This window comes from Poecile atricapillus, chromosome 1, assembly GCF_030490865.1.
Source record: "Poecile atricapillus isolate bPoeAtr1 chromosome 1, bPoeAtr1.hap1, whole genome shotgun sequence".
Taxonomy (NCBI): Eukaryota; Metazoa; Chordata; class Aves; order Passeriformes; family Paridae; genus Poecile; species Poecile atricapillus.
In genome coordinates, this window is record NC_081249.1 from 69,899,067 (window position 1) to 69,968,340 (window position 69,274).

Sequence of the window (69,274 nt, forward strand, 5' to 3'; positions counted from 1 at the left end):
TATACCACTGCAGGAGGTTTAGCCTTGGGGTCAAGCTGCAGCGCAGGAGCTCTTTGGACCTATGTTGAAGATGGCTAGAGCAAGTGGGCAAGATGGTATTATTTCAGTGTCTGTCCTGAGAGAAATGGACTTCTCATCATGTGGGGCAGGCAGTATTACTATGGCAATGGTCATCTTGGGAATTGCCCCTGAGGATGGCCAGCAGCAGCAGCAGCAGCAGCCCCGAGCATATCTGTGCATGGCAAAGTCTCACAGAAGGCTCATGCCAGTCTCTGAAGAGATGCAGAACAGGCTTTCACCTCAGCTCCAGCTGGAGCTGCACCATCTCAAAACCACATCAGCAGCATCTTTTGCTGAGATTTATTTCCTAAACTAGGGGGGAAAGTTCTGGGCATCACTGTGCTGTTTTTAAAATGGGAGATTAAAAATGTTTTCAGCCTGCCAGGTCTTAGCACACCGCTCATTATAATCTGGCCCCTACCTGATCCACCACTCCCACCATGGTTTCCAGGGAAAGGATGGGGGCACAGAGGCAGGCCAGAGCTGTGGAGCACTTTTTTACCCTAGAAACAGCCAGAGGATTTGAGGAGTAGGAGGGTATTCCCAGAACCGTGCAGAGCCAGGGACCTTTCAGGGCCATACCAGATGAAGAATCTTTGCCTCTTGCACTGCTAAAGCAATGTCAAAAACAATGTTCAGGAGGTGTGCCTTCTTCTGCAGCCAGGTGCATCTGCATCTCTGAAGGATGTGAAGAACGAACACAGAGACTGTGACTTCAAAGAGAAAAGCCCAGCAAACCTTTTCAGGCATACATCCCTCCTCAGCACACCAAAACATGACATTTTTCTTTGCTTGTCTGGTATTTTCCCCACCCTTTTTTCATTTAAATTGTTCTGCTTTGCAGGATACATGTCCTTGGTCAGTTATGCCACATGTCTGCTGCTAAATGCACTAGGAGGCTCACTGTGTTTGCTCATGCCTCCAGCAAGGATAAAGAGCTAAAAAAAAAAAAATATATTCCACTCAGCCTCTGACATGTGTGGACAGTAGATGTTCCACAGAAACAGCTATTTTCAGATTATAAATCAGATGTCCATAGCCTACTATTATAATCCCCTTGTTATTAATTTATTAGGTGCTATTAGTACACATTAATGACACATTTTCATTACCAAGTACTGCTTGTAGGTAAGGACTTGTACTAATTATCTGCATTATCATTGTAATCTGCGCAGGCTTTGCAGGTGTATTGGACATTTTCAGCTCTTCCCCACACAGCAGAATCCAAAGAGCCAGTTATCCCTTGGATATCTGTTCTGTCACCTACAGCTTTCCAGACTGATAAACCTGGCTCTATCCTCAGTGCACTCATTGGTATCACAACATCCTCAGTTCCACACAAGAGTTAACAACTCAAAGCACGTGCAGAAGGACTGAGAGGAGCAGAATATTCCTGACACATTCCTAGACCTGAAAGATATTCAGGGGAAGCTTAACATCACTTCACTGGTGATAGAACTCTCACACAAGAAACCAGAGACATCTGCTCTTCTGCAGACCAAGTCCACCACCCCTTTCACTGTCCAGGGCTCAGCAGAAGTAACAACATTGTGAATGGGCTCAAATTATATCAGCTCAGTCTTAGCTACAGATTTATTGCTTGCTTGTATGTCAAGTCTAAAGAGAAACAGCTGAAACGAGGCTTTGTGCAACTCAGTGCTACATCCTTATTTACATTAAGACATGCAAAAGGCTGTGGACATAGCACTGCAAAGGAAAGGAAGCACCACATCCAAACAGCGGTCCCGGGCACAAGGCAGTGCATAAACACTCTCAAAAGGTCAGGAGCCACTGGCAATATTTGCAGAGAGTCAGATGAAAAATCCAAATATTTCAGGAGCCATTGATTTTTTTTTTTTTTTTTTATATCAGTCAATTATTTAGAGATTTTCGGGAGAAGTCAGTAACCTGCCTTAGGCAGTGCACAGCATCTTGTGTTTTAGAAGCAGCCTGGGGCCAGCGCCCCATAGCTCTGCATTTCACAGTGCCAGTAGCCCTGGGGACACAGAATAGAGCTGGATGGGAGCTGCTTTCAACACCCCAGCAAGGGGGTCCAAAGTGTCTGAGCCACATCCCCCCTTTTCACAATCTCCTCCTCTGAAGAGCCACATCCAGCACAGCACCTGTTTTAGCCTCCTGTTTATTTTATAGATGCTCTTTCCTGGCAATTACTCCCCCTTCCCATGCATCTCTGGAGAAAACTTTCTGCTCCTGCTAGGGCACCTCCTGGGTGTCCTGGGGGAAAGCAGAATGCTTCTAATGAGCTTGATGCATAATTTCCTATCAGATTTATCCAGGAGTGGATCAGTCAGTGTTTTAAAATGAGAGAGGAAATGCAGACTCCAATCTGGAGGTAAGAGAGGCAACAAACCTGGAGCGCACACTTCAGCACCAAAGGTTGGAAGGTCTCAGTGGCATCTGGCTCCAGAGAGCAAACATTTTTGTCACTAAATTAGCTTGTTACCTTTTTTTTAATCCATCAATGCTCTGATTTCCCAGGTAGCCCTGGGGAAAGCAGTGCATTAGAATTACTGCTAGAATGGAAATTATATTGTTCCCCCTTTGCTGCCCCTTTTACACCATAAGCCCTGTGGGTATGGTGAGGTGCCACAGCAGCTGCCACAGGGACATTCCTAATCTCAAATTGCTCCTTTAAGCATTCATGTAGCACAGCTTTCACAGAATCAGTATTTACCAACTAGATGCACAAGCAGTTCATTTTCCATGCATTAGTGTCACTGCAAGACAGTGATTTACTACCTCAGCGAGGAGATGCTTTCTCTGGGGAAGAAGCTCATTTAACCCTCCCCCAAGCCCTGCCAGATGCCTCTAGTCAGCATGGAGAAGAGAGTGGTGGTCTGCCGCATCCTGACACCTGGGGGCTGTGCAGTGCCTGGCTGTGCTGTGCTGCAGCACAGGGAGTGCCAGCCCAGGGCACCCTGAGAGTTCAGCTTCCTGCACGTGAGCTGAATCTAAGCCAGATACAGAGAAGCTCTGAAACATTGCCTGCTTTTAAAAGGATCAGCTCAACAAAAGGGTCTCACCACTCTTGTGCACAGCGCAAGCTGGGTGACACTCCTCATACCATCAGCACATGGCATGCTGACCACTTGCTTGTGTCACAAAACTGATGGTACTTGATCTGAGGAATATTCAAATAATGTATCCTTCATCGTGCTTTCCTGGGTGAGTTCAGGTTTTTCAGAGTGCAGAGATCAGGGCAAGAGCTGGGACAGTGTCTTCACTCTCCCAGTAAATCCCTATGGTCTTGCTGATCAGGTAGCAGACATGCTTGACTTTATTTTTTTCCATACAGTTTCCATGCATAGTTTAGATTATTGGTATTTGGTTGCTTTTCCTTTCGAGGTGTGTTGGTCCTAGGCTGCAAGGTGCCTTCTCTTCTGAGAGGAATGAGAAGAGTAGGCTGGATTTGGATATGAGTGGAAGGCATGAACTGTGAAAGTCTCCCCAGGTGGCAGATTCCCCTGCCCTAACTTTCATTTTCCCTTTTTCTGCACATACAGAGGAAGAGCATTACTTTTGTGGGTGCAGGGTGAGGGATACATCAGCATCTCACTTCTTTTCCTGTCAAAAAGAGGAAAGAGCCACATTTTCTAAAGTGAAGAACATGGAAATATTCTTAGTCTTCCTCTGAAAGGATCTAGGACAAGACATGAATCTATCCTCTAGCCTACTGAGAAAAAATCTCCATCTGTTTTATCAAATTTAATGACTCATTCTTATAAGGCAATAGTGAAATAAAGCCTTTTCTTTTTCACAAGGCAGATTCTAAAGATATGCAATGCCAAACCTGAAAATATCAGCAACCTAGAATATGAAATGGAGACAATTGGCAGCCCTGCATATAGCTAGCTGGCAACACATCCAAGATGTTTGCCTTCTAATAATAGAAAGCTGTAAGAGACATATGGAGAAATTGAGCTCTAACATTTTATTTCCTATGTATAAATACACTGAAGTCACAGATGTCTCTGCAGTCTCAATCTGCCAAGACCAAATGCAAGGAACAGACCCCAAAGACACCGAGAAATGTGGAATAGCAAGCTCCCCAGTTTGCTCCGTTTCTGATAGCTAGGTATTTAAAAATCTCTACCAACCACTCTGAAACAACCTGACTGGTCTATTAAAAAGCCATATTTTCTTCACATTCTTCTTCTCCCATTAAGCCAGGGTGCTGGTGCCTGTAGTACTAAGGGAAGATATGTCTTGCCAGGAGCACATCTGGTCATCTCCCAGAGTCATGAGAACACTGTCAGCTCTACTAGAAGCCTCTAAAAAAGGTACAAAACTTCATGAAAACAGCTGTTGTGTAGGTAAAATCTGGTTTTTACGTGTGCCTGGTGACACTCAGATTAGATCTTTACCATGTTAACAGAAGCTTTGAGTTCTAAAGAATAAAAATGTAATTTTCTTGCATATCTTGTAAAAAGAAATTGTTAAAAATCATGGTGTTTACAGTCTCCAGCATTGTGAGCAACACTTTTACACACCAGACCAGCTGGTAACCTGTGAGTCTTATGAGATAATGCCTGTGATTGATACTCATAAAATCTGCAAGGGGAGTCTATAGGTCCCAGGAGAGCCATAGACTGTCGATAGCTTTTACAAGTTCTACTGTAGCAGGAGGCCAAATTTGCAATTGCCAGGAGAGAAATATTTATGGGTCATGAACCTTCAGGCTGAGCCAGGAGAGCCTTCAGCTATTGTCAAGAGCATATATAAACCCTGTTTTTATGTTACTCTGTTGTCCAGACATGGGGAAATTGGTTTCGTGCCAGTACTGCCAATATCTGCTGAACTGCTCGTAATTTTTTTTGTCATTTCTTTATGATGTATCAGGCAGAGTATGACAGATTTATTATTATAGTCATATGGGAGGCAAAATACTTTTGCCCACTTCTAGGGTCATCGAAGTCTTGTAAAATCTTGAAAGCTCCATGAACAAGTGAGAAAAAGAGGGGACAAGGAAAGTGAAAGGTGATCAGGCTAAGTGAAAAGGTATTTCTTACCAAACTAATTTATTTTTTAATTTCTTTGAAATTTGTACTTGTAGAATGAAGAGAGAAGGTGGGCTCTCTCTTTTCACCTAAATATTTGGTATTGCATCTTTCCCATTACTGGGAAGATAAGATGACACCCAATATTTATTAGTTCACTATTCATTAGTTCCTTGCAATAAGCAAAGAAACAAAAGCTTTGATACTCCCCATAATTTCAAGAACAGCAATTAAATAATTAAAAAGTGCTTTCTAAAATAAGACACAAAAACAGTCTTCCTACTCAAGATTTTTAAAACACCCTGTTCCTCCTGTAAATCTTTCAGTAATTTATGAAACCTTTTGAGATCATTTGTATTATATTGCAATAAAAATGGAAGCTATTATGACAGCAGGTGTCATTTGGTGCAAAGGAACATGTATAATCAGTCATGAAACACCTTCCTACTGGAAGAAGTCAGTCCACAATTAAAGAGCAGGGCTAATTTCATCCCTGATTGTATTTATAAGGCAGCAACCATCATGACAAGTAATGGCACAATTCAAGTAAATTTCCAGATGTACTTGAACAGATCTCCTTCAAATTGTAAGAATATATTTATTAATGACTGAATCGTACAGCAGCAAAGTAGCTGTCAGAAAAGCTTGGCTATTTTTTCTAGAGATATATGTTTCTCTAATGAAAGATGCTCCAAACTTCTTGCTCCAAACTTCTGCATTTTTTAAACCATTCCTAGAGCCCATACTATTTTTTTTTTGTAGGGAAAAGCAAACATAATGCAAACCTTCTTGCAGTTATTTACTGTGGGACTTTTTTGCTGTTTTTCTCAGGCACTGTAATTTGGCATTCAGCATCTGCTGTGTCTGATAAAATGCCAGGATAAAAATCAAGTCTGCCTAGTCCAGAGCCTCAGCCTGACATGTATAAAACATTATCTTCCCTCCAGCAGCAACCTCTGCAGATCATTCCTTACCCCAGTGTCTGGGTCTTCTGGAAAGCCATCTGTTAATCCTGCAAAAAATGAGGATCCTGGAACTGCTGCATGAGGGATTGGAGACTGAATGCAATTAAGTGTCAATGCCACAGTGTTCCTGTGCTTCAGCTGTTCCCACTGACAGAAAATACTAAAGAAAAAGCAGTGCAGCCTCATAAGGAAGGTGCTAACATCACACAAATACCAAGGAGACACAAGAGGAAGTTACTCCCTTCAATGTGCACAGGCAGGGGATCTCTGCTGCCTCTGGTCTGCAGGTAGTCTGTGGGTCATACAGCAACATCAGCACAGTGAGACAGAGAGGGGAGCAAGGGGCTCCCAGCACTTTTCTTTTCCTGGTCTTGCTGCTGATGAGGAACCCTCCTGTGTTCTCCATCACAGAATAAGCTGAGCTGAAAGGAGCCCATAAGGAAAGGAGGCAGGTCATGAGAGAGGTGATGGAGAGATGGCACTAACAGGAAATCTGTATCTCCTGAAGGAGTCAAATACACTTTTTTCTATGCCTTTGGTGATCCATGTATAGCACATTTTCAATTCTATCCAATCTGCCAACAAAATTAGCATGATGGAATGTGAAGCTCCCATTGTTGTTGTTGTTGTTATCATTATCATTTATTTTAAAGAGGGTTTATGCCAAATATCAGAACCCCCCCCCCCCCCCACCATCCTTGTCCTAGGAAGTGTTTTAAGAGCTATCTCCTGTTCCTGCCACCGTCTGCCTTATCCCTCAGTGATGGGGGTTTCCCATATGCTCCTTCTTGTCCTCAGCAGCTGAGGCAGGAGATGTTCTGGCTGCTTCCCTCCCTTTTCTGGAGCTGCTTTTCACAATGTCCATTGCAGCTCTCTCTGAGCAGACCTCTTGTGCAGGAAGAGAGGTTCCCTTGCAAGTGTCAGCACTGACTCTTATTTGCATTGAATCCACCTGAAAAACCCCTCACACTTCACCCAACAAGAACAAGGTTGTTTTGAGCATTCCAGAAAACCCTCTCTTTGTAGGCATAATGTTATAAGCAAGCCTGAGAGTGGCAACAGTTTCAATCCAGCTTGTTCAGCTGCTGCTGACTGGGCTGACTCCACACACATAAATCCTGGTTATGCCCCTCTATTGTGTGGGACACCACAGAGGGGGACAGCATGGCATGAACCATGGGAACATTATCCAGACAGCCTCAAATTACATTAAAAACTGGCAATCCTGAAAAGACACACATAAGCAACCCACCCCTCTCTCCTGCCATGGTCCTTTTAAATATATATGTATACTTGCATATGTGTGTAATTTTTTGTGGCAGGAAAATAAAGTGTTTTCAAATTCCACATCCTCTCCTGTGGAAATGATTCCTTTTGCCTTCTCTTTTTCAGTACTAGTAGCAAGAAAATACAGCCCACCTCATGAGCAACAGCTGAACAAGGCAGGTCTTCTTTGCTTCAGACCTGTCACTCACACACAATTCAAGCTGCAAGTTTCCAAACCAGGAATAAAAAAATGCTGTTTCCACCCACCATATCAACCTGCTGTGAAGAAAATCACATGGAAAAAAATCACTTTAGATCTCTTAAGTATGTGGCCAACACCCAAGCTGCAAAAATAATCTGATTTTCCCTTATTTCAGATGCCCCAACAGAAAAAAAAATGAATATGTGTCTGTATCAGTAATCATGAGTATTGGCAGACACAAAAGCCAAAGGTAGAGCAGAAGTGAGAAGTCTCTTGCCTGAAGCAGGGACAGGCAACACAGTGGGCAGGAGCCAAGGAAATCCCTGGCAGAGAGCTGGAAGATGTGATTCTATAGCAGAGCCAACTTGGCATTGAAAACTAATATGCACTGAGTGAGTGCATCAGAAACAACCAGGAAAGATGGAGAACGGCCCAGGACTGAGGATGTGCCAAAGAGTGCCACTAGTCTGGGACAGGGGTGTCAAGGAGCAGAGGAATGGAGATGGCAGAGGTCTCTGCAGCCCTGGGAGGAGGTGGCTGCAGTCGCATGCCCCACCAGAATATCATAAACCATTTATCACATGGAATTCTCTGTATAGTGACCCCTCAAGGCTTATTATTGAGGCAGATGCTAGACCAGTTCAGAAGGAGAAGCTGAGAACCTCAGCCTCTGCAGTATTTCCTGAGAAGATACAAATCCATAGTATATGTGAAACCATCATGACATTATAAAGAAATCCAAATGTTGTTAAAGAGAAATCCCTATATATAATCCCAAATTAGAACCTTGGTGTGAAGTTGAAGATCAGGTGCTTTTCATATAGAGCTGGTAAACACAGCTTAGATGACAGCAACTGTGCTGGAGGGGGTGCTGGGCTTCAGCTTGTTGCCAAATGTTGCAGGGTAGCTGCTGAGTGAACATGGTCACTGGCTTCTCCTGTGACTAATATAAGTAATGTGGCCAAAAAATGGCCTTTCTAGGGTCACCTAAATGACCTAGTCATCTCAAAACATGCCAAGAAAAACACATGAAGTTGAAAAGACGGTGCTAGAAACTTTCGTAATGGAAAATCCCCTATTTATCAGTGATGAAAACTAGATATCTGTGAAGGTACCTCTTGGTATTTACTGTAAAGTTGTTGGTTTTTTTTTCAGTAATGTGACAGATAAAATTGAAAAGCACAGGGACTGTTAATTCATTCCTTATTTTCCCCAGCTAGGCTTTTCTGGGCTATTGCTCAACAGCATAGTAATGAATGCAGTAAATGTGTCTAATTTGACAGGTAATGTATAAATGAAAAAGTGCTGCCCCCTCCACACATATGACAATTTCCTAAACTGTGGAATAATTTAGGTTGATGGGGCTTGTGGAGGTCATCTGACCCACCTCCTACTCAAGCATGGATGCAAATGCTTCATCAGTTTTCTGACTTTGCATTCTGAGAGGGGAGAGAACTCTGTCATAACCCAAACCCTAGAGGGGTGAGGTTTAAAAAGGGTCAGTTCTCAGCATTTCCCCTGTGGTCTTACTTAGGCAAAGTCAATGCTTCCCAGTGCTCAGGCATTCCCAGAAAGTTTACAGGGAGGATGTTTCCTAAACTATTCAGAAAAAGGACTGAAATTTCCCAGGGAACTTTGGTGCAGTAAATGGTGAAGGATAATAAAATGGAATAAGCAAATTGATGTAGATAAGCAGAAAGTAATGCACATGGGGAAAATTGCAGAGAGAGTGAAAACCTCTGAACTAGTTGTTCAGGAAAGGTCTTGGAGCAAGATAGTATTTGAAAATGACAGCTCAGTGCTCAGGAGAGGTCAAATGCAAGGTTAGAAATACAGCTGGGAAAGGCACAGAAAGGGACATTGTGCTGGCTGTCAGCATACCATGCATGGTACAGGTCTCTTCATTACTGAAATGAAGGGGAACTGAGAAAGAGACAAAAATAAGAGAGAAGGACGGCCAAAGGCTTCTGCGCAAAGAGAAACTGAGCAGACCGGGACCCTTCAGCTGGGAGAAGACATTGCTGAGAAAGCAGATGAGAGAGCTCCTCAAGATCATGAAAGTTGTAGAGTTCTGATATGAAATTATGTTCACTGCCTCACTGATACAGAAATTACAAAACACCTAGTAAGTTTACCGGGTGGTAGACTCAAAACAATGGGGAGAGGTTCCGTCATGCAATGCATGACAAGCTGTGGAGCTACTTGCTGTAGGATACTGCAGGCAGTGAGATTTTTCATAGCTCCAGGGAAGATCAAAGCCAAAGAGACATTTTTTCAAGGATTAGTAAATACAAAGGCATCACTCCTGGCTCAAGAAGTTAACACAGGTTTCCTTCCTGCTATCCACATCACCACACCTGTGGTTTGGCCTGTGAATACTCCAATTACATGGTCATGGCTGTGCCTCAGAGCTGTAGGTTCCAAAGGAGAGAAGAGATGCCAGAGAAGATGACTTTCTGAGCCCAGCATCTGGTTCCACACTATCAGCTCTCTGACAGATATGCAAAATTTCAGGCTGGCACAAAACTGGGTTGGTGCAAATTAACCCATTCGAGATTTCTGAAGAAGCAGAGTGCTTGGTGAGCACCTGACACCAAGATGACCTATTTTCAGCTTGAGCTAGGATCACTCATACAAGATTTACTGTATCCTTGAACCACAGATTCAGCTATGCTGGTCAAACCAGATCTGTGAAGTCACCTGGCTGAATAAGACATGTGTAAAGGCAAAATTTCTTTATATCAAAAGAAACAATTTTCTTAAAAATGCATCATTTTGTGGATCTTTCCAAGCCACAGAAGCAAAAAACAAAGCAACCAGCCCACCCTGGAGAGCTGAAATTTCTCCAGGTGCAGGAGGCCCCTTACTGCCCTGCTGCCAAGGGATGAGTGATGAGGAACAGCCTCCTCCTTGCATTACAACTCCTTACTCTTTTCTGGTCTGCACTGCTATATTTTCCACAGTTTTCCAGCTCTTTAATGCCCCAGAACACATCTGCCAGTTTTGTTACTCAAAAACAGCTAGAAAAAAAGCAAAAAACTCCTTATATTGAACTGCCTGCTATTTGATTGAGAAATATAACACCCCGAGATGAGTTAGTGGCTCAATTGTCACTCAGGAGATGTGTGCTCTTGGTGCCAGACTGAGTGTGCATTTGAGTGTGTGTAGCACACTTGCACAGCTCTCTCAAAACCTGGAGCCTGATTTTTTTGCAGGTCCTCCAGCTTGCCTTCTGCATGTGGAACGGATGCCCCCCAACTTCCTTCTCCCTACAGCCTGCAACACCAGAAAACCCAGCCTGAAACAGTTTAAATTCACATCTGTGTGGTTTGGTTGTCTTAATTATGTAATGGATGGGTTTGAGAGCACTGGTGCTGTGAATACGAAGCAAACCTTTGAGGCAGCCCCCACAGTTCGTGGCATAGCTGCTGTAACACCGTGTCAATCACTCCAGCTCTGAGCACAGAAGGCTGCAGTGGCACTGTTAGATTTCAAATAAAGATCATTCATGGGGGAACTGGGTAATTTCTCTGCATGGAGCTGTCTATTTCAGATGCCTGGAAGAGAAAATGGAACTAAATATCGTTCATTATGTTCAACTCATCTCATTTTTAAAAGAAGAAATTTGCTTTAAAATGGCTTTAAAGCTCACCCCTCTGGAGTTCTGAGTATTTCAGTTGCCCGAGGCTGGGAGGGAAGCGTGCACTATTTACTTTCCTGCCCTCATTTTCAATTCCATTGCTAGATGGTGAAATGCAATCTAAAATGTCTCAATGTGAAGACACTTCCATAGCTGTGAGCATCTCTGTGCCACACACAGGTACAGCACAGATGAGCACAGACCATCCTGCCTCACCCAGGCAAGGTCCATAAAAGTTCTCTGCTGAGCCAAGACGATGCCCTATCTGCAAAGGCTGGATTTTCCCCTAAGAATCTGGCTCCTGGCATAACATTAAGTGTTCAGGATTTTTCTGAAAGTTTACTATATATGCTGCATTTGTAATGACCTCCCCTGGGAATTGTGTCTGATATCAGATATATATCTCAAATACCTGGCTGTGCAATAATTTTGTGATAATGTAATTAATTACACCTTCCAAGGCAGGGAATGTAATCAGCTATTGAAAATTTTAATTTATATTAAATCAGTAAAGTTAATTGCCTGTCCATAACAAACGAAAAAGAGATACATACTTTGGAAGACGGCCACAGGTTTCCAGTCAATATAAATTGAATATGCTTCTACATATTTCAGAGTAAAATTTTATTTCAGTACTTCATTGAGTATTCTAGGAATTCCTTGACAACATACCACTAAGAAATCAGGTGGACCACATATTCCTACAGAAGGCATGAGAAGGCCAAGTTCAATAGAGTCAAAAGGGTGCACATCACCATCCCATGGCAAAGGCACTATTTGCTTCTTGGATGTATAAAAAATAATGCAATACGGAAAAATAAATGTTAAGTGTATTACATACTTCATTAGTAAGCAAGAATTACTATTATAATCTTTATAACCCAGCTATGTGCAGACAAAAATACATACTGGTTTATAATTCTCTACCGTTCCTCACAGTACTGAGAATTTTTGCAGAAATAAGAACAAAACCCTGCTCACCTGAGTATAAACTAGAAGGTCAGGCCAAATATATATGTTACAAGGTAGTGAATCTCCTGTCACTTTCACAAAAAGTGTTATCTCTTATTTTGGGTGGTTGCAGGAGAACAGCCTTACACTCAGGAAATGAACTTGTCAAAACCTTTTTTGGCTTGGAAATACCACAAGTCATGGCTTTTGACCAGATTTCTACTACCCCTTGGGTTTAGCTGAACTGAAAATATTCTTAGAAAAGGAGATCATCTGAATCTCTGCAATCACAGGCTCAAGCAAAGACAGAACATTCAGAGGGAGGCTGAACCAAGATGAGACAGCAGAGGACTTTGATTTGGGTAAAAATGCATTTAACTCAAATATTTGTCACCTTTGAGAAAAAATGTAATTTTATTAGAATAAAATTTCACTATTTGGGAAGGTGCAGACACTCAGTACAAAACTGCATCATAGAACTTTTGTGACAGTGGAACAGCACTCATGGAAGCCTTAAAAAAGGTGAGCTGGGATCGCACCAGTGTTTTCAGTGGAACTTGGCTTCTCTATGTCACTTGGATGCTCAAGTTGTGAAAGTCTGCTTGGTGCGACTTACTAAATTCTGTCCTTAAATGAGTACACACAAAATAGAGCAGCCAAAGACCAGGAAATATTCTGGGACTTGAAATCTGCTTTCCATCCCTGGCAAAGTGTTTTGTCTGCCCTTTGTTTCAGTGCTTCCTTTGTGGAACATAAATCTTGTTCCTTCAACCAGCTAGCGAGTAAGCCCCAGATATATGCATCTCATCCAACAGGACATGGCACATCTCTGCATGTGTCCACCTCCTCTCAGGATGAAGCACTGTAAGAATTAAGTCCACAGAAGATCATGTTAATATGTAATTGAGTCACGGAGACAGATGAATCACACAAGCTGCATGCACAAAATGATCACTTTCATCATGTGATTTTATAAAGGGGAGCTTGGTTGTAACAGAGTGAAAAAGTTATTCCTGATTCTGAATTGTTACCCCATTTCAGCCTATTGAAATTGCATGGGTGAAACCAGAAGGGGGAAAGATTATCCAGCTGAAACCAAGTGTCTCCGTTATGCAATGAACTATCTCTGTTTATAGCACTGGTGTCCATAACTAATTAGAATCCACCAAGATAGATCATTTCAGTATTTCTAATTTTATCATTTGGCACTTAATTTACTTCTGGTGATATAGTATTTATTATAAAAAGAAACTACTGCCTGGTCTCAAGCTTTGCTAGATGGAGAAAGACTTGAAATATAGATGAGAAAAGGTGAACTGTGTATGTATTTTTCAGCAGCTGAGAACACTGCAAGGAAGAGCAGGTGTGCAGCACAGGTAAATCTTCCCAGTCACCTGAAATCTCTGGTTATTCATTTAGAATAATGTCATTTATAATCAATGACACTCTTAATCTCAGGAAGGCTTCGCATGTCATAAATAGTTACTTGGGGTCTGTTTTGCACAGTACCTATCACATGGCTCCATTTATGGGTTTTTGAAGAAGAACTATTATGTCAATAGAAATAATAGTAATTATTATCAGTGGCAGAAGGATGACACTGAGAGACTGGATAGCAGTGAAGCAAAAATTAGTTCATCCACCACAACAATCTCTCAGACACAAGACTGTTCCTAGAAGATTGTTTCATCATCCCTTCAGAATGAGTGGCTATAAGTCCATTCACTATGACCACTGCAGCAGTTTCTCCTGAGATTGCCAAAGATCAAAGTGGTGGTTGCAGAGTGCACAGAAGGTGTTGGTACTTGACAAAGAGGGTTTGCTTATTGCCTATTCAACATTGTATGGAGAAGATGGGAAAGACACAATCTAGCTAAGACTGGGCAATACCCACTCCATCCCAGCTCACAATCCCTGCTCAGCCAAGCCTGACCCACACATCCCTGACAGACATGCAGAGCTCAGTCCCAGCACTGGGAATTGTACACAGGAAGAAAACCTCTCAGTGGCTGGCCTGTAACTGGAATTCAGGCACAGAAAGGTTTTCAGTCACCACTGTTCAACAATAATCTCAGGGACCTGACTCAGAGATCTAAATGGCAGGCTTTAAAGGACTAGTTTTCTTCATGCCAGAAGCAATCCCCCATCGACAGTTTTCATGTAACCATCCTGTTCTGGAGGCTGAAAGAATTTATCGGGATGATTTCCAAGCTGACCTAAGTTCCAGAGGACTATCTTCAACCTGTTTAATTTTGGAGCATAAAACCAAAATGCTCTACTGTATTCTCACTTCCAAGAACCATGGCCATGCAAAGGAAAAAAACAAGGCCTCTCTTTTTCAGTTCAACCGTTCTTTTATTACAATATATTTTAAATATACCTTTGAGCCAGCAGGTTTTCTAAGACTGTCACTTTTATTTTTTTTCTTCTGCTTTTAGGTCTCGGATTCCTTTTCTATAGAAGCTATTAGCTTTTCACTGAGAAATACAAGGGGGAATGTTTCAATGACAGCAAGATGCAGCACTAGGTGCAATGTTATATTCTGAGTAAATGATACCATTCAAAGGGCAAGCAGAGCATGAATAGCATTGATTTCCAGAAGAGCTATTTCAGTACTTAGCAAAGTTTGATAAGACTGCTCTCCTTCACTGCCTGAGTTGTTAAGAGGCTGTGTCCCACACCAGCAGGCAGCAATATGGTCTGAGCTAAATGTAACTCATCACCTCCTGTGGGGTTGTCAGCATTAAATTATGCCTGGGCTCACCATCCTTGTGGAAAATTCAACAGCATTCCACAGTACCACTGTGTGCTAAGGTAGGAGTGCCCAAACCACACTTTGCACTCTAGAAGAGCTCACAAAGCTGGTTTGTACCATCAAAGCACTCAGTGACCTACCCCAAGGGTATCTGAAATCACCTGGCATCCAAAGGTAAAGGCCTGACTGATGGCTGAGAGCCCCCGAGGGTGAAGCTGTGCAGGAGGAGACCTTTTGGAGCCAGTCCAAGCCAATGGGATGCTCTTTCAAAATTTCAAAACCAAAAGCAGCAGCATCACTTCAGAGAACCATTAGTTTACCTAATGGGTTTCATCTACCTCAAGACAAGGTGAACTACAACTTTAGAGTGCTGCCTTCTTTGCTTTAAGTGGGATCTGGAGAACCAGCTCAAGTGCAATAAAAGTACATCCACAGGTCTGAATATGCAAAGCCATCTCCAAGCAAGGAGTTGCACTTTGCCCACCCATACAAATAGGTCTCATAAAAACCAAAAGGTTTGCAGCCAAAATCCATAAATTTATATAACTTTTCAGAGCTAGTTATATGAAATTGAAATGAAAAAGTTTTGCAGGTTATTTGAAAAGAGAAAATAACCTATTTCAAATTACCTATTTTGTTGCTGGATAAGATCTATTTTTAACAAATTTTAAACAAATTTTAGAAGTACCAGATAATATCTTACTTTAGCTAAAATACCATGTTTTAAACTTACTTCTGGTTTTGAAAGTTTTTTGCAAATAACTTTCAGCTACTTTACAAGCATAAATGTGCTTGTAAAGCACATCAATACCATGTTGTCTTATTAGAATGCCCTTCAACCACCTGAATAACTCAATATTGGCAGCAGTTCAGACCACACATCTTGGCAGACAAACAACCTGGGTATATATCCAAAGCTGTCACTGAGCACACTTTCTGTGGCATGCCAACCTTGAGTAGTGTATGAGTATTTTAAGAAGGTTAAAATATTGTTGCCAGTTTGTCAATTATATAATTTCACCAATTACCGCATCTTCAACAAATCCTTAGATGTCACAGGTCTCCTGAAGCTGCTGCAAAATTAGAAAAGGGAGAGGGATGGATCAACAGAGCCATTGAGGGAGTGAGAGTCCCTGTGTCACCATGTCTGGAGCCTAGAGGCTTGTTTACTTCAGTTTTAGCCTGTTTACTGAACATTGAACTGGGAATCTTAATTGTTCCTGAGGAAATAAATAGAAATTGTTGTACTTTTGAAGCTCCAAATTCTTTATGCAGTGCTGTGGAAACTGGTATTGTGGGCAGGAGAGGACTGTGATAGGATTAATATTTTCAAAGATAAATTGGTTATAAAACCTTGTTGCTCCTCCATCTCTCCTTCTTCATGGCTCACCTTATCCCACCCACAGCCCAAACTGTGGGAGCTATCAGGCCCTGGGCAGGTGTTTACAATCACAGAGGTTACCAAAGCAGCTCTGCCAACAGGGTCTGGATCATGCCTCCCACCATTTCCAACCCATCACCCTTTCTTTCATGCTCTCTGACTGTTCCTCTCAGTTAACTCTCAGACATGCACAAGGTCATTGCTCCTTGCAACGCAGGACCCCCCCTAGAGAAAACCTTTCCCTTACACATTACTCCTTCTACTAGTGTTTCACCTGCATCTTTACTGTCCTGCTCGTTGCCCAGCATCACCCCTGGCTGTTCACCTCCTCCCTGCCTCTCTGAGAACTGGGCAGCCAGCAAAAGCAGCAGGAGGCCAGTAGAGTTAATGTTGTCCTGTCAAATCTCAAATCATCTACTTCCAATCCCAGCTGGTTCCTTCAAGGAGAAACAAAACAAAACAAAAAAATCCTAGAACACAGAAGCGTAAAAATGCCTTTGCAAAGTTTGAATGTTGATGTTTAGTTTCTTGACATGATGAATTGACCCAGAAAAGCTGTATCTCGAGCATAGAGGAATCTGTTAAGAAAAAGGCACTGCAAGCAGCTGGCAGGCAGCAAGACATTGTGTCAATGACCATTACCCTGCTCAGGTAATATCCTTGTCAAAGACAATAGGACTGTTCTGCACACATAGGATGCAGAAGCAGTTACTGAGCAGGCAAATTCCAACTCATTTCACCAGCCATAAAATAAATCCTGAGTCCATCAGTGCTTGTGTAGAAATGAAAGCTGTTTTATGACCAAAGCATAAGACGAAAGCCCTTCAAATGCCCACTTCAAAGTCTAAAGCTTTCTTAACACTTCTGACACTTTCAATCTCTTTAGCTTTTTGCTCTGAGTGCAGTTTTAGCAACAACAGGAACAAGGAAATAATATCACCAAATTGACTTAGCACCACGTGTGAATTCTTATTTACAAGCTACCGATAGCAGCATTTTTATCCCTGGCTCAGCTCTAGCAGCAGCAAATGAGTCTGAAAGCAGCTGCACAGCTCAGGGCTGACTGCAAGAAGGGCGCTGCCCCAGCCCAAGCCCTGCTCCTCTCTCACACCACTGAGGTGATCAGGTATTGCCATCAACTGTGTCAGTGGGGGATCAGGGACCCACTAGGCACCAGTATGACCTACTGCTGCCCAGGCCCTTTCTATTTCTGACCTTCTGATTTTCTCACCTCACACAAAAAGGGCTGCTCTTACTGACATTCCCACCGTTTTCCTTCTGCTGCACAGGATGACAAAACATTCGATGGTGCCTGAAAGGAGAGCAGCCACTAATAAAGACAGAGCATGAGCCTGTGCCCAGGAGTCAAGGGATGCACATAGGGAGGAGTCAGAGGTCCTGGTTCCCACTCCCCAGAGCATAGTGTTGTACCAAGAACAGGGGCAGGAGCTCTGGACTCATATCTCCAAGGCCTCTTTATCTATTGCATTCATACACAGCTGGTTATAAATATCATCACATGAAATAAAGTGGTTTGGGGCTTTTTATCTAGCTGATATTCCTCATGTTTTCCCATATTTCTTGCGGCATATGGTAGGGGAAGAGATCCCACAAAATTCATCATCCTTTTCATGGATTTTCAGCAAAATATGCAGTGAGGCAATAATTAAGACATTAAATCTACATTTTGGCAAGGTTTTCAGTGGATTAATTTGAAATACATAGCAAGATAATGATATCCTAATGATTTTTTCCAGGTTATTATATGAATTACACCACTCTCTCCAGAATGATGGAGGGTGCTATTTATTACTCCCTCTTCTGTTTCCATCACTTGCTGTTGCCCCAAAACATTTAGAGCTGTTGTAATATCTCTTCCCAATGTACTAAAATACAATTTGCCTGTTGCTATTCCAAGACACCAAAGACCAGACAAAGTGATTGGGTTTTTTGTTTGAATTTAGGAAGGAAAGTTCCAGGAACATAATAAGTTATAAATAACATCCACTCTGGTGCATCTGACAATTCTAAACCATAAAAACCAAAAAAGGGTTATAACAGATTCTGTCTAATTTAAGATCTTTCATCTAAAAAACTAAGGGCCTCAGATATGACAATATGCATGCACATAAAAAAAGTCAAACAAAAAAAACAAAAAACACCCCACTCAAAAACTCAGAAGAAATGAAAAGTATAATTTTCCTCATGTTTCTGTAGGAACAGAGAGTCTATTACATAACAGAGCTGAGATGACTCCAAAAAAGACTCTAAGGTGTAAAAAGAAAAATTGATAGTGCTTGCTAGTCTGACCTGAAGATACACTCCTTCCTGGTCTTACACCTCCTGACTGGACCAGGGGGCTGTGTCTATCTCCATTTCAGCCCTGCCACATGATAGGATTTTTTAGCATAAGTATTTTGTTCATAATGTAAATTGGGCATGTAGTTCCATCTTACCCTAGGAAAGCTGTTCTCTATTTGATTAGACTAAGGAAACTTGGCAGTGTGACTAAGCTGAGACTCCCAAATACATTTCATTTTACTGTGAGAGTCATGATTAGCATCCAGAAGTCCTGGACTAGCCTGTTAAAATTATTACAGCCCCTGCCCTGTGATGTGCACGTGAGACAAAAGAGGCAGGTATAGCTGGACAGAAGGAAAGGGCAGAGTGAAACAAGCCAGCACTAGGATTGTCCACAGGCCACTCTCTGTACAACCAGCACTGATTTATTTTAAATTTCCCAGCAGGGAAGATTTTACTCGGGAACCAGAATGCAAGCAGTGAGGGAACTTTGCCACTATTTATCTGGAGGTTCTCTACACACTTAGGGAGAAATTCAGCAAGTAAACTTCCATAGGTAAGTTCACAAGTTCTCTTACACCTTCTCTTAAGCCAGCAGAGAAAATGTAAAGTTATCTGCAGAAGTGATTTATCCAAGCTGTCAGACATTCATGGAACAAAATCAAACTCCAGTTTGGCAAGACCAAGGGATTTTTCAGAATTGTATTTTTTCCAAGAAACCTGGAAGAAGTCCAAGTAGGGTTGTTTTACTAAAAGAGAGAAAAAGACCTCATCTGACCTGCAAAATCTGAGTGCTGCTTGTGCATCATGAGTCCTAAAACTGAAATGGCCTGTAGATGCCATGCCAGAGAGAGCTCAGTTTTCAGCCCAGAATAGCCACAACCATTGTGGTTGATGCAAAGGCCGAGTTCCAGCCCTGCTTGCTGCTGAATCAGGGAAGCAGTGACACTTCTACTTACCACATCCCAACAGAGTACCCTTGTCTTTACACCTCTCATTATCCTTAGTGAATGTATTCTGAAAAGTTTACAGCTTCATTTTGACACAAAATGAAAATGGATTTTTGGAACTGCATCTCTTCATGGAATAGAGAGCTTGTTTTCCAGGCCAACTGAACTTCAAGCTTTAGTTTTCAGTGCCTAATGCAAATAATTTGAAACAGGAACACTGAAAGGTCTGGATGCATTCTAAGCACTAGTATTACAAATCAGTGAGCATAAAACTTATTTTAAACTCACTCCTGTTTCATGAATCCAAATTTCGTAGTAAGTAAAGTAGAACTCTTCCTACAAATTCAAAAGCAAACCACTTTCCAATCTCCCTTCATCTGTTTAAATTGATGCTGACTGCCATAGAAAGCATACCCTTTAGAAATAACAGATGATTAAACAGCCTGCCTCACCTGTAAATAAGCATGGAATTTGGTGTGTTAGACATGTTATTTGCTTTGCACCTACTAGTCTAGCTCAAGTCCTGTGACTATTTATCTACCAGAGAGCCTCCAGGTTCTTTTCATTTGAAATAAATGCCAAATGACAAATTGCTTTTGACTCCAGAGATTTGGAGACTGAACTGACACACATGTAAGCCTTTTGCTGGGGAGCCATCTGCAAGGCAAACACAAAACTCTAACATTATTATTCCAACCAACATGAAATACTGCAAAATACAAACTGAACCTCCAGTTTGACTCCTACTAATATGCACACAATGTAAGAATCAAACAAAAATGTTCAGCAGTGAATATTTATGTCTTATTCTTAGCTCTGTTGTGTTTAGAGGCTTAGTACACCTTTGGTTGCTTCTCATCCTCCAAACAGACAATGCAGAAAGACCTTTCTGTGCCAATCATGTACCAGCATCTGCAAGACAGAAAGAACATGGCAAAAGTACACAAAACATAGGAGGAGGTATGCTGTGATTGCTGCATTTCAAACAGATGTTTAAAAAAAGTGAGAAGTTTTACTTATTGCAGGATATGCTTTCTAGAACCATCAGATTTCTTATGTGTGGTAGTCTAACTTGCACTGTCATGTTTCCAGCCAAAACTGCAGCAAGGCACCAGTGGACTCCAGAAATCTCTCATGGTTCAGTTGTGTTTCTCCACCTATGGATATGGGGCAAATCATGCAGTTCTGTCACATTTAGTTCTGTCAGTTTTCTCTGAAGACATAGGAAAAATCTTACTGAATCTACTCATTAGAAAAAGGCACTACCTGGCAAGTCCAACATGCTTATGTTATTAATGGAAATTAAGGAGAAACTATGCCTGTCACTTGCCTTTCAGACACTAAAGTAAACATTCATTATTATATCTCTGAGCTTAACTTGGCAAATGGCATAAGCCCTGCTGGAAAAGGTGTACAGTAATGAAATAAACTAGTGCAAATGTGATCTGAGCAGTAAAAGTTAATTATAAAAGCAGTACATGATGGCCTTTAATAAACAATTACAATGCTGACAGAAATGGTGGTTGCAACGACTCTGCAGTCACTCACAACTATTTCTTAAGGGACCACCATAAAACATTATTTATTAAAGATGTTGTAAAACAACAACTTTGGAAAAACTAAATGTACACTAAAATACAGAATCTGAATACAGAGATGAATCGAGAGAGAAAAGTCTGTGTTTTAGCAGCTGTGTTCTTTTCCTCTGATTTGGATTTAAATACTGTCCTGGAGGACAAGTCTTGAGACACCACCAGTAAATGTGTGTCTGATACAATTCAAGGAAGAAGTAGTGACATACACAATTTCACAGTGATTCAGGTACATTAATTATGATTTCAGGGAGGAGCACCAGGACTATGCACGCCCTCCACCAGAAGTTTTACATCTAAGCTTTATTACTACCAAGCACTTCTATGAATCTTTTTGATTCTATTGGATTCAGGGCATCTCTTAGAAGATTTTCCAAAGAGAAATGCAAAACTGTCAATGTGATCCTAGTAGGATTTTTTCCACTGCCACTTGGTTGATCTCTCCAAATTGACTCACAGCTGAAGGCACCACACAAATATGAGGATTTGTTTGTCCAAAGCACTGGCAAGATTCCCATTACTAAATGGGATTATCCAAATGGCTCACAAATTAACATATTTTGACAATTTGAACAATTTTAACCTCATATTACCCCTACTGTTTCACAGATTATACATATGAGGAATTACAGCACAAAGGGGCTAATGCTTAGATCCTGGGAAAAGGACACTAACAATAATTTACCATTATGTGCCATTGCACTGGGGGGCACCCAAGGCAGCAGGGAACTACACAGAGCAAGGAATAGCAACCTAGTTCAAATCCTGCCCTGCTTCTGTGGCAGCAGAGACCTTCCATGGCAGCATCACCTTCAAGCTTTCCTGAAGGTGATGATGGATACACACTGAAGAGATATAGCAAGAGATCTCCGTAATAGTAAGCTGGATAGAAGAGTTCCCTTTCAGGGAGCTGTAGAGAGCCATGTTTTGCCAGATCCTGGTAACAAAGCAAGAATGGTGTAGGCAGGTCATCTTGTGTGTTATTTGGAGGTGGTATTGTCATATTTCAGGAAGAGAAGAGAGATTTAAGGAGTTAAAGTAAGCTGTCCCTTGACCATGCAGCTAGACTCCTGCCTTTAAACATGTACTTGGTATTGTCTTTAAAAATTTACCACAAGACTTTAACATTGCAAATGGGAACACATTTTAGGACAAAAGGAACTGTTAGATGCTCAGATGTCCGTTACCTTGTTCATCACAAGTTCTGGGGTTCTTTTCCATGATTACCCCTGTAACTAGCCCAACGTTTAATTTTGTTTTAAGGAAATATTAGGACCTGGACAAACTGTCAGGGACATAAGAACAGCCATGCATGGCAGAGCAATGGTCCATCCAGTCCTGTGCTCTTCCCCATTCTCTGTCTGGCCCAAACACAGGTGTCCAGGCCAGTGCATGACAACAGGGAAAGCTCCCATCAGCATCTGCTCTGGTTATGCTCCTGGCCCCCTTCAGGTTGTGGCTCTGGGACCTCCTGGACCAGGCTAAGCATAAACAAGCAAAATGATAAAGATCATCATCAAGTGAGCATCCAGGACTAAAAATGTCCTTTATATTTCTCATTGTAAATCATTAACTTCAGAAAAAGTCTGGACCTTTTTTGCAACCTCTGCAAATTTTTATCATTCTTTTTTTGATGTATAAACTGGGTGCAGCCTTTGAGTACCAATCCTACCAATGCTAAGTACAGGGTTTAGCTCCCTTTTGACTCAGCAGTCTTTTAGCTACGTATCTTATGAGCATTTTATGCTGTAGCAGCAAACTAGAATTTCATATTCAAGTACATGCTCACTGGGATCCTTAAGCTTTTATCAGCATCACTGTTTTCCTATGAAAAGCATCTGTTTGATTATACTTAAATACAACTTTGTGTAGCAAGGCCAACTTATCCAGCACTCCAGACTTCTCTGTAGATCTGCCCCCTTATCTCTACAGGTCTTTCTACAGTCTTTGTGTGAGTTGCAAGTTTTCTTCTGGCTTCAACTTCAGTACCAAAAATATTTAGTGCTCGTATTTGTATGGAGCCTTGAAGAGTCTCATGAGACACACTTTAATCTGGCAATGATTTCCTATGACAAGCTTCTAGACTTATGCAAATTCAAGACAATTTAAGGGTTTTTTAGGAATATTTCTCCAAAAATATATCTTATATGCTACTTATGTCTTGCTTCCTATGAACAATTCAGAGATGTGTGCTGGAGACTCTGGCTTTAAGTGTGGCTGTCACAAAACAAAAATGGACCTGTGTTTGATATGTATCAAAATAAAGTGAGCAGAAGTGTAAACAAGGTGGGAGTGAGAGCTTTTACACATGCAGTGAGTACCTATTAACAGACATGAGAAGTTTGTGCCAGTATGAGGCAGGCACTCCCAGCCCCCCCTCACCCACCACAGGCTCTGCTCTGCAGGGACTCATTACAAATGTGAGCCAGAAGCAGTCAGGGCTCTGGAGACAAAGGATTGCCAACCTGAGACTATCAGGAATAGGAAAAGAGGGAAATGAGGATGATGGGATTGATTTGGGGTTCTGCTCTGTGGGCATGGGGTCAGAGGATGGAGCTTCATATCCAAGCGTTTATACGATGAGTGATGTGGGAAGCACTGCTTTGAAGATGTGGCACAGCAGGGATGGGACTTCCTAGTATTCAAAGCTAAAATCTTTTTCTCATAAATAATTACAAGTCTTTCTCCTTTATTTTCTTTTTTTTCTATAAATATGATAATTTTTAGCTTCCACCAATTAGCTGGATACTAATCTATTATATGTGTGCATTCTTGTATAACCTTTGCAATCCAAATGTCAAGTGTCAGATACAAATGCCTCTCAAAATTTAAAGAAAATGCATGTGCTCTGTTTCTTTCATGTGCATCATTTATAATCTCAGCAAAAATGAAAGCAGATTTGCTTGACGAGATGTAGCATGAAACATTGAAATACCCCTTTACCCTGGCTTACCAGCCAAATAAATCACAGGCCACTTCATTGAGCCCCTGTTTGAATACATAAACATGACAGGACAGCTTTGGGAACATCTAGTAAATCTCATTAAACACTTCCACTGATAGCATAATAACATGCTAAGCATATTCTAGCTGCCACACTGCACTGAGAATCAGAGTGTCTCTCTCCTGCTTTTTGTAATTCTGAGCCTTGCTTCCATAAAAAGAAAGATACTATCATAGTTTTGTTTTAAAATACTGGCTCACCCTGCAGGTTGTATATTTTCAAAACTCAGCTTTCCTCACTCTCGTTTTTGGGACATATAATTTGTTAACCTTGGATTGCTCTCCTGACAAGGTGAAAACTCATTAACCACCTCTGTATAATTTAAACACACAGCTTTGTTACTATGCTGGCATCAGCCCACAGGGACGGCTGGGTTCCTGTACCAATAGCTTGTTCTCATGGCAGGTATGTCCTCAATAGCTTTCTCTAGGGCAGAAGATAATTACCTGCCCAGTAAAAGAATCACAGTACCAGAAAATCCACAAAAATGCTGTATGAGCTTGTATAAGGCAAGATCACCTCATCCAGAACTGTCACAGAGGAGAAAAAAATAGTGCTGCTCTTGAGGTTCCCTTTTCATGTTATATGAACTGTCCCCATGGGAACGATTCCTCTCCCTGTCTCTCCCAGTACCTAACAGTACAAGAGAGAGAGGCACACACAAAAACTTTCAGCTCTCACGTCAAATGCTTCTCTTTCCTCAGCAGCCATTTCAGTGGTAGACAGCTTTTCAAAAGTGATTGTTCTTAATAATAGCACAGGAGAACAATTTCGATTTTGGGTATCCCTAATACTTTATATCACTGTCCCCTGTAATAGGCAAAGAAACACTAACATTGCTGCAGGAACATCAGGGAAGCGGCAGATGGATCCAACTAGCTGGGGAATGCCCCCCCCCACTCCCCAGTTTGGAGCCACCTTCCTCAGCACCATGGCTACATCCAGCTGATCCCTAGTTACGTTTGCTTAATGAAGGCTCCTTGTGGTTACCTTTCACCCCTCTGCCAACCTCCCAAGTGTTGTTCAAAGCCTCATGACACCAGGGATAAAGGCTCCTTCAGCAAGGATCACTGATTTACATTCACTTTACAGAACAGGCTTTTATGCCCACTCATTGCTCCAGTGATTGGGTGCATCCAGCACCGGCAGACTTCCAAAGTCACCAGAGACCCACCAGGCTTCAAAAGCTCGTGGTAGCAATATCTGACAGCAAAATCAGGACTGCATCATTTAATTTACGATAGTGTGGGAGATGGAGGGGAAGCAGCTTTGCATGGTAGGCACTCGGTGAAGGCATTAGCAAATGAAAGCCACTGGAACCCTTATGTCAGATTTCCCCCCATGCATTTATATCTAGGCTGAATGCTAAGCAGGATCTGTCTACTTTCCAATTTCAGTTTGAATTATGCCAAAATCTTTTGAGCTCAACCCAAGGAAGTCAAAGTGGCAGATATTCATTTCACTAAAGAAAAATAGTCTAGGAAGCTCTCTAGAGTGGAATAAAGGCCCACACACAGAGAGCCCTGAGATGTGGTTTAGCATTCACATTGCAAAGGGCTTCTGGCCTTTGGCAAGTCCTCCACACTGCTGCTTCCCATGTCTCAGGTGCCACCTAGAGCTGCTTGCTATCTACTCTGATGAAGATACAGTGACAGTCCAGGGGCAACAGCAAGAAAGCAAGAAGAGAAAAGAAGATTTAGTCTAGCATTTGAAGAGCCAAATTCACCAAATTTCTTCCAACATAATTAAAATGGCATGAGACAATTTTGAATGGATCAAATGAATTTTTTCATACAGTTCACCTTACTCCTCATATCCTCCTTTATCCCATTCTCATAACTTTCCACCACGGGACAACTGAGGCCTTGCAAGTCCTTGCCATTGCACCAGAGCACTTCCTTATTTTTCTTTCCTGATCCTTCAGATCAGGACCTGACCACCTGCTTAAGGGCTATCTAGATATAGGCAAGGTCTGCAACACCTAGGAACCTCAATTCTCACCATGTTTGCCTGTGTGTGAGGCTCTGGGTGGGAATAAATCCATGGTTCTGGCCACATCTGGAGCACTGCAGCAGCCCCAAGGGCAGCACGGGAGCCAGCCAGCGGTCCATGCTGACAGGGAGATACCTGGGCCTGACACAAATCTCTACAAGTCAGTAGAGTTAGTTAGTGTCAACACTCCCATTGACCCAGATGGAGTCTGGATCAGTACTATGGTGGGACAATTACAGAGGTAATTGAAGTGGAAGACTCCAAGTGAATGATTGCCAATGAATGAGGAACTGATTAGCAGAGGGGAGAGATTATGGTAAGAGAGAAAAATTTTAGCAGAAGAAGCAACCAGTCAACAGTGGTAAAGCAGAATAAAAATTCCTGCAGGACAATACACAGATAACTTCTCATGGTTTCCTCTCTGTAACCCCTCCTTGCAAATCTCTTTTATTTACACAGAGTTTACACTGGCACCTATTTTTCCTCCCAGTCTGGACTAATACAGTTCAGATCCATGCAGCAAGCATGTTTCACGGCATAGATGATACAAAGAAAAGTCCCTTTCTCAGTTCCCTCCCAGCTCACATTTGTGTGAATCCTTCTCCCTCTTCAGGATAGCAAAGCTGTCTCTGTAGCCACGGCAGCAACTTTTACCATGAAAACTGATTTTTAAGCTGTTTATTTGGCGTTAATTTAGAAACTGCCCTTTTTTAGGAAGGTGACCAAATCTCTAGGCAGAAAGTACCAATGAGGCCTTTTACAGCAAATCAGTGCATGGAAACTGCTGGTGGAACTACATGAAGGCTAGAGCCAGAGATGTATTCACCAGATCCAGTTGTTGGCACTTAAAGGAGATGGCTGAAAACCTATAGTACAAGGAGAAGTAAAGAAAACTCCAAAGGCATCCTAGACTGGGTTAAGCCCTCTCACAAGGTACCTGCCTCCTTCCTCACTGTGGAGGCCAAATTTTGCCTAATACAGACCTGTGTTTAGAGGAGACCTGGAAATGGATCTTGTGAAATGGACTGGCTGCTCAAGTAACACAAGACTGAGCAGATGAAACCACTGGGATCATTTTTCCTTTTAATCATCTAGTTTTGTGGCATTGGAAATAGTTGATGTGGGCACTTGCTCATGCAGGCAAACAGGGAAAACTTTGGAGGGCAGCAGGGTCAACCACATACCAGGCTGGTGCATCATGCATGAATGTCATGATGGGGCAGGTCCCACAGGTCAGGACCACCCTCCACAGAGGCATCCAGGGTCAGAACTGCCCTGGGATGGCCAGGGCTGTGGGGAGCTGGAGACTCTCTGCTGTGGAGACCTGCACTGCTGCTGCATGGCCAGGGCAGGGGCTGGGATAGGGCCCTGGCCCATGGGCAGGATGGGGGAGGTCCTGGAGGAGGTCAAGCAAGGCCAACAGAGCCTATTAGTGCCCTAAGGACCCTGGCAGCAGCTTGGCTGGAAATGTACAAGGACTCCAGCTTTATCAGATTTCATTAAAACTAATGGGATGAAATCATACCTATTCATAATGTGTCTTGCCCTCCTTTTCTAAAAATTTAAAAGTCTCTCACTGTAAGCAGAGCCTTGAGAACAGCTGCAAGAATGGCTTGTTATGAAGAACCTAACCTGCAGTGCTGTAGGCTACTGCAATTACCTAAATTCTTCCTACTGCTGCAAATTACTCTCCTTTGTCAGTCCCCATCCTGTCCAACCCATGATATGTTGTTACCATTGCCTTTGGATTTGAATATTCCACAATGCCGTATTTGTTGCAGAAAGAATCTATTAAAAAACAGCATGAATTTAGAGAAGACTTTTGATTACAGATAGCCTATGTAATACTACATTAACTTCATCAGTCTTCACTAATTTATTCTTGCTCCCTTGTAATACGTGTGCAGACACTGTGTAAACAGGAGCTCTATCAGAACAAATGATGCAGTTTCATTCCTCAAGCACAGTAGACAGATTCTCACTCCATAAATTGTCCCATTAGTAAATTATCGTATAGGTTAATAGATTTTAGAGCCTGAAGGGACTTATGGCATAATCTAGCCTGTATTAACTCTTGTGTAACCACTGCATGTATTAGGTGTACAATTATATCCAGTAACTCCTAGCAAAAAAAAGAAATTATTCTTCAAACTTTGTGCAGTTGGGGATCTTTAAAGGGAAAACTATGAACGAGATAAATAATCTTTTGCCCTTAAAAATTACTTCTAAAAGGATATTTCCTCGGTGTATAAATCACCAGTAGTTAAAGGCAGATTACATGTATAATAAATGATAGATGTTAGATGTTATCAAAGTGATTTCAGGCTTCACTCCACAAAGGCACTTAAGAGTGAATAGCTTTAAACTTGTGAATTGCATTGTAGGTTTCCGTGGGATCACTTCTGGGCTTCCAACAGAGCCTGCATGTAAGAGCTTGCTAGAATAAGTCTTGCAGAAGCTGACTGAATACATCTATAAAACAGCACCAGATGAGCTTCAGTGTGAACTAAAACTCCAGACTAATAGCTGCACTGCAGCAAAATGCCTTCAAGGCAGGTCTGGAAATGTTATGGTGTCTATATATCACACCCAGCTGATTTCAGCTTGTCTGTGAACATGGTGATATCCCATTTAAAAAAATCAACCCTGGTACATGACACTCAGGCTTGAAAATCTTGGGTTTTGCTATCAGTAATCACAAAATTATGCGCATTTCTGCAGCGTATGACAAGAAATAGTTGGTGTCTGCGGTACATACTGAGCAAAGACTGGCTTTTAAATGGTGACTGCAGCAGCTGTGGATGTTTGTTTAGCTGAAGCCACCTTCATTTACCCACCCTTCGAGAAAACAGCATTGTCACAACAGCTGTGTCATGTCATAAACTCAACTTCAAAACAACAATAATTGGAATCCACAGGAAGCACCTGATTCTTTCAGGAAAACACAAAATTGTGTCAAAGCAAATCAAAGAAAAGTAAGTTGTGCAATAAGAAAGATGTCAAAGTAATATCAATATAGACAAATAAGAAGGTGAAATGCAACAAATATTATTGCCAGCTTTTGGAAATACCTGCAGAGTATCCAGGTGACTGGAAAAAAATAACTGGGACACTGGGAAAAGAACAAATTAGCTCACTAGCAAGATAGATATGAGCTAGGAACCTAACTAAAACTAACAAGACTGGAAAATATGGCACAAAGGTGAAACTGTGAATTCTGTAGAATCCATAAAACAGTGAGCTGATTTCAGGATATCTTCAGGTAGACCATTATCCAGTCTATATCTTAAAGAACATCCTTTATTTCCTTGATTTGTTCCACAGGTTTGTTCCCACCTCTGCTGCTAAAGATTCTTTTATTGTGAGGTCTGAATCAATTAATTAACCCTCTGAAGAGAACCAATAAGGTTCTGATTAATCTTCCCCTCAGAGCAGAGCCTGAAAAAAAACCAAAACTACAGTACCCTGGCAGTGCTAAGGATAAAGCTCCTCCAAAAACAGTAGAGTTATTTTGCTTTCCTCCTCTCCTAACGTGGCAGTGAATGGGATACCTGCACTAAAAATTATGAAACAGACTTCTCAGTTTAGACTTTGTCTGTTAAGGTACTTCCCTAAACCTTTGGTTTTGTGGTTGTAATGAAAAGAAATTATGTTCCAAAGCTCCAGAAAGGTTTGTTAGTGGCTACGAAGAAAATAAAGTGATACCTACATGTTGCATACTGAGGAGCAAAAGGAATGCCTTCATTCAGTGAAACAGCCCCATGCCACCTACACAAGTCACCTACACCCCACAAGCAGCAGCAGTGCACAGGGTGCTGCTGAAGGGTATCTTTGGTTTAGTGATATTTGAAGGGAATTCAATCTGTGTCCTCCAAGAGCAATTTTTGTTATGAACCAAAGCATGCTAAAGGGGCAATTGATGCTAATGCACACTCTTATTTTGCACTAAAATATCACTGGCACATTGCCTGCAGGCACCAGCCTGCTCTGCTGGGTTCAGAAGCTGAGCAGCAAGTTAATGCTTCTGGCAGGATTTGAAAACAAGTTTACTAAGGCTCTTTGGGATTCCTAATGTAAGTTCAATACTCAGAGGGAAAGATCAGGCCTTAAGGTGTTTTATTATAATGAACTGCTGTTGAGTTCTGAGTGCCAAGGTAGTCACAGAACACTTCAGCAATATCTTTGAAACTAGAAAAATAAATCAGTCCCCTTCAAGTTTTGTACAGAGACTGAAAGTCTCATAAATTATCTGAGGTGAAAAATTTCAAAAAATTAGGATGGAGACAAGAGTTCAGAATTGAAAGGCATGGGCACACAAAAAATTAGGAAAACTGAGGAAACCACTGCAAGGGCTCACTTTCTCACTATAAAATTCAGCAGAACTCAGAGGACTGAAATCTTTGGCTGAAGGATAGAAATATAGTGAGTACCAGGGGTGCAAAAATCCATGAGTGACCTGCTTTGAACTTTGAATCCCAAAAAGGAAAATCAGCAATACAGAACAGAAACTTCTCTAGTAACAGTAGATCCTACAATCTTCTTGGCCCAGATCTATTTCCTGTTACAAATTTCTCTTTTGCCACTGAAGCATGCCAACTCCCCCAAACAATTGTTCTGTGCATGTACAGCCTAGACACAAACAGGGTTATAAATGGTTTGGGGTTTTGTCATTTGGTTGCTTCTAAGAATGATTTTCCTGGCTTTTCAAAGACAAGTCCATGTCCAAACAGGTGGTACATAGAGTAAAAAATACAGAGCAAGTTACACACAAAGCAGTATCCCATCAGTCCCTCTCATCTGCCTTGTCCTGCACAGGTTCCCGTACCAGGACCGATACCTCACATGCTCCCCATGCAGCAGCATCGGACCAGAACATTTATGCAGTGGGTTTCTAGCTGCTGTTCTCTGAGATACTGTGTTTTCAGGACATGTTTTCAGATACAAACATCACTCTCCTACCATGGCTAACTTGAACGTACCTTAGCAACGTGGCCAAAAATGAGCAGCCTCAGGTATACAGACAAGTTCCCAGGCAGTGACAGGTTGCTGTGTGTCAGCCACTCTGCAGTGGCTATCTGCACTGATGCTGTTAAATATCTGCAAGGAAAGACTTGTGGCTGTGATTTGCTTCTGCCACAGACTGTGTGCACAGTTGCAGCACATCATCTGATAGGAGGTCATTTCTTTCCCACTTTCATCCTGCCTATGCTGCCTGTAGTATTTTGCTGGCTGATTTGACAGGCCCTGTGCAGACACAGGCTGTGGATGGCTGGAAGCTTATTTCTATAATTTCCCAATTCCCTCCTGTTTGAAGGACAGCCTGGAAGTGTGTATAGACAGACATGGGTCTGGCAGGCACTGGTTGGCAGAGGGCCCAGGGAAGCACCCATGGAGCAGGAAGAAAACATTGGCTATGATTTAGTGGTTGTGCAGGGGTAGGAAAGAAGAGGACATAGAAAGAAAAATTATGCAGATGATTCTCAGTGGAATGAGGACAACAAGGGTTCATAGAAGCTGGAAAGTAGTAGCTGATAGTGTGATTGTGGTTCTGAGGGCATTGACTCAAAACAAAGGAAAAAGCTGTCATGTCAAGCAGGACCCTCAGCTCACTCCCTATGAAAGCATAAAGATGTTGGGAAGAGAGAGGGAAACAAAACCTGCTTGTTCTCTTTTTGTTTTCCTCTTTATCTCTGAAAAGTTGTAAGCTTGTACAGTACAATAAGAAATTTAGAAGCACACTGAAAAGAAATTTCAGCGAAGTGCCTTCTCTGAGAACAACCTGTGAATTAATTTCAAGACTGAAGTTTAAAAATATTTTACTGCTATACCTCTTTTTACACCAAAGGCTTCCTACAACTTCCTACAACTACTCAGCATTTAAAATCAGCTTCTTTCAAAGCTTACAATATTACCTTGTTACAGTTCCCATTTGCGCCTAGTTAATGTTTGTAATAGGAAAAAAAAATTGTTTCAGCAAGAAAACAGCTCCTGCAGATATTTGCTTTCATTGTAAAAATGATTGGGTCAAAGAACAACTTCCCCAGAGGGAAAAAAATAAAGAGATCCAAATAAAACCAGAGACATAAACAGAAACATGCATCACATCTTTATCCTGGCAACCAGCATGGGGGTTCAACAAATCTGCGCCAAATGACATCCAGCTCAAGGTCCAGCATTTTGCCTTTATTATTTAGCTTTTTTGATTAAAGTTCTGGAGTTTTTTCACTGACATGTTTTGATTGATTGGGACATGCCTTTCATTTTCAAATTAAAATGTCCTTTTTTCTTAAAAATGCTGGGTTTTGATGGCTGGCAGGTCAACATGTATTTCAACAGGAAAAACTGGCACTCTCTTCTTACTCAAGTTGACTACATAAAACAGCATAGATCAGACCAAACAAAGTCTCATGGGAACAATAGACAAGGAAACACACACACTCCAGAATCCACTGGATTATTTATAAAATATGATGACTTTAAATAGGTGGTTTCTGTAGAAGCTCATGAATCCTCTGTATACCTAAGATTAGTGTTGTTCCTTTTTTTTTTTTTTTTTTTTCATTTTATCTCCTGGGTTTCTTAGAATATAAGTTGGATATTTCTGCTTGTTTGCCTTCTCTCCCCAAACGCCAACAAAATTTCTGGAATTGGCACTAGCACTCTGGATGCATAAAGAAGCAACTTTTCAAATTAAGCCATGCACAATTTAATTTCTCTTGGGGTCTTAATAACCACAATATCTTACCAACATAAGGTACAAAGCTTCATTAAAAAAAAAAGGCTTCAATTTGTATGTCTGCCTTATTTTCCTACTAAAGACAAGATCTCAAATTCTCAAAGCAACAAAGGTAGAGGCAGCTACTTAGTTATCTGAATTTGTTAATCAACATTGTTTACTATTTATATCCCAGTAGCATTGTATTATACACAGTGCAGTATAGATGAAGACAGTTCTCTGCACCACACAGCTTACAGAGATAACTCTAGCTAATAAGAAAAAGGAAGAGCAGGATGGTCTCAATCTCTGCCTCAGTTCATTACCTTCAAAAGAATGGCATTTGTGCTCAGAATTCTTGGTCATGTGTCTACCATGGAAAAAAGTGATAGTAAAACATTTAAGTAGCTAGACACTTTTACAGACTTCAATGAAGGTATAATTTCAGCACTTCTAGCTTCACTGCTGTATGTGGAAAACAAAACACATTGGTTACAAATATGGGCTAAATGTTCGTGGGAATCCTAATGGCTGAAAAACAGAAGGAATATAGGACAACCACAATTTATTACTAAATAAACTAGAAAGCACTTTATATTATGAACCCTGTTCTCACAAACTTTAGATATACAGGTCATGGTTTCAAATATCTGAGGTTGCAGAATTTGCCCCTGCATTTTTTTACAGCTGCCTGTGAGTAGAAGAAGCAGTCTCACCATTAACATGTCTTTATATTATTCTGCAATATGTCAAGAGCTGCATCCTTGAAATCTGTAGATTTGAAAGTATGAATCAACAAAATTCTCACCTTTTTCTTTTGCTATTAGAGAATGGCTAAGCAAACTACAAATGTAATCCAAAAAAACAGACAATAAATATTCAACTGAACTAGCTGGTTTCTGGTTTACGGGCTGTTACATTCTGCTCCCACCAGCAGGAGGATCAGATATGGTATAGTTAAAAATCCTATTTGCAAAAATAATTCATAGTTCATTTATGGTGGGAACCACTTGTTTCTTATCCCTCAGGAAATTTCACTTGGTTAAACAAAAGTGGAATAATTCTTCTGATATAGGAAAAGAATCTTATATTTTTTCATCACCTTTCTCATCACTTTTCCCTTTTTACTTTTGCTATGTACCACTCTGTCTTGTGGGCTGCTATTTAGTTAAGAGAAGAGAGATGTACTTTGCTCCAGAACACATCACTGTGAGGAAAAGCCACACAAACACTAACTGTGTGGCAGGGAGGACTGAAAAAAAGCAACTCAGAGTCAAGCTGTGTAATGAATCTGCATAGGAAATATATATGCAATTAATTAAACATTAAAAGAGAAGACTAAAAGCTGCCAGCTGGGTCATCAAGTAACAATAAAAAACCAATAAAACAATAAAAAAGATCCAAGAGGCCAACTCACCAACTCAGTGAGTGAGGGCAGCTTCTCTGAGCAGCTAAACCAGAGATTACTTTCACTGCTACCCTAGTACATTTAAAGAATTTGCAGGATAAAATCTGCCCAAAAGCTTAATTCTCCCTCCTGTCAGAACTTTCTCAGATTCTGCCTTTCATATGTGAACTGGGTCCTCCCTCACCAAGCTACTGTGGCCTTAAATGGCTCCAGACTGAGCTCTATTATGTATTCTAGCTGAGCATACCTAGTAAAGAGACACATGAGCCAAATTAATGATCAGGTTTATAAAAACCTGCTGCACTGTCATCTCCTCCCTTCTCTCACATACCACCTGTGCTCCAGCTCATCTGCTTTGGGGTGTTTTTTCCCCCATCCATCCATTATACCTTCCACTGTCTTCACTGGTAAGCCCTGCGCTGCATTGTTGTATAGTAAGCAGCACAAAATTATACCTGCCAGCACTGAGCTATTAATTAAGTTAGCAGTAGTAAGATAATAATAGGACCCTGGCTCAGTACAATTTTCACCTAAACCAGCTGAACACATTTAACTAAAGGAAACAAAGGCCACTATTCCAGCATTTTATGTATTCACAACTTTTATTCATGGCACAATTAACCATTCTACCATTACAGACAGTGCTGGACAGTTTTATTTGAACAGCAGTCTGTCTTTTCTGCACTGAGCAGTAAAGCACTGACTTCTTGGCAGGGAGCAGCAGATAGGCTTGCTTTTGCTCTGTAGTGGAAACAGCTCCCTGCAATGCTGTAATAAGCATGCTGTGACAACCACTAATGACACCAGCCAGAAGACATCTGAAAAACACTGCAGTAATGCTGAAGTGAACTAAATATTTAACTCTGCAATTTATTTACAGAGAACCTAGTATTGAACCCAGGTCAGCTGCTTACTGAAAGCAGGACCCTGTGCAGCTGCACCGGGCTGGACTGGGACAGTGACAACTTCAATGTGCAAAGAATTGCGTAGAAATATTGGAGGTTTTGGTTCCTTTTCTAGAAAGCAGAAGACTGTCCTTTGCATGCCACACGTTGTATGCTTGCACAGGTATGCATTAAAGTATGTCTGCATTAAGTAACCTGCCTTTCTCCATCTCTCTCAGTCAAGAGAGATGGAGAATGTGTGTGCATCACACAGCTAAGGTGCCAAGGAAGGAAGTGGAGAATTTGTAACTCTTCCCTTTCATCTAAAAGAGCTTAAGCTATGCATATTTTATTTCTTTTATTCTTCCATGCTATATTTGCAGGGAGGAATTTCTCCTTCCCTATGTCTGGACATCTTTGATTTGAGGAACTAACCATTTCTCTTAATGACCTTAATTCTTAAGCAATCTGACTGCTTGAACAGGGGTTGAAAAAGGCTAACAAGGAAAACAGTAGCTTTCTAGAACCTGTGTCCATCCAAGCATTTCACTCAGCACTGGCTGTTTTCACAGCCAAGTAAATCCTAGTTAGCTACTCCCTTACCAGCTCAAGAATGTATCCTACAAAAGATACATAATTAGGAAAACAACAAACTGCTACATTAAATCTCCGCATCCATGCACTCTGTACATACCCATCCAAGGCACTGAATCCCAACAACCTTAAAGTTAAAATATACTAATTGATTTCTGGGTTTGATGTCTAAGGCAGCACTTCATCAGGGACCTGTTCAAAATTATATAAACAGAGGGAATAAAACAAAGGGCCTCCAGACTCCAAGGAGTCTGAATTCTCCCTTACAGCAATTTTGTGATCCATGTTTACATTTTTCATACAGAGCTACTGGCACTTTTTGAAGCTCAGTTTACATCTTGACAGCACCAGCTATTGGGTCAGTGCTACAGACCAAGAGCTGAAAGGGTCAGGGCCTTCTCTCAAAGTCTTGGTTGTCTCAAAAATCTGTAGCCAGTTATACAGAAACAGAATGCTCCCTTCATGAACTACAGACCATTTCCTCTTAATTAGTGAGGACATACAGACTTTTGATACTTTCTCACATATTCCATCCCATCTGTATCAGAGATTTCCATTACTTTTCGCATGGCTCTCACTTAAAATTTTCAGACTTCTTTCATCCTCATTGTAAAGACAGAAGAGCAGATTTCTCCATAGGAAAATGCACATGAAATAAAATGTGCTTTCCCTGAACCACACAGCCTGCTCCATGGAGAAAGAAGCTAAATGCCTCTGCATTGCAAAAGGTGCCTGATACAAAAAAAAGTATGCAAAAGAGAAGTAACGTGCTCTACAAACTATTGGCACAGATGAAGTATTACTGTGCAGGTATCCAAAACACAACACTGGAGTCAAATACTTATCTGCCTGCAGCTTTGCCAGAGTTACAACAGCAATGCTTTTGTCTCCTCTGCTTTCTTTAATTAGTGTCACATCCATTACTGAGCTGCAGCAAAACTGACATTTCAGGAAACAATGTCTGGCTCTTGCTAATCAGAAAGAGAGCTGTAAATCTTGCAAGGAGAGTGGTTTTAATTTGTGCCTATGGGATTTTGATATTGAAATACCAGCCTTAAATATCTGCTCCATGGGGAGCTACTGCTGCACATTAATTCTGAACTTACCAGCTGTTGATCTGCAATAAGATCAAAAAAAAAGTGATGAGTGACATAACACTAAGTGACATAGCATCAGAAATGCTGTAGCAAACGCAGGAGTGCGCTCACCCGCGAAACACACCACACTAGTATTCACCCCCGACACACTGCCTACACTATCAACTTGGAGGAGGAACCAGCTTCAGACAGCCCAGCTTTACCAGAGATCCTACATACACAAAGCTACAAGGAGCAGCAACACAGCCCATCAGGGTGACTTGGGAGGTCACCATCTGATTTGCCACTTCATGTGTTATTTTCTTTCTTAGGCTATAAAGACTCATGCTGCGACATTTCATTGAGTCATCTTCCATGCAGCCCATTACCTAAAAAAAAAATAAAATAAATCAGGTAAACTTAGGAAAGTTTTCTGAAGCGCCTCTCTCCAGTTTAACACACTTTTTGATTATGCTTCCTATCTTTTTTTGTGAGGTGACATGAGATCGTCATGATTCATTCAAGCTGCCCATATTTCATTGCATTCACTGCTGGAAATGGCACTCCAGAATACAGACGCCTTTCAGATTCCACAGTCAAAGGAAAAACTTCCACCCCATATTTAGAAAGTCTCAAATTCCCTCTTTGCTGTGGCCCTTCATAGTGGAAGTTTTCTTTCCCGGGGATGGCTCTAAGATGGATTGCTGCTTATTTTTTAAGGTGCAATAAGGCAGTTTAAGGGTCTGTCTGTTCTTTAGAAGTCTTGGTAATATACATACCATTACATTTTTGCTTTTAAATAAGCCTGTAAAAATATGTAAAAATTCAGATTTCCCACATGTTATATGCAAAATCTCTCTAATACCAAATGGTAGCAAAAATATATTTGGTAAATGCAAAACTACAAGAAAGTCTCAATTGGATGGAGTCAGAAGCTCTCCTTTTTGCATGAGATAAATATTTATATTCATATAAGTTTCTATTATGATTCATAAATACCTCAGAATTATTAGTATCCTTGTGGCAGCTTCCTGAGGCATGGTAATGCTGCCATGTCTGCTTCAGAGAGGAGGAGCTAAAACACTGGAAGACTGAGGTTCACTAAAAGTTCATAGAACTTTTAGTTTCTTAATCTGAGTTATTAACCTGGGTTCCTCTCATCATGAAGCAAAGGAGAAACAATCACTTTCAGAGTGACTGGTCCTTCCTAAACTAAGCTGTCTGAAATTACACTCAGACATTATTTAACCCTAAACTAGATACACAGAGAAACTGGAGGGCTAGAGGATACAAGACGCTTATTTTGTTCCTGTGCATAGGGATTTAGTTAACAAAGAAAGTATGCAGCAAAACATGATTTTGACCTCATATTTCTTAAAAGTCAAGCCCATATCTTAACTATTGAGTAACATAAAATAGTGGGCAAGGCTCTAAAATAAGTATTTGCTAAAAATCTTGATGGATTTGATGCAATAAGGAAATTACAAGATCAGTTTAATCTGTCAATAATTCTATAACACAGCTATTACAGATGCAGACCAAAGTAGCTTGTTTGAAAATGCTTGATAGGTACAGTGATGTATGAAAAAATAATTACATATGAGAATGGTAAATCAAGTGACATGGTTAAATACTACAAACAACTCAAAATTGCATGCAGTAAGTCATCAAACACATAAATGGATCATAGCTGTTTTTTTCTTTTGAATGCACTAGAACAGAAAATTAGGCAGTAAAGTCAAAAACCAGCCTGGATTTCTGGATTAAAATGTACCAACTAATCAACTAATAATGTGGATTTAAGGAACCATCTTTTTCATTTGTCAAAAATAATTTCATTTGCTTTCCTTTACTACTTTCTTATTTCCTTGAAATATTCTCCTGTCACAAATCTTTCCTGGAGCTTTCTTTTGGCATGAAATAGGTCAGCTTTCAAGTAACACAAGGGCTTGAGAAATGAGCTAGCATTCAAAGAGAAAGGACAGAATGAAGTCACAAGAGCATAGTTGAGTTTTAAGTGTTTTACAGTCATCTTATAAAATTCCCATCAGTTTGGCTACTTACACTGTAGTTTTTCCCCAGGGTTTCTTTTCCAGAGGAAATGAAGTGTGATACTGTGGGTTGTGTTCAAAGTCAACTGCTATCATTGATTTCAGCAGAGCTGCTCGGAGTGTAAAGCTAAGTGCAGAATTGTGGTCCATCTTGTAGAGCTAGATGAAAACAGGTGTTTAGAACAGACAGGAAAAAGGTGGCCAAACCACAGGTTTATCCAAACTAGTATTAAATGTATTCCACATTTTGGAAACTGAGTCACAGCCAAGGTGTTTTGGGCTTTACACAGTGAGTGATTAGTTCACTTTTACAATGATTTGACAGTAACCAAGGTAATAAATTATGAATTTCAGGCAACATTTTGGTTTCTGCTGGACTTGTTTTTGTATGCTGCGGTACAGCTGAGAAACATATGAGGAGTATTCCTTCTTTTTCTTCACCAAACCTGGTTGGTTTTCAACATTTGTATTTATTCTGAAATCAATTCAGGTTGACTCACTTCTAATGAGCCCGCTCCCATGTCCACAATTTTAAAGAGGAACCAAAATGCTTTAAAATAAATGTATTCCAGACTTAGCTTACTCTGGTAACCAGAGTTTACATAGTGCACAGGCAAGGAAATGTCAAAGCACTGAAATAAAAGACCAAGGAAGTCAGTCTGTAGAGCTGATACACAACTACACCACGGCAGCTACAGAATAAAATAAATTTAAAAAAAAAAAAAAAAAAAAAAAAAAAAAAAAGGCATAGCAGAGTGTTCCTATGGTTTAGACAAGTGGTTCCAGGCAGCTTGTCAATATACTGCCTGTACAATCTCTTGCGCTTTTTTTACGTGATGGAAAGGCATACACGAGTATTTAGGTCAAATAAATAATACATATCTCATAAATAGTACAAACCAGTGGGTGTGTCCTCGGAGGTTTCACTTTAGTGGATGAAATTTGTATCTTGAAAACGGATGCAAGTGTGTTTTAATCATTTGTATCAAGATGTGCTGGTTTGGGCTGGGATAGAGGTAATTTTCTTCACAGTAGCTGGTGTGGGGCTGTGTTTTGGATTTGTGCTGGAAACAGTAATAACATGGGGATGTTTTGGTTACTGCTGAGCAGGGCTTACAGAGCATCAAGGCTTTTTCTGCCTCTCACCCTACCCCACCAGCGAGTGGAGTTGGGCGGGGACACAGCCAGGACAGCTGACCCCAGCTGACCAAAGGGATGTCCCAGACCATGTGGTGCCATGCTCAGCATACCAAGTAGGGGGAAAGTTGGCTGGAGGCCACTGCTCAGGGACTGGCTGGGCACTGGTCATTGTTTTTTATTTGCATCACTTGTCTTTCTAGGGTTTAAATAATCTCTTTTTTCTATTACCTTATTTTTCCCTACAAGTTATAAATATTAGTATTATTATTTTATTTTATTTAAATTATTAAACCATTCTTATCTCAGTCCACAAATTTTCTCACTTTTATCCTTCCAATTATTTTCCCCATCATCTTTCTGGCAAGGGTGGGGAGTGAGGGACCAGCTGTGTGATGCTTAGTTGCCATCTGGGGTTAAACAACAACACAAGAGTACTGGTGATTTTTATAACATTCCTCCTTTTTTTTTTTTTTTTTTTAATATTCAGAAGGATGCACTTAGCAAAGCAAAGAAAAAAAACCCAAAAAACAAAAACAACAACCAAAAAAAAAAAAACCAAAACAAAAAACCCAAAACAAAACCAAACCAAATAAAACCAAAAGGAAAATAAAAATCAAGGAAATACATTCCAGGCATAAATGAAAATATACTAGGTCAGTTACTGATTGCTAGATCTCTTTTTCTTATAAATAGGGCTCTTACCTACTCTTGCCTAGCTACTGGGTAGTCCAGAATTTTCCTCTTCCCTTGCCACAGATCTGAATTCTGAAGTAAAGACTAAAATTAACACTATAAGATGAATCACTTATAGAAGGATACACAAAAGCATAGCAAATTAGGAATCAAAATGCAGACAGAGAGGCAAAACCCTCCAGCAGTCTGAGACCAACAACTGTGCATTCGAGCTTCTATTGTAGTATGTATTAATTTTTTTCTTTACATCATACCACACATTTTCTTATTCATTATCAGCCAGCTACTGTCAGGGATGACCATGTGCTCTCTAACTCACTGCTTTTCTTAATAATGCCCTTGCTATATCTTCTTGTCTCACTTACTACACTTGTCATATTTCCAAGCACCCTTTTCAAGCAGCTAATTACAGTCATAATTGGGGCACTTTCAGACCAGCATACATGCCTCGTGTTTGCCAGATGGTGGATCCAGATCTCCCTGTCCTGTGTGTACTCAGCAAACAGATAAAACCACAGCCCAACATTTTGGAAATCTGTTTTAGATCAATGTTGCATCAGTATGCCACTGAGAGCTGACTTGGCCTACATCAATAGAAGTTAGTTCTACCTAACCTATTTCATACCAAATTTCCCCAAGAGCTGCTCTGATACTACAAGACTTTAGACAAAATATTACAAAGATTCTAACCCCCAAATGGTGCAATTCACAGCAACTTGCCTATCAGAATTTTAAGAATGCTATGACAATTAAGGGCAATAACAACTTCAAGGTCCTGTCACTGGATCCACCATTCAGGATCTAACACGTCTGCAGCTCAGAGTTTCACAGCTTTTGTACTCGCAGCTTGTCCTGCTCGGCACACAAGTAATAATGTGACAACAGGCTAATCTGAAGCTGACAACAAATAGCCATAGAATTAATCAAAAACATCTAAGAAAAAGAATTATTTAAGTTGTATTATTGGTTACTGTTCATGGCTTTGAGCGTTTCTGCCACAGGATGTTTACAGTTGCAAGGATGTAAGCACAGGTATATTTACGTTTTCCATACAATAGCCACCACACAGGATTTCAGAAACTTCTCATGTTACAATTGGTCAGCATTGCACTTCTTCATCTGGCTACCTAGCTACCTTCTGTGCTGTTCTGTGTGCTAAACCATCCTTGTGCCACAGAGCATTAAGAAAAAAGATGGAAAGAAGAAATGTACCAGTCACTGCATCCATAAATGAGTATTGTTGTAGCTTCTGGTCAGGCCATCTCTGCGGTGTTTATTGGCACTTCTGGAAATAGCTGAAACTAGAAGGATTATAGCAGCCTTTGTGGCAAGATTGTTAAAAACAGAGCTAAGCAAAGTGATAAAGATAAAAAAAGCAAGGCTGGATTCTTCAGAGCTGGGAATCAGTTTGCTACAGTGTTAAGCTATGAGTATGGACTAATTTTACACAAAGGCACTGGAACAACATTACTTTAGATTCAGAAGTGGTGCTTTCCCCAGGGAAGGCTCCCAGGAGAACCACTTCCAATGGTTTTTCTCCCACCCCCCTTTCCTCTCAACCCTGTGAAGAAGTGCTGTATTTTCCCTGCCAGAGAGAGAAAAATGAGAGAAAAATCATTCTACCAGGCTTGAAATCCCCAAATGCTTTTAGTGGTTGTAATTTCCCCAGTGAGCAATTTTTAGCAGAATGAGCAGATAAAATTACGCTGCAAACCATCAGACTGAAGGATAGAATCTTGATCATAATCAGGCATCATTCTTGCAACCATTTCATCTCAGGAATTCCTTGCATATTCATCCCTCTTAAAGGCAAGGGGACAGAGGTCTCTGAATAGATGCTGTATTCAGGAGTTCCTCCCAGATTTTACTGCAATAGAAACAGCGGCTGTATTTACTGGGCCTGCATTTGTTGTTCCATCCAAGGCAGCCCAGTGTTTCCAGTGTACAGCAGCTGTACAGTTGCACTTGTTTGCACCATCGCTACACCAGCCCTGGGTTCCCTACCAGGACTGTGAGATTATTAAATACCAGTCAGGCACTGAACCCAAATGTGTACAGGTGACATCGAGCAGTTACAGATTTACAATCATGTAAATGAAATCATGATGAACCACCAGCTCTGCTCATCACACTTTTCCTCCTGGTCCTCAATCTGTCTTTCAAGTACCATTTTTTATTTCATACGACTGCTATGAAAAATGATGGCTCTTATAAATCTTCACAGGTTCAGATACTTAATCACACACCTCCTGCATCTATGACCAGGGTAGCAGCCCTATAGACCTGGATTTATAAGGCCACATTTCAATTAAATTCAAATTTCAGTCAGCTCTTTGGTCACATATTTTACCATTTCTCTTTCCTTCACAGTCTCTAAATGTCAGATGTTATAAAATATTTGACATTTAGGAAAATACCAGCATTATAACAAATATGACAATACACTAATTTCCAGACAATACATGCTAGTAAGCATGTAATTTTCAAGACTTCATTTCAACCCTAGTATACATATTTTAAAATCATCAATTTTAAAATTTAAATGAGAGCAATTGCTAGTATAAAAAAAATTAATTATAAGCATGATCACTGAACCAAAAATAAGACTGACTTATAATTAGCATGCCAGCATATAAATGCCACAGCAAGAACTGATACTGGTTACAAATAATTGATCTGTGAATAGATATGTTCTCTGTGAAATTCAGAAATCTGTAACTCAAAATCATTCTCATTACAGAAACTGGTCATCTTAGCTGAAAATACTTCTATGTATGAATGAGCCAAGAAAATCAATCATTTTTATGGCCACAGAAAGAGGTTGTTCTGGGTCACTGTCCACATACTAAAATATTAGAAGCCTGTGATCTAGTTTATAATTCATGATAGGCTATAGTTAGCCCTATAGATATTAAAAAACCCCTTTCTTCTCATGAAACAGAAATTGCTCCAGAGACCTCTGCAGCTTTCAGAGTTTAAACATCAAGTCCAATGATTTTGTTGATATATGTCTGTAAATTACAAAATTTTTGAAGAAATTATTTATTAGTATTTGAGATGGGCATCCCAAAAGAAAATAAACCTAGCTTTTAAAATTTCAGTATTGCTGTATTGTCCAAAAAGTACAATAGTAACTTTATTCTATCATTATTTTCTTAACAGAAGAGTGAGAGTGAATGTAAGATGCGTCAACAGAAAACACAGGTTCTAATTTTTACCGCACCTTTGCCTTCAAAAGGGAATTCTGAAAGCAACCAAAAAAACCCCCCATGTGCTGATGCTTCATTATCTGTCACTGGGATCATGGTCTGATGTCTAATGTCCTGCACCACCAGTAATAGTAATAATGTGTTTTTTCTGTGTTTTAATTTGGCCTGTATTAGGCAAATGGGAAGATGCTGCCTAGACAGGTCGACAGCAAAAGCAGTCAGAGAAGCAGGAGGATTCTGAAGAGGCTATTTCTTTAGATATCAAATAAATAAATTGAAAAATACAGAAAAGGCTCATTAAATACCTCTGTTTTATACAAAATAAGAACATTTTTAGAAATAGGATACACAGAAGTAAAATGTAACAAGTATACCCAGCTACATACATGGCACAGATAACGCACAGCACAAAGATCAAATAAAATTTTATCTTTAAAATCAGAAATCATTGAGATTCCTAACATTTAGGACCAAAGCGTATCTTTGAATCAACAAGTCTGACCTCTGTAAGACCTCATCTAATAATTCTCACATTGGAATTAATCAGTGAACATCTTAAACAGTCATTTGAAAGGAGATAATGAGGTGGTGACAAAGATGTTTTACAGGACACACATGCTAAGTGTCAAAGAAAGTGATCAATAGGTAGCAGAGGAAGGGTCCCAGAAGCTTATTACAGGTGGTGAACACATCTCAAAACTAAATTTAACATTTCCTGAACAGAGCACTGGAAGAGAAAATCAGCTTCTCATATTTGAAGTTTGAGAGGCCATCATCAGTATTGAAGGTCGTTAAGAGAGGATCAAATTGTTAAAAGCACTGCTCTAGGTAGGTGACCTCAGCAAGCAGCATTTTGGATGGATATCAGCTGGAGAAGGCTCAATTTGTTGAGCTTGGATAGAGTCATGCTTCAGTGATGAGGGACTGGGCAAGGCTTATCACCATGCAGGGGGTGGATAAAGGCAGTATCATAATCTAAAGGACGTAGCTTGAGTCTGAATGCAAAGAGACAGGGCTGGGTTGGAGAAAAAACAATGAAAAATAAGTAGAGTGGTAACCACTGACCAAGGCAGGAAATAACTGGAAAAGTCAGGTAAAGAGGTGAGACTAATCATGCCAGTCTACGGGAGCTTCATGACTAAATGTGTTCCCTTTTAATAAAGTGGAGTGAATAGCTTCTGCTCCAGAATGCTTTCTTTCACTCATGCATTCCTTAAAGAATACACACACACACAAACACACACACACACACACACACACACACACACACACACACAAACACACACACACACACACACACACACAGACACATTTCCTTCTGAAGATGACTGGATGAAAAAAGCAATTTTTGACTTGTCTTTGTTGTGATGTCTTGATAGAAAACTTAAAAGCAGTTCTGCTACTGCTGCTCTATAGATATGGTTATATGTGGTTAATACATAAAATTTAAGAGGTTTGGCTAAGAAGTTTATAGTAACTAAAAGAATAGTTTTTACTTTCTTTTCAAGTAAAAACTAAGTGATGGTTTCCAGCTCCCCACTTTTCCACATCATTAACTATGATCATAGATAATTAAACTTCTGTCTGACCTGTCCTAAGTTGCACATGTGTTATTACACACTTGGAATCCCCAGATCTCTGACGCTAGTATTTACTAATAAGCAATTCAGAAAGGTCCTGTCATTCAGAGTGGAACTGCAAGCTTTTTCCTTCAATGGATTTTTCCCAGGGAAAAAAACAAACTAACTTTCAATTGATTATATGGATTGGAGTGAAGCATCACTTCCATGGATGTGATAATTCTGTGAAAGACATGTTGGATCCCCAAAGAATTTCTGACACTTTCTGCTTTGGCACAGAAGAGGAAGTCAAACTCTTCCATTCAATGGATTTTATCACCAACCAAGCTCACAGCTAAGTCCCTCTCACTGAACATCCCATGTAATACTAAGCAATAATCAGACAATAAAACTAATGTTTCTGCAAGAGGAGTGCATGTTGCTGGACAACTCCTCCATCCAACCTCCTAACACAGCTAACATTTCCCATATCATGCACTGTAACACATCTGACTTCAATAATTTTTTTAATGACATTTATGAGCTTGATAACATATCTTTAAGCATTATTACCACAATTTCCACCAAGGTGCAAGCATGAGCATTTAAATCATCATTTATATGTCTCAACAATATGGTCTCTTACCCTTCAGAGAATTATCTGTTATAACTGGACATAGTTTTCAGAATACTCCCAGAAATATTCTCCATGCTTCTAAGAGACACGATGCCCATTATTGCCTTATAAAATACGCAGAATAATCAACGTGTCTCAAATAATTTTCCACTTTGGGATGCTACTTTACTGGCCAACAGAGCAACCAAATACAGCTGCAAGCCAGCCTTTCTACTTAAGCATGGTCAATATAGGGGTTTGTCCTTTTCCCAGGACAACATACACATTTTAATATCTTTAATATGCTTGTCTCATTTTCTCTTCTCTGATGTCCTTGCGGTCTTTTGAAGAACTCCATTGTGGAGCTCTAAAGAAGCTCAGTGCTTCTCACTCATTCATATCATTCTTTATGCCCAACTAGTAAAAGAAGACTGTAATGAAAACAATTTTTGCTGATGTAATAAAAAACTAGCAAAAATCTGCTTATAAAAGTAAAAGTGCACCTTCTTCAGTTCCAGAATAACCCACCTGTGATAAATCACCACCATGCCCCTCAAAAAAAAAATAAATAAAAAAAAAAAAATTAAAGTACCTATGAAAATAATTAAAAGAAAAACAGCTACCAAGAAAAACATGAGATATATTTGCAGGGAAATATGCCCCCAAGACAGACAATTTTGAAGACCATGAATACTCAGCCATTTATCAGACATGGGCAAGGATCCCATCGGGCTAGGACAACTCCTCAGAGCAGCCCAGACTACTGAGAACCCAGGGGAAAATGGTTTGTTTTCGAACATCTCATACCATCAGAGTACCAAGTTCTTCCACCTGAAGAGAATGAGCTGTGAGTTATAAGAAACTTCTCCTTGCTATAATGGCCTCCAAAAAGGAAAAAATGAAATTACTATTAATTTTGGGTAAGGTTTTTATTCTGGCACATGGCTGTATTGAATTTGTTTTTGATAAGGGTATCTTCCAAAAAGGTGTCAAGAGGAAATGGAACCATTACTTGCCCTGCATGTGCTGATCCAGAGCATAATTATCTTGGAATTAAAATTTTGAGCTTAATTTTGAATCTGAACTTCTCTAACTTCAGTTTCCAGACATTACACCATTTTCTGACAGATTCAAGAGCCATTCAAAATCATGGTGAAAGCATGCTGTAATCCATGCATTTCTTGATCTTCTCTTAGACTAACTGAACAGAGAAATTTCCTCAGTTCTTCAGAATAGATGTTGTGATTCTTTCCTGCATTCGCTCTCATTTCTCAGTACTTTTTGAAACACACGGGCCTGGACTGTATAAAGCTTTCAAATATTGATCTCCTCAGTTCCCTGTCCAGAAGTAGTATTTCCCTGTTTCTGTTCATGATTCTCTTTTTATCACAGCAGTCATCTGTCACAGCTCTGCATAGGGAACTCACATACAGCCAGCTATTTCCTATGCACAATGCTATCCTGTACTTGGTACCCTATAATGTAGGAATGACTAAATAATTTTATCTTAGAAATACAGTTATGTTTATATCTGTATATATTAAAAAATAAATTGCCTGAACAAGCTGTGTGACAAAAGCTCCCCTGCCTACCCCCCGAATGCTCTGCTGTCTTCTTTGTTTAGCACAATGTCCACCTGTCTTTATAACACATCCATTCTTTGCCTGTTCTGTGGGTTATGGAATAACTGCAAGTCTGGTACAGGCTCTGTCAGAAGCTGGTGTTTTAAGAGGTTGTAAGAAAACAGGTATTAATCCCCTTCACAAGAATTTTAATGAAAATTGGCACTTCTGTTATAATGGCATATGATAAGACAAGCGCCTTTCAAAACTCTATTGCATCTGTGGAGGAACAAAATATGTCTTGCCATTGTAATAATATCTATGTGACAAGACTTATTTTCTATTAAATTGATATAAATTGGCAAGTATTCTTTTATGCTCCATTCTCTTTCTTTCCTTTGGAAATGGACAAAGACTGATTTAGAATAAACCCAAAATATTCTCTATATAACCCCTACTTTAGTTATGCTCCTAATTGTTTCCAGCTTGCCTAACAATTCAGAAAAAATAACTGAAGACTTCAACACTTGGTTCACCAACGGGAGGGAAAAAAAGAGAAAGTTAAAATAAAAAATAAAGGTTAAATGGGCTGTGCAATGCCCAGCCCATTTAACCAGGGTATGTGGTTCAAAGATTCTGAAAGATCAGTAATAACTGCACAGTTCTGTACATGGGAAGAATTTGGCTCATTACATGGTCTGAGTGTCTAAATGAAATCCATGTAACACTGAAGATTAAATCAATGTGAAGATGAAATATCCTGAAAGGAAATTCTAACAAAAGTCATTTCTACAATGCACATGGGCTGCTGTTGTATATTTAGGGTTTTCACACTTCTTCTGTACAGCAAACCATCACTACCTGCAAGAGTTGTTACCAGAATATGACCTTTTTTCCCTTAATTTTATTTAAGTTACTATAAGACTATATATGGGGGAAAAATAAAATCCAAAGGAAAAACAATTCCAGGTAATGAGGACTCAAACTTGACTAGGCGCTCCTTCAGGGTGGCTTTGATTATATGGATGAAAGACTAGGAGTCAAAACACAGAGATTAAGAATAGAGAGAGGGTGCTTAGAATGGCATAAGAGAGGCATGGACCCTGCTGGATTTCCTGAGGGGAAGCTTGTTGGATGGTAGGGACCCAGATGAAAAATATGTCAATGTGTTATTCCAGGATAATTTTTCTATTTGAATGGGACTGTTTCGTTTCTGTGGACAGCTCTACAATTTACTGGCTGGTAACTCAGGATGCATCCCAAAGCCTGATGCTCCTCCTGTTCAGACTAGGAAGGCAATGGAGCAGATGACATTTTTCATCCCTCAGCTGTATGAAGAGGCTCCCCATCGATGGCACATGGGGTCCTGGAAGCAGACTTGCCCCTTAGGACATGGCTGGGGCATGACCCTGCAGAAGAGATTGCCATGTATGGCCAGTCACAGATACCTGAAGGAAAGAAAGGCATGTCCCTGAACTCACCCAAACCTCCTGGACACAGCAGGTCACAGACTGCCTGAAGAGTGAGAAACTTCCAGACTATGACCAAGACAGATAACAGCATTAGACTCCACAGGTATATTACTCCTCACAGGCATATATATTCCTCAAGATATGCCATTATTATGCGAAGTCATGTTGTGTTACCTGAGCTGGGCCAGAGTATCTTTGTACGTCACCATGGCACTCACAGCGTCAGACACAGATCCTAAGATCCTGGGTCCAAAGCCAGCACAGCCCGACCTCTGCTTCCTGTTCCAGCACTAGGCTGTTCTGTGCTAGCTTGAGGGTCAGCAAACATCTCTATGTGCAGGCTCATGAGAGACAGAAATAAATAGAAAGGTAGTGGTACAAAGGTTCTTTAAAAGCTATGACCTATCACTAATTTTTTGCATCTGGTAATCTTCATATTGCCAGAGATTTTAATAAACAGAGATTTTCCTCTAAATGGCAAGTGTTCTGTTTCACTGGGTGAAATCCATGCCAATGCCATTTGCCCTAATGACGACAGTCCCCCATCTCAGGAAAAAGTGACAAACTGGCAATATAGGAGACAAACATTAACTTGTTTATAATGCCTTATAATAGGAAGGGAAATCATTCACAAATTAAATAAGTGAATAAACACAGCTCTCCAAAGTCCTAAATTAAAATATTCAATTGAAATGCTTGCCATTGCCATTTGTGAAACAAATGTTAAAACATTTGAAGAAAAGCTTTTGCATTTTTATTGCAACTGCTCTAAATGGAAGAGTGACAGATGATGAAACACACCAAACATATTCAGATATGGATCACAGGAAAGTATTTGTCACACTGTCACGTATGAAATCACTGGATAAAACTGGAAGACAATGATCAGCAGCAAGGTGATATCCATTTTTAATCCTTATTATAAAGCAGGAGGGGCACCAGAAATATGAATGAATCATCTTGAGTCATCCAGCAAAGTTTCACAAGGCTTAGCACAGTGACTGAGGTTGATCTGAATGAAGGATGGAACCACGCAGACTTGCTGAGTCCATAACTCAACAAGGGAGAAGGAAATCTTCCCTCCAGATTGAAATCATTCCCCAGGGCCTGATTTTCCAGAGGGGTAGAGGTGTAAATGAGGACAAAGCATGTTTTCCTAAAATTTTCCAGGCTCCTCTGTAGACCAACTCATCCCACTATTTTGACATGCCCTGGAGGACCCACTTCTGTCCACTGACTGTACAGAGGACCTTGGGAAACTATGTTCTGTGCAGAAACCATCTATATCTGGCATTTAAAGCTGTTTGGTGTGGCTCCTCTGACCCAGTGGCCTGTATCTGAGTTTAGTTCCAACTCACTCCAAGCCCCACTGGCCTGCCTGCACTACTCGGTATCTAACAGCTTTGTAAATATGCCCATGCATCCCTAGTATCACCATCCAAAGATGGCAGGCATCCCCATGCCCATGCTACCCCAGCAGGCTCCCTGCACAGGCAGAAGCTACCTTCTCTACACCTGACACTGGGCATCACTCTTTTAAATTTTTATACCATATTTTCATTTTCATGTGGTTGTAGACCATGGAAGCACAGAATGGTTGAGGATCCAGGGCACCTCTGGGAGTGATGTGGTCCAGCCCCACTTCTCAAAGTAGGGTCAGTTACAAGAGGTCATTCCTATTGGAAAGGAGGTCGTAGCCAGGTGGGGGTCAGCCTCTTCTCCCAGGTGACAAGTGACAGGATGACAGAACATAGCCTTAAGCTGTGCCAGGGGAGGTTGGACATCAGGAGGAATTTCTTCAGAGAAAGGGTGATTTAACATTGGAATGGGCTGCCCAGGAAGGTGGTGGAGTCACCATCCCTGGAGGTGTTTAAGGAAAGACTGGTCGTGGCACTCAGTGCCACAGTCTGGTTGACATGGTGGTGTTTGGTCATGGGTTGAACTCAATGATCTCAGAGGTTATTTCCAACCTAATTGATTCTAGCATTCTATGACTCATTTTCATGTGGTTGTAGACCAGAGGATCACAGAAAGGTTAGGCTCCAGGGTGCCTCTGTGGTATCGTCTGGTCCAACCCCACTTCTCAAAGCACTGCCAACTAGAACAGGTCATTCAGGACCACAGAATGACAGAACTGTAGAATGGTTTGGGTCAGAAGGAACTTTTAAAGCCCATCTAGTTTCGAATGCCCTGCCATTGGCAGGAATGCGCCACCCACTAGATCAGGTCACTCGGGACCCCACCCAGCCTGGCCTCGAACACTACCAGGGACGGCGATGTCATCAGCTTTCGAGTTACCTCCAGAGGCAGAGACACCACAACCTCTCTGGGCAAACCCGTGCCGCCAGCACCTGATCACCCCCACAAGACGAGGAAAATTTTCATTTAAATAATTTCAGGAGGCTCTCGCTGCAAGGGCAAAGCCGGCCGGTCCCCGGGGATCAGCGGGGAGTTCAGCGGGCCACCGGGGCCGCAGGGCCGGGCGCGGCGGTGCCTCGGGGGGCGGAGGAGCGGGGCGGGGGCGTCCGCCCCCTTTTCCCCCCCTCACGGCCTCCCACGCGCGCACCTGCGCAGGCGCGCGGGCACGAGGCGCGCCCCCGCCCCCTCACGCCCTCACTCCCTCGCTCGCACCCCGGCACACGCACACGCCCTGCGCGCGCGCGCGCGGGGGGCGCGCACCTGCGCTGCGCCCTCGGCCCCCCGCCCCGCGCGCGGCGCCGGCCCCGCTGGCGCCTGGAAGGGACCGCGGCGACCCCTCCGTGCCTCCTTCCTTCATCCATCCTTCCTCCGAGCCGCCGGGGGACAGCCCAGGTGATCCGCCGCTGGGGGTGCGTGGGGGATATGTGTGTGTGTGTGTGCGTGTGCGCGGTGTCCGCGTCGAGTTTGTAAGTTCTCGGAGGACATCGCCCTACTCTCCCCCCAGCCCGGGCGGGGTTTCCTCACTGGGGGTCGGTGCAAGATACTCCGCCTCCCCTCCTCCTTCCCCATCCTGTCCGCTCCCTCCGTGACCAATATAATCAATCCCGCGTTGGAATCGCGGCTGCAGGATAGCGGGGTTTACGCCGCCCCGCAGCCGGCCCCCACCCCAAACTGCGGCGCTTAGAGGGGGCTTTAGGTGCTCTATGGGTTGCGTCCCGTGCCCGTGCCTGCCTCCCCGTGCAGGTTACCCTAAGGATCACTCTGCCTCCGTGCATCGGTCCCTTGGAGGATAATCTCGGGCAGTTTTAAATATCCTCCCCCCTCCCCCGTTTTTGTTTTTATTTTCTATTGTCACATTTATGTAACAAGTGCCTGCCTGCACATCAGGCTGGTGTTGCTGTCTAGGGCGTTGCATGCTCCGGGGGGGTGATGTATGCAGTGCTGTGGCTGAACATTAAAAATAATGTCTTTCTGTTGAAGAAGACAGGGGTTAAAATGAATGAAGATCTGAAGGTTAATTTGAGCTGGCTGCCTCAGGATCATGTAGAAGCCAGCTCTACAGAGAATGCCTCAGCTGCAGGCTCCTCCCTGGTTCCTGCCGTAGACCCTGAGCCAGAGCTTTTGGTAAACCCCTGGGACATTGTCTTGTGTACTTCAGGGACCCTTATCTCCTGCGAAAATGCCATTGTGGTCCTGATCATTTTCCATAATCCCAGTCTTCGCGCCCCCATGTTCCTCCTGATAGGCAGCCTGGCGCTGGCAGATCTCTTAGCAGGCATTGGATTGATCATCAATTTTGTTTTTGCCTACCTTCTGCAGTCAGAAGCTACGAAACTGGTTACGATTGGACTGATTGTTGCCTCTTTCTCAGCATCTGTTGGCAGCTTGCTGGCTATCACTGTTGATCGGTACCTCTCCCTGTATTATGCTCTGACTTACAATTCAGAGAGGACTGTGACTTTTACCTATGTCATGCTTATATTGCTCTGGGGAGCATCTATCTGTATTGGACTGCTGCCTGTAATGGGCTGGAACTGCCTCAGAGATGAATCCACCTGCAGTGTTATCAGACCACTCACTAAAAATAATGCAGCTGTCCTTTCGGTCTCTTTCTTGCTTATGTTTGCCCTCATGCTGCAGCTCTACATTCAGATCTGTAAAATCGTGATGCGCCATGCCCATCAGATTGCCTTGCAACACCATTTCCTGGCCACTTCCCACTATGTGACCACCCGAAAAGGAGTGTCTACTTTGGCCATTATTTTGGGGACTTTTGCTGCTTGCTGGATGCCTTTTACGCTCTATTCTTTAATAGCAGATTACACCTATCCTTCTATATACACCTATGCCACCCTCCTGCCAGCTACCTACAATTCCATCATCAATCCTGTAATATATGCTTTTAGAAACCAGGAGATACAGAAAGCACTTTGGCTCGTCTGTTGTGGCTGTATTCCTTCTAACCTGTCTCAGAGGGCAAGATCACCCAGTGATGTCTGATTGGCAGCCACGAGGACGCTCCTTAACATGTTACTTTCCAGACATTCTGTCTTTGGTTTAGATGCATTCATTAAATGGTGTGTGATGGGTTGACATAAAAACCACAGGATGGACCGACCTTTTGGTAAACAGAAAACCCCCGCGACCAAAATCAATCAAGTGGTTTAAGGAAGATTTCCAAAATCAAAATAATCAGTGTTCTTAACAGATTTATAACGTTGCTCAGGGTCTTTTTGCCATGTTACCCAGACTTTGCCAAGTTTGCCATGATTTTACATTAAGTTTTCTAATTAAAATTAGATTGAAACAGCATACTTCTTTAAAATTGTTTATGTGATTTGGTTTAGTCACACTGCATGTTACAATCTGTTCTTAGGATATTTTTTTCCTCTTCTATTTTTTTTAGCAGAAATAAAAAACCCAACCAAGTCCTGTTACCCCATCTGTATATCATCAGAATAGTCTTCAAAATAATGGCCAATTGTACTGATTTATATGGAATTTATTGTAATAATCTCAGTGCAAGAAATTTGCTCTAAGTGAGAAAGTAGTTGTGCAGCTTTCTATTTTACTTCTCAGCATGAATTAGGTTGACAATTTTTCAGTTTTTTTACCTGTTCTCTCATGTGTTCTGGCTGGATGTTAAAGCAAGAGATATGCATTGCTTTTCTTTTCAAAAGTCAGACATACGTTTGCACTTGCCCATGGGACATTGGAACTACGCTGTTGATTTTAAAACTGATGGGGCTATCTTTGAAATTGATGAAACAATATGGACTCTTTCGGCTATGCATTTGTAATAGACTGAAAACTAGGTTTCTCAGACAAGTTTATCTTTCCAGAAGAGTGTAAGAAATGTTTCATAAAACAACCTACAGATTGCTTGCAGCACATATTTAGCGCTACATGAAATGGTTTCCCTATGTTGTTACCAAGTCAATACTATTTGTTTTCACTGTTCTCCTATGTAATTTTAAATACCAACATTTATAAATTCTCAAAGCATATCTACTTCATAATTATATGCAGCCAGAACTGCAAGATGAAACAGTGTTTTCTCCTTTTCTGGCAGTTTCATTCTTTGCTCTGTACACATGTCAGTTCACTTCATTACAGGACTTCATTATAGTTCTTGTCTAGAAAGCAGAGCTTCCTCTCATGAATGGTTAAATTTCAAACTGCTTCTAACCTTCCACTGAAGCCACATTAAAATGCACTAGAAATAGAGCGTTGTTCTCTGATTTGAAGACTACCTGACTGTCAGAGAGAAAATCTTCCTGGCACTTGTCTTCGTGAAACTTACGGTGTACCCTCATGTCAGCACACAGGAGTTTAGAGTACCGCTGCCATTAGTGTTGATGGGAGCTCAGAGTTTTCACGCCCTGGCATCAGCAGGAGATTATGCTCCCTTGAATGTCAAAGTCAACATACTGTATTGTTGCTTCAGTACCTTCCATTAAAAAAAAAAAATAAATCCAAAACTCAAGTGTAAAAATAGCAATATTTACAGTTCAATGAAAATATATACCTGTGTAGTAGAGATAGTAGAGACAACTGCGCTGCTGGTCTGGGTTTTTCCAAATGGAATCTGTCCTTTTCACGTGGACGTTTGGATGATTGTAGCTTTTTGTGGCAAAGTTTCTGTGATGTTAAGAATCATATGCTATACAGAAAGCTGAATCTCAAATGTGAGTTGTCTGTAAACAAGGCTCTGTAGAGATTTTTATGAGCAATAATTAATTTTAGTTGCAATGCTGGGTTTAAATTCCATTGTTTATTTGGTTCAACCTTCATGATATTTGGTTCTTACTTGGTAATCTGATTAGTTTAATAATAATTGCATGGCATGACCCAGTAGAGCTGTGAATTTGGAGCTCCCCTGGCTTCCCTGTGATTTACAGATGCTCAGCAAGTTAGACTATGACCTCTGCTCAGTGTAGGGTATTGGTGTTCTTTATCTACTTATGAATGATACTGAAACTCTAGTCATTGAATTTTCTTACAATTTTTTGTATAAGAAATACTCACTTCATAAAAATCCATGCTACACGTGTGCAGTTTTGCAAGTATGTAAACTACTGGGAAATAATGGCAGTAAAAGTCATGAGATGAATGATGTAGAGAGGCTGAATAATGTAGGATGGCACTTTTTAAAAGAAAAAAGAAGTTAAAGTCACACAAACTTTGTTCCCCCTGCTTATTCCCTTATTTGTTCTTCTGTATCAAATTGCTAAAAGTATGATGAAGATGAGCAGCTACAACTGTGACCAAAATTCAGTCCTGAGGGCAGCTGTTGTTTTCCTTATACAGACATATTCTCATCCTCTTGGATAACCTCACAGGCATTAGTGTTTTTCTCTAGGCAACACCTATGTGGTAGGGAAGCCAGAGAAAAACAGCACAGAGGGAGATAATGTCATCCCCTCTTCTCATGCTGTTTCACCTCGTGTCCTTGTCATCTTCCTCACTCCACAGGCTGCTCAGTTCCACGGAGGCTCTCCAGTGTGCCGGGGGAGCCGACCTCTTCCTTGTGCCAGAGCAGAGAGATTTGTAATTGGAAGCTTCTCTCCTGAGGAGCAGATCAAGTCAAATGGAAGAAAGAAGGATTAATTATAGCAATCCCACATAGCTGGCTCATAGGGATGTGATTTGCCCTTGTTTGAGTTGTGCATGGTTACCTTCCACCACAGACAGATGAGAAACATGATTCTGCCTCCAAAGATACTGCTGTGACCTCCAGTGAGGATTTTGCCTCTTCCAGAAATACATTCCAAAACTGAGGCTGTGCAGCATAGTCCAGAAAATCCTACTGAAAGTCAATGACATAGGTTTGCCTAGAGCTGTCAGGGCAAGCTTTACCAGCACTGGGATGGCTGCTCCATAACACACCTCTGAACAAAATTTGGGAAATAGGGGCAGAGCTGAGGGTGCAAAGCTGCCTACCTCGCTCACTCAAGAATTGCTTGACAGCCAGCCACCCTTCAGACCCTGCAGAATTAAGAAACTCTCTGCTGTCCCCTCAGAATGACAGTGGAGGTCCCTGTTCTGTATGGTGAGGTGCCAGTATCCACCCAAGGTCCTCCTGAAACTGGCAGAACTCCAGCCAGCTTGCAATTTCTGATATTTTGTTGTCTCATCAAACAACAACAGTGCATAAGACATGGGGGGTTAGAGGCAGCATTCTGTGTGCAGTGAAGTAGCTTTCGTATCTCCATTGTAATGACAAAAGTTGTTTTTTTCTTTCTTAATACATAGTTTAGTTTAAAGAATTGAAGTTCATGTTTATTTATTAACACACTCGTCCCAAAGCCAGTAACAGGTTGTATCCTGATGGGAAAAATTTATTGTGGTCAGCTTTTTTCATATATTCATCATCAAAGCTTAGGAGAGGATTTTTTAATTGTCTTTTGTTTTACCTTCTTTTTTTTCTTTTGTTTTTTTTTTAATCATTTCCCCCAATAGTAGTATTTCAGCAATAAAGAGAAACACATTTTTAGCACAAGAGCAATAAAATCCTCCATGATGTGGATACTATAAACTGCTGAGTAAACTTGGAGCAATAGAGAGGAAGCAATATATACTTTAGACAAAAAAAAAAATAACTTGCATAAGGACTTTCTGTAAGTGTAAGTCTTCCTTTGTTAAGCAGATCCTATCAGACCAATGTGAAACATTATTTCTGGTTGATTTGTTTTATAATCATTGATTTCTGAATAGAATCACACAGCAATAACATTTTACCTTAATTCTTGGATCCTGAGTTCGTGCTATTTGCTGAAAAAACTACATACTGCATTGGGGAGTTTTATTCTTTTCATTGTTTCATTTTAGTTGTACAGCATTCTGTTGATAAGTTAATAGTGTTCAGGATTTCTAGTTATAATTTAATCCCAAGAATACCCAAAATTGTCTTGCTCATCAGGGTGACTATGATAAACGGTGCTAGCCCTTTCTGAAGACAGCTTGAGTATGATACCAGTGAAGAAAACCCCTACCAACACCCAAGCTCTTTGGAAGCAAGCTCAAAGGACTGATATTGCTTCTGCATCTTCCTGCCATGGACACTCCATGGCATAAGCAGTTGCATCCATTCTTGAGTGTTCAGGGACCAGCCTTGAGGCATCTTGGGGTCACTAAAACTCCTCCATGGACAGCAGCAAACTTTGGCATAGACCAGCGCTCATGCTGTCCCCAAAGAGCTATTACTCTCTTGCCTCATTTTCTTAGGGATTTTTTAACTTTCAAAAATAAAATACACGTGACTTCATTTCCCAAAGGTGATAAGCAACCTGCTGTGTGACTGGAAGTTGGGATAAAATAGCATTGCTACAAATGAGGCCCTGAAGCATAACTACACGCTCATTACTTTAAAAAAAAAAAAAAAGAAGTGATTCTGTAACATTCAGAACAATGTTTTCAAAATGTTGGCCCTGACTTTTGTGAACAGAAAGTATATAGGGCCTGTTTTTAACATGTACAATAAATAAATAAATAAGGCTTAGACAGAGTAGCTGCTATTTAAAAACCCACCAGCTACCCTGTCACTTTATCTGAGATACTGAATGGTTCTAGATTGGCTTAGTGGTAGTCCAGAGATGTTCCATGGAGAAAAAAATGAGATCTCTCAATCTCTGCTTATAGAGAACTAAAAGGAAGGAACTATAAGGGAGTGGTATCATTTATATCTCATGAATAAACAATAGGTCAGGAAAGATAAAGTAGGTGTATGTATCTCCCTCATCTGTCAGTAAAAGAATGGTGGTACTCCCAATAAACTTGAAAAGTCTCCTGTCTGGAAATACTTTTTTGGTACAAGAGGAAATTACCCCTTAAAACTGGGTGCTGCTATCTTCAGATCAAGAATATGCAGTTCCTTTTAATGGATCAGAAATCTGAATGAACTGCAAGGATACCTACTTTCATATTAAGTGGATGATGAAATATGAGAGATGCAAGTCTTTATAGCTTGGTTAATCAGCCAGATTCAATTGCTTGTGGCTTGAGCTTGGCCAGGAAGGATGCTTAAATAAATGCAGCCCCTGTGTAAGGAGGGTGTTTAGAGCTGCCCCTTTGGAACCTTACCTGAGGTACAGGGAGGGCCCCTGGGGCTGCCCCTGCTCCAGGGTGTGGTGCAGCAATCCCGTGTCCTTGGGACTGGCAGTATGGCTGCTCCTCTTGAGCAGAGAGCAGAGAGGAGGAGATATGGTCAGAAGTGAGACCCACCTTCCTTGGAAAGGTTGCCCCATATTTTATTCAGATTATTACTTGTCTTGTTAGCAATTTTGCATGGCCCCACCTGAAATCAGAAGTAAATAAATTCAGAGTAGGACCACCAGAAGATTATTTTACAGTAAGTCGTTACATATTTCTGTTCCTTTTGGGGAGTAGCTGAGCCTGCAACTTTGTAGTATATGTTTCATTGAAAACAGTATGCCTTTGCACTAAAAAAGTCCATGCTGTGGTTTATTCACAAAATTGTTGTGAACTTGTAAGCCCCACAAGAAGAAAGAGTTGCACATTTCACTGTTGTACAAACTTCTTATAGAAGAGAAGGGTAAAACACAAACTTGTAGGTTAGATGAAACCATGTTGCAGTTAATTAGTGTGTCACTGCTGTGATACAGACTAATTCAGTGCCCCATGGAAAGGATAGGGGGAGATTCTTCCAGTGGAGATTCTTTGCAAGTAATTGAGAGAGTAAAACTAATTTTAAAACAATGGTCAGTTACAGTTGCTGTCACAAACTCCTTCAACTGGCTTTTAAGGAAATTGTTCTCATCTCCCCAACTTTTGTTTTGCACTTTACATATGCCAACACAATTTTTACATACTTGCTGACATGCCAGATATTTAATTGGAAAAGATTGTTGGAAATAGTGCCAGAAATATAAATTGGAAAAGACACTATATGTCTCCCACTCCCACATAGGGGGAAGTGTGTTATGTCCCAGAACTAACAAACTAATTTAGTTATCTGATATCTCTAAGTAGCACAGAACTTCCTAAAAAGCATTTATTGCACATTTAGGGGCTTCCTTGAATTACAGGTGTAAAGTATTAGTATTTTAACTGATGGCCATAGGATTACAGGTTGGGTTATTTTTCTTTTTCTCCTTCACCTCCCCACAACCCCAGCCTCCAGCAGTAAGGTATCTGGTATCCTTTTTTGTTTCAAGGCAAACATTGGTTTGCAGTTGGATTTAATGATCCTAAAGGTTTTTTTCCACCTAAATTATATGATTCTAAGTACCCGCCTCTCATAAGTACAGTGGAGCATTCCTAGGTAAAAGCTGATTTACAAAGTTTTTAATAGTTTGTTATAACCCTTTCAAACATATCGGCAGCCCCTTTTCATTGAACAACTTTAGTGAGCGTTTCCCGTACACAGGAAACGTCTGATTCACCTGTGGGGAGGGAAAGCAAGTGTCCTGCTACTGTTTTCTTTACACTGTTTTCTTTTTCCTCTAACCACTTGATCCCAACCATATGATCTCCCACGATGCCTGAGTACAGGCCTAGTCCCAGTTTCTCAAGGAAAAAACAAGCCAATACCAACTGCACATGCTGAAGACTGCATCCTACAATAATTTACTTTAGAAAATGGAAGACCTTTTACTTTTAGGAAATAGATGCCATCAAAATCTATTTTTTTTCCTTTTAAATATAAACTCAAAAGGAAATACCTATGAAATAGGTATAATGACATACTAGTTATATTACATGCTGAATAGAGAAACAGTTTCTTAGAGCATTTTAGTATGCCATTAACTTGATTAAGTATGATGAACTATCACTCTTAAATAGCATAATTACATACTTAAATATAATAGATATACATACATAATTATTACAATTATTTAATTTCGTTTTTATGACATGCCATATATCATGCTCTATACCTTCACCATGGATGTGGTTAAAGTGTAACATCTTTGCTGGACAGTTTCTTATGATCAAAGAAAAATATTGCCCGACTTGTATGAGTCTTGCAAACACTGAAAGATTCAGCAGTAATTGATATTTCAGCAAAGACAGGCGAGAGGTTTTGGAAGGGAAACAAATTCTAATGTCTTTAATTCGGACAAATCCCAATGCCAGCTTTGAGATTACAGGAATGTACTTGTCACAAGCATGAGCCTATAAAGCAGTTATAACTTTTTCTCTACACTCTGTTCCCTTTTCTCTCTTGCCCTTTTTCTGTCTTCCATAGGTACTTTGGTAACAGGACTGCACAGATCATGATTCCATACAGTCTTGGGACACAGGTGGATATTTTGCACTGGCTGATGCTAATCTGGGGAATGTTAGAGTACCTAAAAAATTGTAGGCATTCATTTTTAAAGAACACACAAAACACATAATATGCTTCAGGGGTCTTCTGGGAAAATGGCCTAGGACCTCTAAGATTTAGGGCTAAGGTATAGAGCTCTAATGCATTGATTAATTACAGTCACTGTAGATTTTTCCTCTTACTTCAGTGTTCATTAAGATTAAACCCATCCAAATAAGGAGGAATTTGGCTTCCCCTGCTTTCAGGGAAGAGATATTTTATAGTATGCAAATAAAAGCAGCATGACCTGGTCCTTCAAAAATTGAAATACCCACATCCAGAAAAGGACAAAAGGGTTGTGTTCCTATGGAGTGTGGTCAGTTGTGCCTCATCCATGGGTTTTTGTGTTGTTGCCCTCTGACAATGTAGTCCCTCAATATGTGATCAACACTCAGTCTGCCTTGTGGCACCTCTGTCCTAGAGGGCTCAGGAGAAAGGAGCACAAAGGTGAGGCTTTTCTGCTATGTTGGTCACAGGTCATAGCACGGTGGGTTTGGCAGGGAGCTCTTCTCTCAGCACAGAGCTTTCTGAAAAGGTGATAGAAAATAGGGAGCTTTCTTCAATCACGTTCCAGCCATACTGGAGCTCTTACCTTTTATATCTCCCTCTCAGTGTAAACAGAGACTTTCCCTAGCTGGGGAGGAGGAGGTAAGTGGTTGCTGGGAGTTAGCATGCTCCAGCACACAGCTTTTTACATGGCAGCTATCCCAGAGCCAAACAGCTGAAGGTGCAGTAATCTGCTGCTGAGCTCAGGCTGGTCCCTCTAGGAAGAAAATGCGCTTTTCCAGAATGCAGGAACAGTGTGTGTGATTTGTGCCAAAAGTGTGGAATGAGTATTGCAGCTGAAGAGGCAGGTAAATTGCCTGGATTACACATACAGCAAACTAGTCAGGCAGTCTCTAGGGTTACTTGCATGTGCTCAAATCTATTTTTTGTTGAAGCTGATAGCAGTCCCATATATGTATGGAGGAAGAGAAGAATATAGACTTTCCTGTTGGGCTTCAGCCAGAGCCAACCAAAGGAAATGGGCATTCTTGGTTTTGTCATTGTTTCTGGAGAGAGACACACTATACTCTGTCCATTCTGATGTCTATAGCTTTTTACTCTTTGGGGCTAAAGCCCTCCTTTGTTTGGTCTGAGCTTTACTGTCACAGCCAAAATCTACAAAAGTTGGTTGTAAATGTGTTTACAGATGGAATTTCGTAGGATAAGTGCTATAAGTATGCCTCTGAAATAAAGCTATAAACACTGTCTTTAACTTCAGACCGTGAAATTTGGAATACTTGGGCTAGTAGAACCACTTGTAATTTTCTAGACCCCCACTTCTTTTGTTGCCAAATGCAATTAAAAAAAACCCCTGTAGCTTAGCATGTTCAGGTCATCAAATCCCCAGAGAGAACTTTTACTAGGAAACATTGTACATTTCAGTTAGACACTTGATACTGCTGACTGCAGTGTAGTTCCATGCTGAATTCTAAAAGCTTTCACAAAAGCATCTGCATGGAGGATAGTTCTCATGCTGTACATCTCACAGGAGCCAGGCGGATTGCATGGCGTGCTTTTCATATGAGAACCAGTTACTGGTTCCATACATAAAGGCTGTGGTTATTTCTTATACTAATTTAGGTTTTTGGTCTGGCTTTTTTGTTTGTTTGTTTTGGTTTTTTTTTTTTATTCAACTGTGGTTGAAGTTTGAACCATAGCTTGCCAGCGTATGAAATGATTTTCAAAGGAAGTGAAACATCTTTGCCTCAGTTTCCCTTAGAGCTTTGAATTGCAACTACAGAGCTTCTTGTTGTATACAAGATAGTAATTTAATGCACTTTATTTAAAAAAGGCACAAATTATTTTCTTTATAAAATGTTACAATTGCACTATGCTGTAAGAATTGGTTACTAAATATGAACTGTACAGTTTTGTAGTCAACATTGTAAGTGCTTAGTCATAAATGATTGAAATAATTACATGTTTCAGTTAAATGTTAATTTTATATGTGGTGTATGTAGCCATAAATAAATTTTCCTTTTTAAAAAAAGAATGGCTCATTGTTTCATTTCACTGACTTCCCCATTCTGTTTCAAATAACAAAATTATTTCCTTTCTACAAATATAAGATTTAAGTGTGTTCCAGTGTAAAGAGATGACAGATGACACTGACTAAACCTGGGGGATTAAATTCAGATGTGCACACTTAAGTTGAACTTCTGCAGATCCCCTACAGCTCCTAGCACTGCAGAAGGAAATACCAGGCACTACAGACAAAAACTCTGAAAGAAGAGCTAGCAGGAGTTCTTGAATGTAGAGTTGCAAGTGAAAGCCAGAGTAGCCTTCCATGTCTACCTTTCTTATTCAAGTTAATTTATCTATACTGCACTCTCTTCTGACACGTTGCCTTTTATTATCATTGTATACACTCAGTTTTGGGGAACAAGATGTAGTATGGATTACAGGAGGTTCTGCATTTGGTTGTTCTAAATGGATCTAAATACTTAATATTTGTGTTAGCAGTCATTAACTGGGAGATGTAAAAGTTACTATGGAAGTAAGAAACTAGTGTTTCTGTGTTAACCTAGATTTTTTTTAGAAGTTTGGTCCTAATCCTTGAATTAAGTAACTGAAAAATCAGATGCATGATCACAGTTCTGTATTTCCAATTTGACTGTTTTAGACAGACTAAAAGAAAACGGTGGACTGTCTCATTTTCCAAATTAAATTTTTTTACAAAATGTATATCTTAATTCCTCTGAATGGTTTTCTTGCACACCCATCTTATTCTCCAGGCGTATAAATTAATGGAATGAGTTACATCTCTAACCGTAGGACAGACTGTAATGCACCATAGCCATTGAAATGGGGTAGTGACTGACAGATACCCAGGTAAATGATCAACAGTGAGGCTGCTTCCTTAATAATATGCATGTCAGATGGATCCTGGAGGAGATGTTTACTTCTTAGAGATTTTTACTTCTACCAGATAAAGCTGTCCTCTCCACCTCTCACATCAGCTTTAGGCACCACCTGTTTTGTGTAGAGAAGAAGAAACTGGTGTCATGGTGCAAGAGTAGAGACCCAGTTTGTTTCTCTGAGGTTAAACTAGGTAAACAACTGAGGCTGACTGCAGCCAAAAGGACTGCAGCACAGTGGGGACCAGGATGTCTTTGATAAAGGTAATAGAATTATGAATAGTGGGTATGCAACAGAACACTTATGTGGCCAGTAATAGATGGCCACTGTACTTACAAGGATAGAACAGTTGAAAGCTGTCAGGACATGAAATAATTTCCATGCTACAGTAAGCAAAACAAAGTTTTGTTGTATGAAGCCCACAAGCAGAAATTAAAAATTGTAGTTTCAGTGTTCTTTAGGTCAAGTATGCTTGACTGCATCGTTCCAGGTGTGCATGCCTGTTCTTAGGTTCATTTAAGTGTCCGTAAGTCACATCAGAGATGAGCTGCTGAATTGGACAGACTTTTGGACACAGTGCAGCATATCTTACCCTCTTAGTAAATACTTATGAATTGCCTTAGGTATAGCAGGATATCAGAGTGTCTACTACCTCACCACTGTCCTATACCATGAATCTTTATATATATATACCATGCAAAGTGTGAGGCCTGTGCAGTTAATGGAGATTTTACTTTCATTACTTTCTCATATAGGAGAAATCATCAATCTGGCATGTATGACAAAGATAACTCCATTTGCAGGTCTTTAAAAAATCCTCCATTTTAAAGTTCTTTTGAAATTAGCTGTTGTCATATACATCCAAATATTTTTTTTCTCTAAAACTGATTTCAAAATTAGCAGCTCAAATCTAATTTTTCTTTTTAGTTTTTTTTTTTTTTAATTGAAATGTCATCTTCATAATGAAAATGCTCCATGGGGTTGGTACTACTTTGCATTCCTCTAATGTGGATGTGAGCTGAGCAACCCTACTGCTGTACAGCACATTGCAACCAACACTTGGTTACTACATGCAGATCAGCTCTTACCTGAGCATATTTTGCTTGCGAATTTTATTGGGATTTTCTTTCATATCTGTAAAAAAAGCCTTTCATCCCTGTATCTTGCACTAGTTGTAAAGCTGGTGGCCTTTCAATGCAGGCATTCTTCATCTGACAGCAAAAGATATTTTAATGTAACCAGGACACTGCCTTCCCATCAGTGACCTAACAGAGTTGCTTTCACCTTCATTTTTATCATGATGTATAGCATTTAAATGGTGCTTGACAGAAAGCCTATATAAACACATTTTCTAAGATACATTGAGTTTGCCATCATCATCATTTTGAGCTGTCAAGCTCAAAAACACACAGTTTCCAGAACGAGGATCAACACATTCCAAATCATTCAGCTCACAAGGGGAATACAGAGGATATGGCAAACTAAAGTGGGAGAGAGCCCTTACAGCTCCAGTTTCAGGCATTAGACAGGTCTAAATGGGGGCAGAATGTTCCAAAATCTCAAACTAACCTCAGGATTTCCTTTACACCACTGGCTATTCCTACTGTTTCACCTTTGCATGAGGGGTGATAAAGAGGGGGCTGATTCTCTCTCACATGGTATCAGTTACTGCAGTCTCCAGCTCCACTTTTGATTTTTTCCAAGAGCTGGAATTCTTCAGTGGTGCCACTGGTGATCCAGTGCCAGGACATACATGGAACTTACTGTTAACATGGCAAACCATGAATCCACAAGGGCATCAGGCTGGAGAAGGAAGCATTTGCAATTTGCCAGTTTAGCCAACCAAAAACCATTCCCTGACATCCAAGCAGGTGAGATAGCCCCACTGCTTTCAGAGGGAAGCAAGGCCAAGCTCCCAGTCCACTGGCCCTGGCCTAGAGGCAGGGACTGCTGGACTGGAAGGACTGCTCCCTGCCCAGCCTGCAGACACTCCCTTGGCTCTATTAGTCTGCAGATAGGGTTGAGTTCCCTGCCTGGCAAGGTAGCATGTTACTCTGAACCAGGGCCACACAGCTCATCTCTCCCTTGGTGCTTTGCATCCTTCTGCAGCCTTGTTTCTTGCTCAGATGGGCCCCAGGATTTATTGTTAATGCTGGATTCCCAATCCCTCCACAGCTTTTTGTGGGAACTAATAAACAGATCTTGTTCTTGTTGTTTAATTAACCAGCCTATATTAATGTCCCTGGAGCTCTCTGTGCAGAGGTTATTTTTGGTTTGAGTTTTTACCCTCTCTCAGGAAGATGTCACAGAAAAATGGTGTGGTTTCTTAATGTTCGGTCCATTTCATTCATCGTGCTTTTTCTGGAGAATGTTTGTTTGCCTTCCACCTAGCCACAGCTTATGCACAGCCTTTACAAAAACACAGTCAACCCTGCCAATAGATGTGTCTGGCGTTAGATCTGCAAACTCTGCCATCACAGGGTCGTTCAGGCTGGCTCCCGTTCAGCAGCTGCATGTCAGCTGCGGAATGCACTCAGAAGCCGCCCCCTTGCCCGGGAGCAGCAGCAGCAACCTGCCTTTGACAAAATCGGGTGTTTCTGCTGGCAGGAGGGGCGCCCAAGAGAGTCTTCCCTGGTGTACTGTTTGTATATGTACATCATATCCCTGGAGCCTGGGGAGAGTGGGTGTGAAGGACAGACAGCAACAGGCAGCATTCAGGGAGGCTGATTTCCTTCCCTTCTGATCCCAGGCTATGAGCAGGTGTAGGAACAGACATTTACCTGCTCAGGATATGTTTGCTGCTCAGCCATCCATGGTGCATCTTCCCTCAAAGATTCACCTGGCTAGCTGGGTGCTGCCAGACACCAGCCCTGCCCTGTGGACATGCAGCGAGGCTGTGCTGTAGGAGTGTCTACACTGCAGACCCGCAACAGCTTGTTGGCTTCCAGCTCATATCAATTCAATGTATTTCCTTGCCTTACCAAGGAATGTTGTATTCTTCTGCAGAGATGAGATAAAGCATTCCTCAGAGCTCAGTGGTTTCCCTTATTCTCTTCAGTGTTTTTCTGCTTCTCCTTGATTCTATTAGAAGCTGATTTAGTGAGCAATTGTTGATCGCACACATCTGTCTCTAGAGATCTAAACAGCAGAATCTCCATAATTTTCACTGCTTCACAAAATGATACAGTGTTTCATTAAAGACAAGTTTAAAACAGAACAAAATACTGCTCTATGTCCCTTTCAATCACCTCACCTTCAGCAATCATTTGCAAAAAGACTGTTTCTTTTTTCTCTGCTTAGAAGTTATTTTTTACACTATTTAAATGACAGCTTAATCATATGATAAAAGGACTTCCCCGAGCACAGGTCTTCCCCCTGTGTCAAAATATCAGTGGATTCCATATTTAACATCAGACACAGCTGCATTGCAGCCGTAGGTGAAGTTTCCCCTGTGAATAGCTTGCATGATATTATATCGCTGTGGAGAGTTTCCTGTTGGAAGGCTGTTCAGAGACAAAAGTCAGCAGGGCTCCAGCCCCCACAGTGGAAATCAGCAGCAAAAATCCTGAGCAGCACCTGTAAAGATGTACGTGTTTGTGGAAAGGTAGGGCCATTATAGCATAATTCAGACCTTTTATGATAAAGTAGCAATATTGTTTTGAAAGATACAGAAGGCTTGATAAACACCCATAAAGTGCTTCACAACAGATGGCAACTTGAGCACAAAGAGGTCATATCAAGCATGTGGCAAACACAAATATCTGCTGCTCTTCCTTCTTGCTTCCCTAAATGTTTGCTGTGAGAATGTGGCAGATAAGACTAGTGCTCTCTGTCACTGTGCATTTGTGGGATTAATGTCTAAAAGAAATTATTACAGTGAGTTTAACATTTACTTAAAAGTTCAGAACAATTTCCACTCCTGAGCTAGGCTACATCACATTACATCACCTGTGTGTCTCCTTCTCAGTAGCTTATATCATCTGGAAGAGTGCACCACCACATAGCAGGTGTAAAGCTATACATAATAGTATTGCTTTCTTTCAGGCTTAGGGTGTAAAATGGGCTGGCATCAGGCTTCTGCTGATGCAAAAGCAAATAGCAGTGGAAAAAAAGAGATGGCAATTTGAAAGGCTTCCAGTCATGGGGCAGGGGAGAGATAGGGATACTTCACAGATTCTGTAGAGCTTTGGACACCGTGCCTCCCCTTGCATGCTGCAGGCTCCAGTCTGAGCCAGGGAAAACGCAAGGGGAGAGGCAACAACTGAGAGTTTCTGGGCAGTGCATCATATGAGGCCTAAGGTTTATTTGACCCATTAAAAGTTACTAAAAGCCTCTCTTCCAGGAGGGTTTTACCAGATGCTTTTCTTTCCTGGTGAAGCTGGAGCCCGAGAGGTATTTTGCAGCTAGCATCCATTGGTTCAACTGCAGCAGAGGTACAGTTTCCTGCAGAAAGGTCACAGGCCATTTGCAGCTTTCCGAGTCAAAAGCAATCCTTAAAACTCCATCTAAAAACCACCTGGCAGCAGTTGTCAAGCACTGTAATTGCCCCTGTGTTGTAGCAGCTGGCTGTGAGAACCAGAACTGGAAACAAAATCCTGCCCAGGAGAGATTACAGGTTTGTTACTGATGGTAAAAGCAGAGCAAATGTGTAAGTGGAAGAGCAGGATGTTGCTTTTGAGTGCACAGCATCTCGGCTGGGATAGGGTGTTCCAGAAATAAGCGGGGTAATGAGCTGGTGCCTGTGTTATGTGAGAGCTCATCGCATTTACAGTGAACATTGTAAAGGAATTCAGGAAGCAGTGCAAAACTTTTTGATTGCTCTGCTTTCCCTCTGTTTCAGCATCAGGAGAAGGAGAGGTCTGGGTGGCTGGTGAGGTATAGAGATGGTATTTCAGATCACTGTGAGACAAAAAGCTTGGAAGCCAGCAGGGCAGCTGAGAGGGACTCAGCTAGGACCAGCCTGAAAAAAAGGATTTAATGTTGATGCCTGAGTTTTGATGTAAAATCAAATTTAACAGATGAAATGACTAGAGAGGAACTGATGGGAAGCTCTGACCTTTATGTAAAAACATACAGACATCTGTCCTTTAACCTACAAAGGTTTTTTAATACCTAAATTGTCATCAAGATAACAGAGGTCAGACTGCTCAACAAATTGACATCATCTTGTGCTGCATTTGGGCGTTAAGGGGTTTGTTTTATAAACAGACACCCCTACAGGTAAGTCTGGGGGAGCTTGGCTCATTCAGCCTGGATAAGATCTGGCTTCACAAGGACCCAGCAAAGCCTGTGGAGGTGTTACCAAGACAGCAGGTCCAGGATCTCCAGATGGTGCATGCTGAGAGCCTACAGGTCCAAGTGAAACAGTAAGGAGGAGACAGGATATAAGGAGAAGCTATTTCCCCATCAGGACAGCCAGACAGTGGCACAGGTTGGCCAATCTCTCTTGGAGGTTTTCGGGACTCTGCTGGATAAAACCTTGAGCAACCTGATCTGACTCTGCTTTGAGACAGAGGTTGGACCAGAGACCTCCTGAGGTCCTGCCAACCTGAACTATCCTGTGGT

The 69,274-nt window shown here is 41.1% G+C and overlaps 1 protein-coding gene across 1 annotated transcript; it reads left to right on the forward strand.

Moving 5' to 3' along the window:
• The first annotated feature begins 52,470 nt into the window (after window positions 1-52,470).
• On the forward strand, window positions 52,471-53,475 carry GPR12 (G protein-coupled receptor 12). Its single transcript, XM_058858059.1, has one exon. It carries the CDS (start codon window positions 52,471-52,473, stop codon window positions 53,473-53,475), a length of 1,005 nt encoding a protein of 334 aa, XP_058714042.1.
• Window positions 53,476-69,274: the final 15,799 nt, after the last annotated feature.

What these genes read in the sequence shown, in the direction of transcription:
- GPR12 (XM_058858059.1), top strand. Translation starts at nt 52,471, where the DNA reads ATGAATGAAGATCTGAAGGTTAATTTGAGCTGGCTGCCTCAGGATCAT.